Consider the following 72089-nt stretch of genomic DNA (forward strand, 5'->3'; position numbering starts at 1 on the left):
TGAATTAGCTGAGACTACACTGTTGCGCGTCAAAAATGTTTTCTCATCCTATCACAACAACAAAGGTCCTATCATAATCGGCACAATTTGACTTAATTAAGACTACTCGAAAAAAAATTCAATTGAAATAAGGCGACATCTGTATCTAAGATCGTCTATACCGATGACCCCCCATACATCAACCTGTGACCCCTATATCTGATAATCGTTTATGGAGAAACGCCCTCTAAGCCTGAGGTATTTGTTTTTGTTAGCATCATTTCAATTTCGTAAGAATTTTTCTATGGAATCAATTCTCTGTCTAAGGAATTAATTGTATTGAAATAAGTTCCATCTAAAGGGGAAACTGTAACCTAGGCTTTGATATGTTGCTCTAGGCAAAAATTGTGACATCTATATTTGAATATTTTTTAAACAACTTCTGCTTGCTGATTGAGTTTTCAGAGAAAGCATCGACATCTAGGTATCAGTAATTTTGTGTATAGAATAAACTGCGACCTACAGGCGTCAGAGATTTTTTGCATGTCTAGAAATTCTGTTCCAAAGATATCCATCTTCAGAAAAAATTTAAAGTTAGAGGCCTATAATGCGTGGTAAATGGGTTTGTCTACGAACATCTTCATCTGAAAGCCTTCTTTGTCCGAAAGCCTGATGTATGTATCTATAATAAATTACAGCAAATAACTTCGACGTGTTTGGATATTTTTTCCTGCAAAAACTCAACTTCTGAACTTAAATTAAAAATATAACGGCATCTAGATCTGAAAAATGTTCTATAGCGACCTCTAGTTTTACACTTTTAATCTGAGAATTGTTTTTGTTATAGAAAATACTCCATACTTCGTCTTCTCTATAATAAACACTATGACTTTGGAGTCAACATATTTTTTCTAGAAGAAAATTCTTAGGAGAATCTTAGTGTGGGTGCTAGTATTCTATAAAATGAAATGGTGCGGCCTCTATACCTGAGTATAGATTCTAAAGCTAAAAAGCTGCGACCTCTGTTTTTCGTAGGTCAACAATGTCTGAAACCAGTGACCTCTTCTTTCCACCCTGATTTCTAATTTTTTGGTTGGTAAAAAATTCTATCTTTTTTATAATAAAAAACTAGGATTTTTGGAGTCTGAAAATTGTTTACAGAAGCAAATTTAATCTCAGTGTTGGTCTCAGTAATGTATTTCTCGATTGAAAATGGTACGACCTCTGTATCTGAAAATATAAAACTGCAACCTCTAGTTTTCGTTCTGGAAAACTCTCTTAGAAAGTTTTCTGCCTTCTACTTCTCAGGTTTCTGCTTTAAAACTGCGATCTCTTTGCCCTTTAGTTTGTTTCTCTATGTGGCTCGATCTCGTTCTCTAGTTTTGGCGTCTGCGGATTTTTGTGGTTATAGAAAAAAACCTAAATATATAAATATTCTATTGAAAAAAGTCCCTGTTCAACCTCTCAGTTTCTTTTACAAAAATTAGAACCTCTATACCTCATAAATTTATTTTCTTCACAAAAAACATTTTTCGAGAATAATTTTCTATAAAAATCCCCTATTTCCCTTGTTAAGGTCTTTTTTTAACTCTACCTTTTCCCGGCTAAGTATTTATCTTTTCTCTCGCTCACAATAAATCTCAAACTTAATCTTTTTTTCCACTTCTTCTTCTCTTTTTCCAGATGACCCACCCGGCATCGGCCCACAATTACGACATTGAGGATTTATTGGGTGTTCGTTGTACATTCGAAACACCCTGTGCCTGGAAATGGACCGACAATTTACCCGATGGTTTTCACATTATGAGCGGCACTGAGGTGTCAAAGAAAAATATGACTGGTTTATATCCAGGACCCCTGGCTGACAATTCTGATGATGCTAATGGTCATTTCTTGTATGCCCGATTGGCTCCGACTACTGTACAAATCAATTTGACATCACCACAATTTAGTTCGACAATGGAACGGTGTGTTCTTGAGCTATATATGCATCAAAGTGGTATGAGTCACGGGCTATCGAGGGTCGTGGTGATGCCATTACATTCGCAAGAGAACTCCTGGGTACCAGCGGAAATTGTGGGAGATAATTATAGGACTTGGGATAAGAAATCATTTCGTTTGGGTCGTATCTCAAGGGATTTTCGTTTGGTATTTGAAATTGTACCGAAGTTGCTGGAGGGACAGAAGGCCCATGTGGCCATTGATAACTTGCGTATGGTTAATTGTTTCCCCGAGGGTACGAAATCGGAAAAGTGCAGTACATCGCAGGTCAAGTGTATGAATAATAAGGTTTCGGTGTGTATACCTTTGCCGAGGATTTGCGATATTACCCGAGATTGTGATAATGCCGAGGATGAGTTACTCAATTGTGGTGAGTATTGCAGAGAGAAAGTCGATTTTCCTCTCTTCTGGTATTAATCAAAAATTCTCTCTCCCCCCCCCCCCTCTCTTTACAGAAAAAATCCCCTTTGGTGCCCGCTGCGATTTCGAAAATGATTGGTGTGGTTGGCGCGACTCGGGACGCACAATTTTGTCGTGGTCGAGGCATACAGGCTCCTCGCCCACATTGGATACCGGACCAGAGGGAGATCACACCTATCATCATCTCACCAATGGCAGTGGTGGCTATTACATGTTGGTCAACATGAATCAGCACAGCAACAACAGTGAAAAGTATCAGCAAATTGGCTTCGCCAGTAATGCCATTATGATAAGTCGGACATTTAATCCACCACCCTCGGTACATGGTGATCCTCATTCACCCTACCGTAACAGTTGTGTGGTGAGATTTTATATTCACCAGTTTGGTAAAAATCCTGGTAGCATTAATTTGTCTGTGGTGGAAATGAAAGAGAAGGAGAACATCACCACGACACTGTGGTGGAGTACGAAAAATCAGGGCAAGGATTGGATGCGAGCGGAATATATTTTACCAAATATTACGTCAAGGTAGGAGGGGATAACTAGAAGAGGGGAAAGTGGGAAGGATATTAAATTTTTGATTTTTGTCATTTAGATATTATCTACAATTTGAGGCACGCATGGGCATGCGAATTTATTCCGATGTGGCTGTGGATGATTTTTCACTATCTCCGGAATGTTTCGGCATAAATATACCACCAGAACATCTCAATGGGTATAATTACTGGAATGTGCGGCATTCCAAAAGTCCGACGCACAAAGATTTTGAAAATCATAGCTGTAAGTATGAGTTGTGAAAACAACCAAAATTTCGAAAAAATCGGACACTAGTTCGACAAAAAAAAAAATCGGATTTGGGGTCCGACGATTTTTTTCTATAGAAAAAAGTTCGAGGGTTTTTTTCTATGGACAAAACGTTCAGAACTTGAGGTCACGAACATTTTTTCAATGTTAAATAGTTTGGAACTTGAGGTCCCGAAGAATTTTTTTCTATAGAAAAAAAGTTCGGAACTAGGGCCCAAACAAAATTGGACCAGGGTTCTGACGATTTTTTCTATAAAAAAATATTTCGGGACTAGAGGTTTGACGATTTTTTTCTATAGAAAAAAATGTTCAGACCTAGGTTCTATAGAAAAAAACATGGACCTTGAGTCCCGACGAATTTTTTTCTATAGAAAAAACATGGAGCTTGCGTCCGGATGATTTTTTTCTATAGAAAAAAATGTTCGGAACTAGGGTCTCGACTATTTTTTCTATAAAAAAAAGTGCGGAATTAGAGTCCCGATGAATTTTTTTCTTCAAAACAAAATTCGGAACTCGGGTCCCGACGAATTTTCTATAGAAAAAAACATGGAATTAGGGTCCAGACGAATTTTGTCCATGGAAAAAAGTTCGGAGCTAGAGAACTAAAGTTCGGAACTACATTTTTCTAATTTTATATTTTTTTATTTCCTCTTCCAGATCTGGAACTCGGGACCTGTGACAATCGTGGTATGCATGGACCTACACAATCGCAATGTGAGACCTATTACACAAGTCACAATCGTACGAATGTCTTAGAGGAAGTCAAAGTAACCGATGAAATACCCTATAAGGGTATGCAGAAGTGGCGGGTGCCTCACGAAGGATTCTATACGTAAGTCGGAATTTGAGGTTCCCAAAAAAAATTTCCACAATTTCTTAAAAAAAATATTTCTCTTCCACAGATTCATTGTCAAGGGTGCCAGTGGTGGTTTGGGCTCAACGGGAGTGGGTTCGTCGCGTGGTGCCGTTGCAGTGGCCGTTTTGGAGTTACACAAAAACGAAGAACTCTATTTGCTGGTGGGCCAGCAAGGTGAAAATGCCTGCTCGAAGTCGATGGGTACCAAGGATGATAATTGCAATTTCAGTTCCTCGGCCGTTGTGAATGGTAACAATGGTGCTGGAGGAGGTGGTGGCGGATCTTATGTGTTTTTGGTAAGTTAGGATGAGCGGGAAGGAGGAGGAGATGAAAGAGATTTTAATTTTTGGTCTTGTGTTTTCAGCTTAACTCTGCCCGCAATGAAGCTGTACCTTTGGTTGTGGCAGGCGGTGGTGGTGGCCTGGGCGTGGGCCGCTACTTAGACGAGGCCTTCCAGCATGGCCAGAAGGAGAACCCGGGAAGAAGAGGTCTAACGGGCCAAATCCATGGTGAACAATTGTCAAAGGAAACTGCCGGTCCCGGTGGTGGCTGGAGAGCCAATGCTGATCAGGCCTTGGATGCGAGGTATGGAGCAGCCCTACTGCTAGGTGGTCGTGGTGGCTTCTCTTGCTATGTGGATATGGAAACAAATGGTTCGGTAACCAAACGTTATGGCCAAGGAGGTTTTGGAGGCGGTGGTGGTGGCTGCGATACTGGTGGAGGTGGTGGCGGTTTTGCCGGTGGTGATGTTTATCTCAATGAGTCGAATGGTGAGGGAGGCTCTTCGTACATTAGTGCCTCTCGCACCCTGAAGGAACTTAGCTCGATTTATGAGGGAGCGAATTTTGGGGCTGGATCGATTATCATCATACCTGCAATTGAGGGGTGTGGTTGTGATTATCGTTGCTTGGCTTTGGATGAATATAGGTCGTCGGTGAAATGTATCTGTCCTGAAGGTTGGAGGATACGCAAAGACAATACATCGGCATGTGATAGTAAGTTTCGGAAGAATTTCATAGAAAGGAGGAAGGAGATTAACAAAGTCATTTTATTTATTTTTTTATTTTCAGTGCCTGCAACCGATACCATCCCGCTGAAATATTTAATATCCTTCTTTACGGTCCTAATGCTGTTGCTGATTGCCTCTTTGGCTGCCCTGGTTGTTATGTTGTGTAAGTTCTGACCACGAAATATAATATGCGGAGGTTATAATTTAAAATTTTTCTCTTACAGACAATCGTTATCAACGCAAAAAATTGGCCAAGGAACGCCACAAGATGCTGCGGGAACAGGATATGCAGCTGACCCGCCTGCGCCACAACATCGATGAAAATAACCTCAATAATTTCAATCCGAACTATGGTTGCGATGATCTCATCAATGGCCAAATAAATGTCAATAGTCTACCTCAGGTGGCCCGTGAAAGCTTGAGATTGGTCAAGTAAGTTATACCTCACATCCACGAAGTTAAAAAAAAACTAATTTCCCGTTTCTCCTCTTTCCCCCTCTAGGGCCCTGGGTCAGGGAGCATTTGGTGAGGTCTATCAAGGCTTGTACCGCCATCGTGATGGCGATGCCGTTGAAATGCCCGTTGCCGTTAAAACACTTCCGGAAATGTCAACCCGCCAAGCAGAAGAGGACTTCCTTATGGAGGCAGCGATTATGGCCAAATTCAATCATCCCAATATGGTCCATCTGATAGGTGTTTGCTTTGATCGCCATCCACGGTTTATTGTTTTGGAACTCTTGGCTGGTGGTGATTTGAAAAACTTCTTGAGGGAAGGACGTCATAAACCGGAGCGCCCCTCTCCCCTGACAATGAAAGATTTGGTATTTTGCGCCCTCGATGTGGCAAAGGGTTGCCGCTACATGGAAAGTCAACGTTTTATACATCGCGATATAGCCGCCCGTAATTGTCTGCTGAGTAGTAAGGGTCCAGGGCGTGTGGTGAAAATTGCCGATTTTGGTATGGCCCGAGATATTTATCGCAGCGATTATTATCGTAAAGGTGGCAAGGCTATGCTGCCGATTAAATGGATGCCGCCAGAGGCATTTTTGGATGGTATTTTCACTTCGAAGACAGATGTTTGGTCATTTGGAGTTCTATTGTGGGAGGTAAGTTCAGGAGGAGTTTGGGAATTTCGATACATTTAAAAATGTGTTATCGATAACATTCGGTAAAAATAATATTCACAAAAAAATATTATCGATAAATTTATAGATATCTGCATTATCGAAATGTTCGATAACAAAATTTTTTTTATCGATTTTTAAGATTTTTTTCAAAACATCTTATTATCGCTTATCGATAAATTTGTCGATTTCTTCATTATCGAAATTTTCGATAACAACATTTATATTTTTTTAAAGATAAATTAAAAAATAATTAATTTGATTTCGTTTCGGTTATCGATAAGTTATCGAAATTTCCGATAGTTTAATTTTTTATCGATTTCAATATTTTGTATTTAATTTAAATTCTTAAAAAAACAATTAAATTTAATAAGTTACTTTTTTCAATACATTTTTTTATCGCTTATCGATAAATTTCGAAAATTTCGATAACAACATTTATATTTTTTTAAGTTAATTTAAAAAATTTAATAATTTTAATTTTTTTCGGTTATCGATAATTTATCGAAATTTCCGATAATTTAATTTTTTATCGAAATTTTTTATTTACTTATTTTTTTTCATCTAATTTTTTAATTAATTTTCTAGGTCTTCAGCTTGGGTCTAATGCCCTACACAGGTCTACCGAATCCCGAGGTCATGCAATTGGTTACCAATGGTGGCCGCTTGGGCACCCCACCGGGCTGTCCACCCGTCATTTATAAAATCATGGCCGATTGCTGGAATCCCACACCAGAAGATCGTCCAACATTTTCTAGTCTTTTGGAGCGCCTAAAGGCTGTAACAGAGGTAAGTTTCACAGAGAGAGAGAGAGAGAGAGAGAGATAGAGAAAAAAGAAGACAGGGAGATGAGAATAGAGAGCAGAGATGATCTTGAATTGTTTTTTAATTTTGTATTTTTTCTTCCCTTCTCCCCCAGGACCCCACTGTTATGAATGCTCCATTGCCCCACATTTTACGCCCGCCCTCTAATGAACGTGATCAAACAATTATACGACCGCAGGGTGTCGATGATGTTTGTCTACAGGTACCCACAACATCGGATTATTTAATCCCGCTGCCGGGTATTACAAATTTACACCAACAGCAGCAACAACAGCTGATGCAACAAGCAGCTCTCCAACAACAACTACAACAACATGACATGATCGATCCTAGCTGTCCCATGGCTATATCGACTGGAACCAATATCTGTACACCACCCGGTGTGGCCTCACCCTCGGCGCCACAACATTCCCAGCTCCTGAAGGACGATGAGCATACAAATGCCACCAATGAGGGCTGTTGGGAAACCTCCTTCATTTTGCCCAATTCCAAAAGTGATCAACCATTGCTCAACAACAACAACAATTCGAATGGCTCCCAGAAGAGCATTAACACCGCATCCATAGGGGCCCAGGGACCGGGCAACACAAGCGGTTACAGCAGCAGTAGTCAACGATCGCCCGTCTCGAATGGCCTAAGGACAATACAGTCATCGGCAACGCCGCCGCACGAAGATGAGGAGGAGACGAAGCTGATCAGCTTGGATACGCCACAGCCAACACCAACAACAATCCAACCGCCATTATCATTTTCATCACAGCTGGATGGTATAACTCTAGATCCGGCCGCTTTAACCAAGAGTCTGAATACAAACGTAACAGTTCCAAATGCCACAGCCGCGGCGGCCGTTGCAGCCGCTGCCGCAGCAGCAACAACAAATACTAATTTAAATAATAAACACTCCTCGTATGCCAATATCCAAATGATGTCCGCATCGGTAAATAATCTGAAGGGTGGTAACAATTGCTCAGATACTCCCTCCGAGAAGCTAAACGGTAGCCTACTGCACAATGGCAGTAATGGTCTGATGGCCAAAATGAACGGTAATTTAGCCACGAATGGTAATACAAATGCCCCACCCTTTACCATACAGGGTTATGCGGAACGCTATAAGGATAAACATTCTGAAATTAGTTGTTAAGCCGAAACAATTAGATTTCAAGGATGTTTTTTTTAGAGAGAAATCCTAAATAAGAGAGAGAGAGCACGATAAAAAATCACACACAACGAGAGAGATAGAGAATGAATGAAATGAATGGTTAAAAGGAGTGAGGTTTTTTTGTTACTCTCACAGGGGGAAGAAAGAGAGAGAGTGAGATATTCTCTCCCTATCAAACCCTGTGCGTTTGAGTGCTGGCTAAAAAATGGCTAAAAGCTCATTTGCATTGTTTTGGAGAACCGTGTAGAGAAAAGAGTTCAAATATTAAAAAACGGGGAGAGATATTAAAGCTTTAAAAGCATTACTCTCACACACACACAAACATACATTTATCATATATTGAGATTTTTTAAGAAAGGAAAAAAATACATAAAAACCAAGAAAAATATTTATTTATTTACCTAAAAAAATGAAAACACACATACATATTTTTATTTTGTTTTTAACCATTTTGTATTATTTTTTTAAGTTTTGGGTTTGGCATACAGGGTGTGTTGGTTGTATTGTTACTAAAATAATTTACATAAATAGAGAAAACCAAAAAAAAAAAAAAACAAATAAGGCAAATTATAAACAAAACCAAAAAAAAAGGAAAAACAAACGAAATAATTTATAATTTATAAAATAACTTATAAATTACATTATATATATATTTAATTGCATAATTATACGATAACACAAAAAAAAAACAAGTCCCAAAAAAGAAATAAGAAACAAAAAATAGATTTAAATTTAAAAGTAAAAAAATCTACGATTATATTAAATGTAGTAATTGTGTGTATTAGTGTAAAAAATTAAAAAAAAAAAAACAAATCCCTGAAAAAATAAATTAATAATAATAAAAAAATAATAATAATACAAATATATAATATTTAATTAATAACGAAAAAATTCCCGAAAAAAACACAGGGCAAAAGTATTGTAAAATATATATTTTAAAATAATTATTTCCTTAAATATTTGTATATATTATTAAAATAAATTATTAATTTGTAAATTATAATTTAAATATTTTTTTCATATATTTTTTTTAATAAGTTGAAATATTTATTTATTTGTAAATTAAGTTTTTAATTTGTATTTTTATTTTTTTTTGTGCAATTTTATTTTTTAAGGTATTTTTTTTTTTAATGTTTAATTATGTATGAATTGATCTTGATTAAGAATAAACACAACAAATATAATTAACCAAATAATATAAACTTCTTTCAACATACTTCAAATTAAGCAAGACCTTTTGTAAAGGGACTATGGGTTACTATGGACTTTTGCTAAACATTTGTGGGAAGAACAATTTTTTCGCCATGAATAACATACTGGTTCATCTGTGGGAAAATGCTGAAAATAGGTCGGGACGATATTGAAAAAAAAAATTGAGAAGAAAATTCAAATATTTTTTAAGCCCTCCACGAACCTGAAATTCGAAATATACAACCTCTTCGGCCAAAATATACAGCTAAAACCTTCAAAACACCGAAAATGGGTCACAAAAATTTGTTTCAAAAATTCCAGGACTCTGGTAAACCAGGTCATTATTTTTTTTAGTGTCAAGACTCTGACTGACAGACTGTAAAAATATTTTTTTAAGTGAACAATATGCATATATGGAGCCTATGTCAAAACATGAACCTATATCCATACGAAACTCCAAGAATACGAAATTCTAAAATACAGTCGGTGATAAAAACTTAGCTAAAATTTTCAAAACAATGAAAATGGAATGGGATGGGCACTATATCAAAAATGGGCCTATATCTTTTGCAAAGATGCTTTTCGCTCTCCAATAACCACTTCGGCGAAGAAAATACGGCTACAATCCTTAAAATACTACAAAGAGAACGGCATCCTTATATAGAAACTTTGTTCAAGCATAGACCTATATGAATTTAGAAAATATGTTTTCACCCTCCATTTCGGTGAGAAATCCCGGTTAAAGTCTAAAAACAGCCGTAAATGGGAGCGGGTCCTTAATATGGGTCTATATTAAAAAAATGAACCTATGTGGAAAATTTTTCCAAAGGTGTTTTTCATGTATGAAATGTATTTGGAAAATACATTTCATACCACTAAAACAGGCAGTCAGATAGACAAACGGACGAACATAACTGTATTTTCAGGCAGTCAGATAGACAAACGGACGAATATAAGCGGTTGCGATCTACATCTGGATACATTTCAGTGGATTCAGCAGGGTAGTTGATCAGATGTAGCGTTGGGTCCTAGTTCACATGCATGTGTACAGGGCATGTTCTGGTAGGCTAAGACCACTCGTATTTGCCAAGGCAGGAGTCGTTCTTTCGTTATTATGGTGGACCATCGCCTGGATGATTGCTTCGGTGTGAATGCCATTCATTTCTAATTACAAGGCGAGTTGATTTAGGGCTCCCTGTTGTACCGTAAGACCCCTACCTCTCTCTTTCTATAATATGAAGATCTCTTCTGACGTGCCTGAGAGGGGGAATCGTATATAAAAGATAATGGCACGCATGAGTCCAACGATTGCAGGTAACCGGTCTGCTGTGAATGGTTCTCAGACATGAGGGCGGTATTCTGACCGAATTGAATACTTATTCACCAAACTATTTATTACTCAATGTTGCTGGCAACAGGCCATTGGAGAATATTGTTATCGCAGAAGACCTAAATATGCAGTCGAACGTTGCAGCCAAAATTTTGGGGGTAGTTTGTGATCGGATTTCATATTCATACAGTAATAACACCCAAGCCGGTATTACGTCGGCGACATTTTGTTGGGTAATATGTCATAAGGATGCTCCGCATAGCATACCACCGTCCGATCTATTGTTTTGTAGGAGGTCGACAAATTCTCAGTAACCCAAGAGCTGTCGGCAAGCGATATGAGGACCTTGTCTGCGTTCTGAGGGAGGTTATAGGTAGTCTTTGATTTTTTTAATTCCAAGAATCTCATAATCCTGGAAGCAATATATACAAGATCCTACTTATAATAGTCCTTAAAATGGTTTTAACAAATTCAGGACAGTGATAACAAATATTTTGAAAAGATCCAGGACACTAAAAAATCTCAGATATATATTGTTAAAAATACAGGACTCTTTTATAGTGTTTAAAAAATATATTTTGAAAAACTCCAGAAATCCCGAAGAAAAAAATATGTTTAATAATAATAGTGCTTGAAAATTTAAGGACACTGATAGTCTTTGAACCAATATTTGTACAAATTTCAGGGCGGGTCGACCCTTTGATACCCTACACAACTAGCACTGAGGGCTCAGTTTTTGCGGACCTATATTCCGAGCTTGTGTACAATTTTGTAATAGTTGGACCCGCTTCAACGATTAGATTTCAACAGCCCTCTGCGGCATCATTTGACATTAAAATTGACCTTGTGGCATCTTGAGCGACTAGGAAACAGACTAAAATAAAGTTCTAGGATTATAGGCATCATCCTTGACCATAACCTGAACCTTATGCAAAATGTCCTAGCTATCAGAGCTACTTTCCGCCCTCTTGTAAGGTAGTATTAACATTACCAAACTTGAGAACACTATAAAGATACATATGTAGATCGAGGTAAAGTTTAATATAACTATCGCATCCGAGTACGCACATTAATATAATGGGCATCAATTTAAAGGTCAGTTATACTATCAACTTCTTCGATCTATGTTCTTCAGGAGTAAATATATAAGCCATATAAAATATATTTTTGTCATTTTTCACACATAAGCTGGGTCCATTTGACCCGCTAAATATTGATTCGCTAAAATAGTCATTTTTTATACCCTTCCTTCTCCATTAAAAATTTCGTGATGTTTATAATAGCGACCAGAAAAAAAGACAAACATTAAGTTGTTGGTCCATTTCATTCCATCAATATAAAAGTGGGGTCTTCTTTGGTCTGAACCCGTCCTTCATGCAAAATGTTCGTCAAGATTGTCCGATAACTGTGGCTTGTATCGTGTTTACAAAATATAATGGACAGACAGACGGACGCACATGTCTACATCGACTCAGTTAGTCGAGATATGACAATCGGTATACTAAAAGGTGGGTCTAGGACCGATATTTCGCGGTGCTACAAACTCTTGGAAAAAAACACTTCAGGACTCTGAAAGACAATGTTTTTTTTTTAATTTCAGGACTTGGGACGTCCTGTAACAAAATATTTTTTTTTACATGCCAGGATTTTGATAGTCTTTGAAAACAAATTTAAAAACTATAAGTCCTTGATAACCATATAAAGTAATGTTCTGTGTGAAATGAGTCTGCATGATTCCTCTCTGTTGGTACACTTGCCTGGGTTCCGTGTTGCATGCCACATTATCTAATTTCTAGGCATACATATGTAATGGATGAGTTGGCCACATTTGGCCGAAAATTTACTGCCGTGGTATCGTTTCCACATTTGAAAGTATTAAAAATAATATTTGAGATGATATTTAATATTAAAATATGTATAGATGTCAAACCCCCTCTAAAAAAATTAAAAAAAAAATCAGAAATAATAAAAAATTCATGGGTTAAAAAGAACACCTAAAAATCTAAAAACATGCTACATGGTCTCAACAAAGAATCTTGAAAAAAAATGGATATTATTTTGAAATATTTAATTGTAAAATATGTATTTTATAATTTTACTTGATTTTTTTTTATAATATTATTTTTGTAATATTTATATGTTTTTTATATACTATATATTTTAATATTTTCTTAAATATTATATTTTAAGAATTATTTTATTTATTTTTAATACGAATGCCCTGTTTGTAATATACATATAATATTATTTTATAATAATAATAATAAAAACAAAAGGAATAATACAAAAACAGAAACGAATAAATCACATAACTTAACAATTATTGCTCAACATACATACAAACAAACAAAATTGTTAAAATTAAAATAATAAATAAAAACAAAGAAACAAAAATAAAATTAAATTGATATTTTTACATTAAAACGAGTGAGAAGGTGACACAAACAAAATAATTGGATGTTATAACAATTTTTTTACTATAACAAAAATTTATAATAAGCATAATAAGTTTATTTATTATGATTTATTATTATGGTTTTCTTTTTGTATACAAAACAAAAACAAAAAAAAGAAAAGAAGAAGCAAATAAGAAAAAGAAACACAAATATATAACGAAAATGTTTTATAGCCATAACATACATATATACATTAAAAATAAAATAAGTAAGCAACCCAAAAAAACAAAATTATATGTAACACAAAATTTTAAGCTTAAAGTTTAAGTTTTGTGCTTATTATTAGAAATGAAAATTGAAAATAAAAAAACAAAAACCAAGAATACCAAACAATAATTATTTTTTATGTACTGAGTATTATATTGTAAAAAGTCCTTTTTAGAACAAAACAAACCAAGCAAAACGAAAAATGAAAACAGAAACAAAGCTAATAATTAAATTTGATTTATTGTTTAATTTTGTATAAAAAAATACCAACTTGTAAATAGCTTCCATGTCCTCTTTTTGTGCATATATAATTTAACATATTTGTCTTCAATAATATATTATGTTTTTAAGTTTTAATTAACGAAACTGATATGTAAAAAGGTTGTAAAATTTTAATTCACTTTATGGTTTTGTTTGTTTTATTAAATTAAGATTAATTTAATTTTTTATAAATTAAAAAAAAAAATGATATTTAAATTGTAAATTATAAAATACCGTTGCGATATTGCAGGTTTTTGTTGTATAAAATATATATAAAGTTTGTTTTGTCCCACAATTTTTATTTATATTTTCAAATTTTACAAAACATATTTTTTTGCTAAAGCTAAGTTATTTGGGAAAATTTTAAACAAAATTTAATAAATCGAAATATTAAGACATTGAAACAATTCTCGAAATGAAGGGCCCTTTACCGATTTGTAATCCTTCCAAGGATATAAACTATTGTTTATAGATGTTGCTGGTATAAGCAAGGGTCATTGTTTTTTGAACAGGACTCAATGATCCGCTCTAATTTTATATATTTTGAAAGTTCTGATATGAACAAGTTCTTTATGTCATTGTGTGCATCTATTTTCCGGTTCCACCACGAGTAAAGTGGGTCCATTTTGGTTTTATTTATTTAATTAATAATATTTGGATTCAAAATAACAAGGGAACTAGGGATAAGTAAATCGACTTTCGACTAATCGATTAATCGACTTTTTGTATTGAAAAGTCGACTTTTGATCTTTGAGAAAATCGCAAATTCGACTTTTCAAGATCGACTTTCGATTTTCTTCATTAATTCTTGGTTTATTATCACAAAGCCGAAATTGTCCAAAAATTACACATTCCAGAACTTTGTTCATCTGTTGACAACAATTTTTATAAAAAATTACATTTTTAGTCAAAAAGTTGAAAATCGATTTTGAACAGGTTTGACAAAATCGAAAAATCGAAAAGTCGACTTTTTAGTCAAAGGCAAAAATCGAGGGTCATCTTACAGAAGATCACAAGGTCATCTTATAAAAGACAAGAATGTGTTTTTGAAGTTTTGCTACAGGAGGTTAGGCGGTCTTCATATAAAATATCATACATCTTCTAAGTAAAATCTGAAAACTGAAGAAAAAAAAAACAAATAAACTTCCTATAGTATTCTTAAGGAAGACTAGAAAAGATAAGAGAGTCTTCTTATAGTACCCCAAGAGGGTTCTTATGGTTGAACACAGAGTCTGTTATTGGTATACCAGTCAATATTTCTATGGAAGACCAGCAGCTTATAGGGTCTTCTTATGGACGTCACGAGGGTCTTCGTAGAAAGAGATAAGAGAGATTTCTCATGGTAGGCTAGAGGGTGTTTTTCTGAGGGTATTTTATGGTAGACCATAGGATCTTTTTATGAAAGACCAGATGATAAGATATATTATAGAAGACTTGATAGCCTTCATATGAATGATCAGAGGCTCTTCTTATGGAATACCTGATTATCTTTTTTAGACCCTGAGGTATTTCGTATGGAAGCCTTTGGAAGACCTATAATACTCTTTTATAGGAGACTCCAAAGTATTCTGTATAGATGATTCGTAGGAGTTCCTAAGAAGAAGACCTCGTAGAAGACATTGGGTTCGTTTTTATTAAAAACATTTAAGACTTCTATCAAGAAGTCTTATAGAAGATCAGAGGCTTTTTTTATAGAAGGACTGATAATATTTTTAAAAATATCCGAGAATTTCCTCCAAGGCCTTCTTTATGGAAAAAAGACAAAGAATACTCCTTTATTCTAAACCCATATATCATAGTTTTTAAATACTGACGTATTTTGTATGGAAGACTTTGAGAACCTATTGTTAGAAAAACTATAGGACTCTCTTATATAGAGGACTTCTATATAGAAGACCCGGAATATTTATTCATGGTAGATCCTAAGCAGATGACCTCACAGAAGACCGTGAATTCATTTTTATTAAAAACAATTTAAGACTTCCTTGTATCAAGAGATTTTATGATTCCTATAGGAAGCAGTGAACCCCTTTTCTCCGTATAAAATCTGGAACACATTCGATAGAGAAAATAGGGAAAACTACTTTAGATCCCCCTATGAATGCCTTATAATTAACAAAATGAATCGGAATCTAGATGAAAGTTCTATAAAGTGTTTATAATTTTGCTTCTTAATTTTAATGTCATGGATAAGTTATATTTGTTAGATTTGAAGGTGACTGATAGTCTTCATAGATAGAATTACCAACCAACCAGAATGACAGACGGACATTTTAAATCGACTCCAAATTATTAGAAATGAATATGGTACTCATATATTAGGTCCCTTATTTTTATATGAACTATAGGACTTTATTTAACATGTCCGATTTGTTGCCATTTTAAAGTTAACTTCATAATACCTCTCTCATGGAAGTCCTCCTCACTATTTGCAAAAAAACTCTGGTAGTCGATTTTCACAATCCTCCATAGATACCAATTTTTTATCATTAACAAAAAAAAAAAAATGTTGCAATACAAGAAAAATATGATAATCGCTTGGTGCCAAGTCCAGACTGTATGGCGGATGCATTAAAACTACCCAACAAAGCTCCCGAAGTTTCTGGCGAGTCACTGTAGATGTGTGTGGCCTAACGTTGTCCTGCTGGAATACGACACCTCTGCTGTTGGCCAATTTTGGTCATTTGTGGTCATTCTTCAAACGGTCCAGTTGTTGACAGTAGACATCAGAATTTAGATTTTGGCAATATCGAAGCAACTCATAACAAATAATTCCCTTCTAGTAACATCAAATGCATAGCAGAATCTTCCTGGCCGTTAATACTGGTTTGGCTACCGTATGAGGCTCTTCACCGCTCTTTGACCACGATCGTTTTCGCACAGGGTTATCGTATGTGATTCATTTCTCATCTCCAGTCACCATCCATTTAAGAAATCCGTTTGGCCTAGGCTTTCTGGCCAAACGTTAACTGGTGTGGCACCCAAACATCGAGCTTTTTTGAATCCAGCTTTGTGTAAATGGTTTAAACCCGTTTTATGGTCGATTTTTACCTCCGGTCAACTTCGATCATTTCGCCGATTTTACCGACATTTTCGACGAAAAAATTTCTTTCTTTTCCCCCAAACTAATATTTGTGGACTAAAGGAGCAATTCCAATTAAGCAAATTAAATCAAAATTAAATCGAGTCCAAATCGTCTGAAACGGATTTGATCCAAAGAAACATGGGGTCTAACACCAATATTTCGATGAGGCACATTTTTGTTATGGTCTTGGCAGAAAACTGTAGAGTAAAATTTTACAGTCGACTACAAATCGTCTAAAACGGATTTGATCCAAAGAAACATGGGGTCTAACACCAATATTTCGATGAGCCGCATTTTTGTTATGGCCTTGGCGGAAAACTGTAGAGTCGAAGTTCTTAACCACATTTAATGGGCTTAATATGATTGTAAACTGTAAACAATTTACCTTAAAAATTAATTTGAAGCAATCAGAATATCCTGAAAACATATATGTATATATAAATTCATACAATTTTCAACACACTGAGGAATTGGTTAATGAAAATTTAAATGATTATCAATTTAATTTTCTGACAAATTAAAACCATTGGCCTTTTTTTTGAAATACATCATTCTCCTGTTTTCCCACTGAATATTTTTTTATCCTATGAAATGATAAATTTTATGTTCAGTCGATTCAAAAATTTACTAAATTTCCCCCAATAGCCTCATTTTAGAAAAAAAGTATTACTTCTCCAACAAACAAAATTCCAACATTTAGTTAGTCTAAAAAATTACAATTTTCATTTAAATAAAATAATTTTTATGTTGTGTTATTTGGCAATTAGTGAACATCATCCATCCGTCTTAGTAGGTTAAATAAGAACAATTAAAACAACAAGCAAACAAAAAACAAATAAAATGTGAAAATTTAAATAAAAAAAATATTTTAAAAAAATTATAAAATTATTTAAAATAATTTTTGTTAATTTAAAAAACAAATTGTAGATAAAATATAATTTAATTTTTTTTGATAAAATACAAAAAAAATGTATTTATTTTTAAAATTTAGTTGTGTACAAAACAATAATTTTTTATATATAAAAATATTTATTTAAATTTAGTTATTTTATATTAAACAAATGAAGAGAACAAATAAAAATAATTACCAGAATAAACGAAAAAATGAACAAATTTTTTTTGTAAGTTTGAAAAACGAACTATAAAAAATAAACAAAAAGAAACAGTAACAAACAGAAAACACACAAACCAAGAAATATATAAAAAGCTTTAACATACAAAAACAAAAAAAAAAATATTTTTTTTATAAAAAACCAAAAACCAACATATGTAAGTTGCAATATATTTATAATAATAGTAAATATATATATACATACATATTTAATTATAAATAAAAAATACAACAACACGCATACAAATTGTTAAGATTTCTGATAAAACAAAATTCCCAAAAATAAAAATTAAAACCTATATGTATGTGTTGAAAAAAATAAAAAAAATCGAATATAAGAAAAATATATATTTAAAAAAAATCCCTAATTTTAAGAAATTATTCTTGAAAACGAAAAAAACAACAACATCAAAACCAAACCACAAATAAGGCAAATTATAACAATAACAAAAAAAGTCTAGTTCAAAATAAAAGGCCAAGCAACCAAAGAAAAAAAAAAACAAACTAAATGCTATAACCAAATCCCGCCCCCCCCCCCCCCCCTTCTCAAAAATAAGGGCTTGAAAAATCCTGGAGCTTGGAAAATTAAAAAAAAATTAAAAATTTGAAATTGAAATTATTTTTATTTGGTTTCAGGAATTTAAGTCCATATTTTAGAGTTCCCCTACTTTTTCCCCTTAATCACAAAAACTGCACACCTCTTTCCCCGCCCTTTAATACAAATCGATATTTTAAATATTTAAAAAAATAAAGAGAAAAACATTTTAACGAAGATTAGTCCCTTCCCTTATTTCCCTGTGACATTTTATATATACACACACATACATACATAAATACATATATAGAAAGTATATTACATACATAGCTACATTAAAAAAACCACATAGATTTACAACCACAACAACAAACAAACAATGAAGGAAAAACCAAAATACATACATACATGTTAATTAAGATCAAGACAAAAACATTTTGTAAATATTTTCATATATTTATAAAATAATTAAAAAAAAACAAAATTACAGCAAACACAACATAACAAAAAAAAAAGAAACGAATATTTAAAATAATAAACAAAAAAGAACCCAACACAATTCTTAAGCTAATCTTAAACAAAAAATTAAAATAAAAATTAAAAAAAAATAATTTAAAAAAAATCTCACCACAAAAAAAAAAAAAACAAATTGGGTGAACAAAAGAAATGTATCTGTATCTAAATGAAATCTATCATTGTATATCATTAATTTTTAATTTTAGTAATCAATCGAAATATCTTCTAATAAAAAAACCAAAAAACAACAATTACACAAATACAAAAGAAAAGCAAAAAAATGAAATAAGAAAACTACAACACATACAACAACCACAAGAAAAACCACAAAATATGCAACGCAAACAAAAAACAACAAGAAATACAACAACAAGAACAAAATTTCAACATTGAACAAAAAAATCATGGAATTTCATTTCCAAGGACAAAAGGAAATGGAAAAATAAGAAGACGAAGACGAAAAGAAATCATACATAAATATAAATGTATTTAATTGTTAAAAAACAACAAAATGTGTTTTATTTTTAAAAACTTAGGAATATAAAAAAAATAATTTTAAGGTCTACTCAGAGGAGACTCAGAGTCGATTTTTAAAATAATATTTTTAAGGGCTACCCATAGGCGTGGATTTTTTAAATAACATTTTTCAAAACCTACTCATAGGCGTGGGTAAAACACCAAACTGAAGGATTTGGTGCAGGCACATCCTCCTGTAGAGATAAAGAAGGAAACCTGGTGACAGATACAGACAGCTTGCTGAGGATCTGGAAGGAACATTTTGAGAAACTTCTGGTATCAAATAGTAGCATTGAAGTTGATACCCCAGAACCAATAATAGATGACGGTATAGTGTGTATACCACCTAGCCAAGATAAAGGCAGAATAGCAATCAATTGGCTGAAGAATAATAAAGCAGCAGGTGCTGATGGGTTACAAGCCGAACTATTCAACACTGGTGGTCAGATGCTGGTAAGGAGCATGCACCAGCTGATTAGTACAATTTGGCTAGAAGAATGCATGTCCAATGATTGGAACCTCAGCGTCCTGTGTCCTGTGCACAAAAAAGGATACAAGACGATATGTGCCAACTATAGAGGAATAAGTCTCTTTCCCATCGCATATAAAGTGCTATCCAGCGTATTGTGTGAACGACTGAAGCCAATCAGAGATGGCCTGTCAGAAACAGTGACGTAAATGACATACATTTCCGACGTATAATACATACGTCAGAAACGTCGGAAACCTACCCAAATCCATTAGTTTTTTGACAAAATAGCTATTTTCATTAATCAATTTGCAAATTACGCATGCTTTACTCAAATTAATATAAAATTTAAAAATTTTCTTCCCAACAAATTTAGAAATTTGTATCAGTTCTAGTAGGGAATAGTCAGATATATGTAAAAATAATATATATTCTTGAAAATAACTGTATATGCTGATAATATTGAAATAAATGACGTTTACTACATTTATTACAATATTATCAGCATATACAGGTATATGACGTTTTCGACGTTTTGTCGGAAAATATCTCTCGGAGCCCTTTAATACCGAACGAGGATTCAGACAAGGTGATAGTTTGTCGTGTGACCTTTTTAACATCTTGCTGGAAAACGTCATACGAGAGGCAATATTGAACAGAAATGACACTCTGTACACCAAACAACACATGTTACTCGCCTACGCCGATGACATCGACAGAATGGGTCGAACATTGAGAGCGGTAACAGCCACCTTTGAACAAATTGAGAAGGAGTCTGCCAAAGTGGGTCTGGCAGTAAACGGCGAAAAGACCAAACTGATAGTATCAACGCGCAAGACGTCCAGTAGACTCGGACCAACTGTGGAACTTGAGAACTACAGCTTCGAGGTAGTCAAAGATTTTATATACCTTGGTACCGACATAAATAAAACGAATGACATCAGTTTTGAAATTCTGAGAAGGATAGTGATGGCCAACCGATGCTACTAAGGTCTGAGCAAACATCTCAAAAGCAAGGCCATCTCCCGCCAGACCAAACTTACACTCTACAAGACGCTGATACTACCCGTGCTGTTATACGGATCTGAAGCATGGGTACTTACGCAAGCAGATGTGGCAGCTCTTGGAGTGTTTGAGAGAAAAATTCTCCGAAAGATCTATGGGCCGATCTGAGTTGACGATGAATATCGTCGTCGAATGAAACATGAGTGGTACCAGCTATTCTCGGACATCAACATTGTTAGACGTATTGAGCCCCAGCCCAGAAGGCATATAAAAGCGAACCAGCTGATGGTTCACGCAGAAGGGGAAGGCCAAGAATACATTGGAAAGATCAAGTCGAAAACAATATCGCCGAAAATGGTCTTTCAAATTTGAAAAACTGCGCAAAAGGTCGACGCGCCTGGAAATCTTTTCTAAGCTCGGCTCATGGAACGAAAGTTCTGTCACAAGCCAATTAAAAAGAAAAAAAGAAGACTCATAGGGGTGGATTTTTAAAATAATATTTTTTAAAGCCCACTCATAGGCGTGGATTTTTTAAATAATATTTTTAGGGTCTACTCATAGGCGTGGATTTTTTAAATAATTTATTCAAGGGTCTACTCATAGGCGTGGATTTTATACCCTTCACCACACTGTAGTACAGGGTATTATGTCTTTGTGCATATGTTTGTAACAGGCAAAAGAAATCGAGATAGACACATGGTTCCTTTGGAGAATATGCATGGAATAACTTTCTAAGTCGATTTATGGATGTCTGTCCGTCCGGCTGTCTGTCTATCCATGTTAAATTGTAATCAAAGTACAGGTCGCATTTATAATTCAAATTGCATGAAATTTGCCACAGCTCATTAATTTGGCCCAAGGACGAACCTTATTGAAATTGAGAAAAGTCGATTCAGATTTACATATAGCTTCCATATATATTTTCGTCCGATTTAATGTAAATGGTGCACCAAGCAAACTACATACCTTTCGATTCGCATGAAATTTGGCATAGCGTACTGAATTAAGTGCAGAATGGTGTGTGTTAAGTTTTGTGAAAATCGGTTTAGATTTAGATATAGCTCCCATACATATTTTCATCCGATTTAATGTAAATGGTGCAAAAAGCCCATATATATCTTTAGATTTTCACCACATTTTGCACAATGTTTCAATGTTCATTCGAAAAGGCTACGTCTGTTAGGATGCATATGGAAAAATACCCAAAGTGTTGAATTGTATCATATAGTCGGTCCAGTCCGATTGTACTACTTTCCTTACTGGTTAAATAATATGTTTTTAGAATTACTCATAGGCGTGGATTTTAGGCTTAGATTTTAAGTTATATTTGTTAAGGTCTACTCATTGTGGTGTTTTTTTTTTTTTTTAAGAATATTTATGTGAATTATTTTGTGAAAGAATATTAAAACACTGGTTTTTTTAATTCCTTTTAAATATCACTGAAATTCCATTTGTGCTATAATAATAATTAATGTTACCACTGTTTATGGCAAAAGGGAAATTTCCGATAATATCCTTTGTTGCGACATCTACAGTTGACAGTTTTATATGTTCCTTATTACAGACAAAAAAATACAAGCTATTAATTGGAGTTCACACGCATAGGTGTCGCTAGTAGGATCTAATTATCTTACATGAAATGTAGATGTCAGTTATTGTTACTTCAAGTTTTTGAAATTTTGCTTTTATATCAGCAAGAAAGTTTTAAAATTCAAAATATGGATGATAAATCTGGTTAAAATATGGAAATCTAGATATTATATTATTTTAATATATAAAGTATATATAAAGTAAAGTATATATCTTTGGAAAACTCTTTTATAATCGGCTAACAGTTTTAGTAAACGTAATTGGCTTTTATCATGTAATATATATTTTACATTTTTTTATCTCGAAGATATTCAGAGATTCCCTGGTATGTATAATTAAATTTTGGTACTTTTTGGGAAGTCAGAGGGGGTTGTTAAAAATTGAAATGATGGATCAATAATATACGCCTTTGAAGTCAAACCTAAATAAAAATATTACGATGTGGACCAATATAACCAGAACGTGTGGTAAAGTATCGCTATATCATAGGTTTGGTTGGTTAGACCCTACCAACAAATAATCAAACACTCATGTTCTGTTGCGCGCTCTAAGAGACGAAAAAAGGTTTGAGAATGATTGAGATTAGTCTCCGCAGATTTCTATAAATTCTGTATTATTTACGAAGTCCTTCAGTCTTTTCCACTTATAACCTATCATGCCATTAATATCAGTAAAATTTCCCAAAAATATAGATTCCAAGGAAATTTTCCAACGATTCGTTGTCTTTCTCGCATTTTCGGCACATGCTGTCTCCAACGCATCGAATATTGTATACATGAGTCTGCAGACTGAGGTGCTTTTTATACCATCAGCCTTATGACTAATGTCGGTATTTACAATATGATACGGCAAAAATGTACCTCGTCGAAATATTGGACTAGATAAAATCTGAAGTTGGGATGCATTGGTCAGTATTTATAAGTCCAATATCAGGTGAATAAAATGTCCGCTTTGAACCGAACTTTGTACATGCTATCTTTACCAAGCCTAAATCAAGTCCGAAAATGGGACTAATTGGTCCACTCCTTCAGATGCCTTCAGGAACCACAACCACAAATTTCGGTGATTATCATATGATATTTAGGATCATATGATATATAGATAGAATATACTTAACCGATGAAGAATTTGAACAAGTCTGTTATGCCGATGACGTTATAATACTTCTGAGGGGAAAGAATCACAACTTACTATGCAGAAAAGCCGAAACGATGCTAAACACCGCCTACAATTGGGATAAACTGAGGGGCTTAAACGTAAATTCGGACAAAACGGAGATATTTTGTATGAAGAGTTCATCTTCCAAAACAAAGCGATAGCCATTGTTAAGTATCTGGGAGTAATTCTAGACAGGAAACTTAAATGGAAATACCAAAAAAGAGGCAAAGGGCTGTAGAAGAGCCGTAGGCTCTAAATGGGGTTTCAATCCAAATATGATACACTGGATCTATATGAACGTTATTAGACCAATTCTGACATACTCGTCTATTGTCTGGTGGACAGCAATGAATAAAAAATGTAACTTAAAACCGTTGCAGAAAGTTCAGAGAACGTGTTGCCTAGGCATATGTGGAGCAATGCGTACAACACCAACTAGGGATTTGGAGACAATACTATATATACATACAATCGACTACCAAATAAAATATGAAGCGGCGGTTACAGCCTTAAGGCTCAAAACAATGGACGAGTGGATAGACACCGGACACAACATACCGCACTATAACATATTACAGGCAACTAATGCGTCAACGATGAACAACTTTGATTCAGACCGCATACCTGAAACGAGAGTAGTCACACGGTGCGAAACTATAATACCACATAGAGAACAATGGGATAGCGGAACACTAGTTTAGATGCCGCCTGCTAACTGTTGTTACACAGACAATAGATGTTATGGGCTGACCCAAATAAAGACAAAACTAAGCTAATCATAACGCTAAACAGAAAAGAAACAAGCCGTTTGACGGGTATACTTACGGGACATCTCAGCCTGAAGGCACATCTACTTAAGATTGGATGCGAAGGTAGCAGCATGTGCAGAGCGTGTGGGGAACACAGTGAAAAGCTGGAACATTTCCTGTGTCATTTCCCAGCATTTACATGTTTTCGGAAACATTTCTTGGGAAATGACACTATTCACGGACTAACCGATCTAAGGGGTGTGAATGGAGATTGGAGAAGGAGGTCTCAAAAACACAGAATTCGTAGAATCATAGGGGGATCAAACCCAAAATGTTGTAATCTAAATTGTCCCTAATTCAAACTTTCTCTGTATTTCTAGAGCGCACAACAGGCCTCAACTGGCTTATGTGTATGTCCTTCCTTGTGGGACATATGGTGGTATTATCCACCCCTCTTTTCAACCTAACCTAACCTAGGAGATAGAATTAACCAAAAACTTTTTCTGTATGGTTTCCTAGTCGCTCCAGAGGTCACTATTGTAAGCCGAATATTAGAAACTTTACAAGAGGAAACAAATCTGGCCAACGATTCAAATTGTGTATTTTACACACAAAAGTCTTGGTCTATTTGAATCGTATGGCGTAATAAGAAAGAAAGAAGGAGAGTCAGCGGAGTAAGAAAGAGGAGCTTTAGATCTCTAATCGATTAAGAAGGTGCAAATACCGCGATGTATTGCCCAGGCACGGAATATAGATCTCGGTGGTACTTCTCGGCCAGCCCCGTCCGACTATACTACTGCGCTCACTGTTTAAACCCTTCACCACACTGTGGTACAGGGTATTATGTCTTTGTGCATAAGTTTTTAACAGGCAAAAACAAACGAGATAGACACATGGTTCCTTTTGAGAATATGCATAGAATCACTTTCTAAGTCGATTTATGCATGTCCATGTTAAATTGTAAACAAAGTACAGGTCGCATTTATGATCCGATTTGGATGAAATTTGGCACATGTCACTCATTTGGCCCAAGGACGAACCCTATTGAAATTGGGAAAAATCGGTTCAAATTTAGATATAGCTCCCATATATATTTTCGTCCGATTTGGGGTAAATGGGGCACTAAAATCCTTATATATCTTTCGATGTGCACGAAATTTGGCACAGAGTACTGAATTAGGTCTAAAATGATGTGTGCCAAGTGTCGAGAAAATCGGTTCAGATTTAGATATAGCTCCGATTTAAGGTAAATGATGCACGAAATTCCCTATATAACTTTCGATTTCCACGAAATTTGGCACAGAGTACTGATATAGCTCCAGAATGATGTGTACCAAGTTTCGAGAAAACCGGTTCAGATTTAGATATAGCTCCCATATATAGTTTCGTCCGATTTAAGGTAAATGATGCACCAAAGTCCCTATATATATTTCGATTTGCCCGAAATTTGGCACTGAGTATTGAAGTCCAGAATGATGTGTGCTAAGTTTCGTGAAAATCGGATCAAATTTAGAATTAGTTCCCATATATAGTTTTGTCCGATTTTATGTAAATGGTGCACCAAAGTCCTTATATATCTTTTGATTTACACGAAATTTTGCATAGTGTAGTGAATTGAGTCTAGAATGACGTGTGCCAAGTTTCGAGAAAATCGGTTCAGATTTAAATATAGCTCCCATATATAGTTTCGTCCGATTTAACGTAAGTGACGTAAGCGATTTGCACGAAATATGGCATAGGCTACAGAATTAGGTCCAGAATGATGCGTGCTAAGTTTCGTGAAAATCGGTTCAGATTTAGATATAGTTTCAATATATATTTTCGACCGATTTAAGACACAAAGATTGGCCGATCGGCGCACAATTTTGTACAATATACTGTTACTATAACCTTTCGTGTGTCAAGTTTTCTTGATATTGGTTCAGATTTACATATACCTTCTATATATTTTTTCGTACAGAAATTAATAAAAATTAATATCTAGCAAGTTTGCTTGAAATCGGTTCAGATTAGCTTCCATATATAATTTCGATCTATTCATGTTGACTGTACACCAAATAATCAATGGTTGCCTGATTGATACATTTTAAACAGTGCGTGTGCTTTAAATCTATTTACAAAATTTAGAATAGGTTGCAGAATGGCATGTGTTTGAATTTATGTTAGACGGTTTACTTATAGATAAAGATCGCATATTTAAGTTCGTTCAATTTCATGTCAATGTTCCTTAGAAAAGGCGACGTCTGTTAGGATACATATGTAGGATATCCCCAAAGTGGTGAAGGGTATCATATAGTCTGGCCAGTCCGACTTTACTACTTTCCTTGCTGGTTATTTTTATATTCTAGACTATTTAAAATGTTTGCTATAGTCGTTGCATTAGGGCTCATTCCAATCCACCCTAGTCCATCCCTATCCATTAAAATAATCAAACAAAATCTTTTTATTTTTTCAAATTTCTTTATTTAGTATTTGTTTTCACCTTTACTCGTACATTATTACATTGTTGTTGTTGTATCTTTGTAAAGAACTAATGTCTTCATGTTTATTACGCAATTTGTTTGTTTGTTTTTTTCAATTTTTTTTATTTAAATTTAAATAATATAATTAAATTAATTTTATTTATTTTTATAGGTTTACTAATTTGTTTTTATTTTTTTATACTGTAATAAATCTAATGGATGTTTGTTGTTGTTGTTGTAATTGTTGTTTGTTTGTTGCGGTTGACTTTGACTGAATTTGTTGTTGTTGTTTTATTAATGATTTTCAAAATGTTATTAAATTAAATTAGCGTATCTTTTTTGTTTTGTTTTTAATAATAACGTTTGTAAAAATTGTTTAAACTAAATTTTTTTGTTTTGTTTTTTTTTATTATAATTATTTTTTAATTATAAATTATTTGTTATTTATAATACCAATTTAAGTTAGTTATAATTTGTAATTTTACTATATATTTGTTTTTTTTTTTGTTTAAAGCAACAATAAGCATTATTATTATTTTTAATTTGTTTTTATATATAATTTATTATTTTTAGTTTTATTACTTTTTTAATAATAAAAACTGCACTAAATTTGTATGCCCTTTTTTGTAATTTTTTTTGAATTGTTTTTTTTTTTTAATTTTTTTACTTATTTTTATATAATGACTACAACTACAATTTGTTGTTGTTGTTGGTTTTTTGTGTTTAGATTGTAATTTTAGAAATAGTTTTAAGAAGAATTGCTTTGTTGATTTTTTTTTTGTTTTTTATTCCACAGTTTTTTTTTTATTAAATTTAATTGTATTTGTTTATAGATTTCAAATAAACAAATAAGCGAGAAAATAGTTTAGTTGTTGTTGTTGTTTCTTTTCTTATGGGTTGAAAGTGTGTGAATAAATAATAATTTTAAATTTAATTTAAGGGAAGTAAAAACATTTGTTGAAGAATATTGTGTAGATTTTTTCGAGATGTCCAAAAGGGAGGTATTAGAAAAAATTTGGAAAATTTTATTTTTTAGGGATCTATCAAAGGATGGCTGAGATGGATTCGGGAGTTCATAATGTTTTACTTCAGAGAGAAATGAAATGGCTTTCAAACCAATTTTTTTCTTCAAAAACTTGTGGGAATTGAAAAAAAAAATAAAAACGCCTAAAAGCATGCATCAGTTTTTGCAATTTTATAAAGTAATCAGCTGTGGGCATTTCTCATTTTTGGCTCTCTCTTGAAATTTCTCATCCCTCCCCTTCTCAGCTACCCAAAAATATTATCCAAAATGTTTCTTTAAAAAATTTACAATATTTTTGTTGTTGTTATTCTTATTTTTTCCTAGTTGAAATCACTCGATCCCACCACTTTTTTTACAAAAATAATATTCTTAAATGTATGTATTATTCTATAAAAAATAAAATATATTTATATACGAGAAAAATTAAAATATGTATATTTATATTTATATATATGAAAATACATATAAATAAAAACAAAAAGAAAAAATAAAATATATATAATAATTAAATTAAATTAAAAAATAATATTATTACAATGAATATATTATATAAATATGTATAATATATATATGCAAATATTTACTTTATATAAATACAATACAAAAGTGTTATTTTCTGTTATCCAAAAACTCGCACACACACACACACACATATATATATGTGTGTGTGTGTGTGTGATATATATATATATATATGTGTATACATAACAATTATAAATTAAGAAAGAGAAGAGAAAAAAATTAAATATATATATGTGACAAATTTGAAATTAAATTAAAAAAAATATTTTTTTATATATATAAACTAAAAACAAATAATAGTAATAATTATAATCATAATAATAAAATATTTCTTAATTATTACACTATTTGCTTAATCATGTATCTATGTATGCATGTATGTCTGTATGTTTGTTTGTGTAAATTTTTTCTTCTTCTTCTGTAAATATAAATTTTATTTACTCTATTTATTTGTATTTATTTTATCCCAAACGAAAACAAAAATATGAAAAATAATAATAATAATGTATATTAGTTTTATAATTGAGTAGTGGTTTCTGGTTGTTGTTCTTGTTGCAATTATTGTTGTTGTTGTTGGTTATGGTTGTCTAAATATAAATTATATTACAAAAATGGCAATAGACGCACAAATTTCAATATATTTTGTAAAAATGATGACCACACGGCATTCAAACGTTTTGAACGTGACATCAGGAAACGCCAAGTACAAATGACCATAAAAACTTTTGTTAATAGATCGATATAATATAATCTGGAAAAGGAAAGAAAGGAAGAAGGTAAGAGTTAAATATTATTATTTTAAAACTAATAAATAATTTGGCAAATAAATATATTTTTTAAGTACAACAAAGTGTTTCCTTAAGAATTATGTTGGACTTCTTAAATATAGTTTTCAAGGCCTATAATAAAAAGTGGAATAAAAAATCTGCATTATTTTAAATAATATTTTTTCAGGTCTACACATAGGCTCGGATTTTCAAATAATATATTTTAAAGCCTTCAGACAGGCGACGAATTTTTATACCCTAAACAACTATGTTGTCAGGGTATTATAGCTTTGTGCAGCCACAAGAGTTTGCAACGCTGCGAAATATTGGTCCTAGACCCACCTTTAAGTATACCGATCGTCATATCTCGACTAGCTGAGTCGATCTAGACATGTGTGTCTGTCCGCCCGTCTGTCCATTATAATTTGTAAACACGATAAAGGCCACAGTTATGGACCAATCTTCACGAAATTTTGCATGTAGGATGGGTTCTGGCCAATGAAGATATTTAGGGGATGAAATGGACCAAATACTTAATTTTTGTCGGTTTTTCTGATCGCTCCAAAGGCCGCAATTATGGCCCAAACATCTGGAATTTTTACATGGAGAAGGGGATTGGGCCAAATTGACACCAATTATATTGTCGTATGTACTAAGATGTGGGAGTTACACGTAAATATTTACAGGTGCTTACGTACCACACTAGAGGTCGGAAATGTAGCGCCGATCGCTTTGAAATGTTCCATGAGGTTCCAGTTATGGTCAACGACAACGTCTTTAATTTTCGGTGATGATCAGATAATAATTTTGGGATGAAGTGGACCGAAAACTTTTTAATGTTTTTTATCGATTCGATCTATAGGCTACAATTACAAGCCGAACATCACACTACAACCCAGGCTGAATGGATTATGGACAAGTAATTAGAAGGGCTGTACTGAATATTGGTAATTTTGACCTGTAATCGGGCAAGAGGGTGCAGCTATCACGAAATATTACCCCGGCTCGGAATAAAAACCCACATGGTCGTATTGTATCGTATGGTCGGCCCCGTCCGTTTATACTGTTCCGCTCACTGGGTTTGTTTTAGTTTTTCCAATAGCAAAACAGGCTAGTATTTTGTTGTAATATTTTTGCCATGGACCAATATTACCGCTGATTTTTATACCCTTCACCACACTGTGGTACAGGGTATTATGTCTTTGTGCATATGTTTGTAACAGGCAAAAGGAAACGAGATAGACACATGGTTCCTTTTGAGAATATGCATAGAATCACTTTTTAAGTCGATATATGCATGTCCGTCCGTCCATGTGTCCGTCTGTTGGTGTTAAATTGTAAACAAAGTACAGGTCGCATTCATAATCCGATTTGAATGAAATTTGGTACTGCTCATTTATTTGGCCCAAGGACGAAACCTATTGAAATTGAGAAAAAATGGTTCAGATTTAGATATAGCTCCCATATGCATCGTCGTCCGATTTTATGTAAATGATGCACCAAACCTTCAATATTTGACCGATTGGAACAAAATTTTGCACACAGTACTGAAATAAGTCCAGACTGATGTCTGCGAAGTTTTGTTAAAATCGGTTCAGATTTCCGATTTTATGTAAATAGAGCACCATTCTGCCAATACTGTTCCGATGGAGACAACATTTTACAAAGAGTACTGAATTAGGTCCATATTTATGTATGCGAAGTTTTGCACAGTGTACGGAATTTAGTTCAGTTTAAAATCTGTGAAGTTTTGTTGAAATCGGTTCAGATTTAGATATAGCTCTTATATATATTTTCGTCCGATTTTAGGTAAATGATGCACTTAACTCCCAATATTTGTCCGATTGAGACAACATTTTGCACAGCGTACTTAATTCAGTCCAGTTTGATATGTGTGAAGTTTTGTTGAAATTGGTTCAGATTTACATATATCTCCCATATACAATTTTGCCGGATTTTATACAAATGTTACACCAAATATTCAAGTCTGCTCGATTGACATGCATTTCTTTATAGATTTCAGAATTGCATGTGTATGGTTTTTATCTATGTAGATCACATTTTTTTTTTTTTTTTGACCGATTCCCTATCAATGGTCATCCAAAGATGCTATGTCTTTTCTATCAACAGGATATTGTACACATTATGTATGTACCCAAAGTGGTGAAGGGTATCATATAGTCGGTCCCGTCCGACTTTTGAACTTTTCTTACTGGTTTAAATATACTTTTCCATGTGGATTTTTCCGTGGATTTTTTAAAAATATTCTTTCAAGGACTATCGAAGGGGGAGGATTTTTTAAAAATTATTTAAAAATAATTTTTGAAGGACTGTCAGAGTCGAGAATGTTTTTTAATAAAGGATTTTTATAAAATATTTTTTGAATGATTAAGGACTATCGAAGTAGAGGATTTTTTATAAAAGGCGATGATTCTTAAAAAATTCTGTTTGAGAGATTATGAAATGCAAGGTTTTTTTTTTAATATTTTTACATGACCTACAATAATGTTTTGAAATAATTTTTTTGAGGGGCTATCGAAAGCAAAGATTTATTAATTTTTTTTTTTGAAGGCAAGGATTTTTATAAAATTTTATTTGAAGGACTTTCGAAAATGAAGTTTAAAAGAATATAAATTATATTATATTTATTTATAATATTTTTTTAGAGGAGGGTTTTTTATAAAAAAAAATATTTTTTGAAGGACTATAGAATGCGAGGACTTTTTAAACATCATTTTGAAGTACCAATTTTTTAGATTATTTTTCAAAAATATTTTATTGTAGTACCAAAATTGGTGTAATTTTTTAATATTCGTTTCAAGTACCATACCATAAAAAAAAATTATTTTTCATATTATTTAAGGTGTTCCTAAGTCTAATTTTTAAACATGCATTTCAGAACTTTCGCTTCGTGTGTTTTTTAAATAATTTTCTGATCTTTCCATGCCTAATTTTTTAAATTTGTTAATTTTTCCAAGACCTTCCAATGTCTAAATTAGACCTTTCTAATAATTTTGAGACCATTTTTCCCATTTTTAAATTATTTTAAAATATTTTTTTCTCCAATGCCTTACCTCATCATCTTTTTCCGACTACCAGGTAATGATTGTGGTTTCTGTTTGAACAGGAATTCTCTAAAGCCCAACACATATCGTTCCATATATTTCTCCCAATTAATTGTGGTAACATCGAACACAAAATTATCGCGATCCTTTGGACTGAGAGTCTGTAGCAAAGCGCACACATTGTCGTCCTTGAATTGCCATTCATGGGTGGCGAAATAATTCAAGCATTCAACGGCTTTGGCGATTTTGTTTTGGATTTTGACAAAGCTGCAAAAAGAAAAAAAAAAACACCAAGGAATCGATTAAGGATCAATATCATCACTGATAACTGTAGAGAATATACTTACATTGGTTTTTTACCAACTAATCGCGCCATTACATCTAATATATAGGCTGGTATATAATGTACAACAAAAGCATTGACAGCATTTATTGTGGGACTGTTGCGTAGCGAGCCACCAGGATACCAGGCACAACCCTCTGTAAAATCGAAAAAATTAAATGTTTTTTGTTGTTGTTTTTTTTTTTATTTGTATCCTTTTGTTCCAACTCACCCAATGGATGTTTGCGCACATGATCAACGGCATAGTTAACAAATTTACCCCACGTAATGGGATGTCTTTGGCCGGTACAACAATTATAAATTAATAAATTATCCGTTTTGTGTGATGCTGTGCGCCATGCAGCCGTTATCATCAAATTAATCACAATATCAACAGGTACCACATCGGCAATGCAATTCTCCTCACAGACAATTGTGCGGAAGATGCCCTTGGCCATGGCCGATAAGAGGCCGGTGGGACCATTTAAATTGTCAATCCAACCGGCAAAGGGTTCATTTAAGCTGGCAGTCACTGTGAATGAGAGAATTAAATTCATTTTAAAATTTTGTAATTTAATATTTTATTGTTTTTGTTGTTACCTATAGATGGCCTCACAATGGCAACTGGAAGATTACCGGCCTCTTTGAGTAGCATATGTTCAGCTAAGGCTTTTGTAAATGTATAAGTATTTGGACGATCACCAATCAATGAGGGGGTAAGCTGAAATACACAGAAAGAAATTCATATTAAAAAATTAGTAAATACTAAATAATTAATTAACATTTGACAAGAATTAATTAATATAATTAATGTTAATTAATAAAATTAATAATAATAAATATTAATTTATTATAAATAAAATAGTAATGTAATATTAATTAATTAAATATTAAACTAAATAATTAAATATTAATTAAATAATATTATTCACTTAAAATTAATAAACGTTATATTAATTAATTAAAAATAATTAAATATAACTTAGTAATAAATTAATCAAATAAAAAATATAAATTAAGTAAAAACAATTAAAACTATACATGAAATAAAACAAATAATTAATTAAATTCAATTACTTAATATAATTTAATTAAATACAATTAATTAATATAAATAAACTGTAATTGGTTAATAAAACATAATTAATTTGAATTAATTATAAATTAAATTAAAATAAATGAACTGAAAATAATTAATATTAATTAAAAATTATTAAAAGAAATGAATTAAAAATTAATTAATATAAATTAATTACAAGTTAATAGATATAAATTAATTAAAAATAATTTAATTTAAATAAATTAATATAAATTAATTAATATAAATTAAATACAAATTAATTACAAATGAATTAATATAAAGTAATTAGACATTAATTAATATAAATTAATTAAACATTAATAGATATTAATTTAAATAAGATATATATATATTAATTAAAAATTAATATAAATTAATTAACAAATTAATATAAATTAATTAAAAATTAATATAAATTAATTAAAAATTAATATAAATGAATTAAAAATTAATATAAATTAATTAAAAATTAATATAAATTAATTAAAAATTAATATAAATTAATTAAAAATTAATATAAATAATTAAAAATTAATATAAATTAATTAAAAATTAATAGAAATTAATTAAAAATTAATAGAAATTAATTAAAAATTAATAGAAATTAATTAAAAATTAATAGAAATTAATTAAAAATTAATAGAAATTAATTAAAAATTAATAGAAATTAATTAAAAATTAAAAGAAATTAATTAAAAATTAGTAGAAATTAATTAAAAATTGATAGACATTAATTAAAAATTAATAGAAATTAATTATAAATTAATTAATAATTAATTGAAAATTGTTTAAAAATTAATTGAAAATTAATTAAAAATTAATTGAAAATTAATTAAAAATTAATTGACAATTAATTAAAAATTAACTGACAATTAATTAAAAATTAATAGAAATGAATTAATTACACATTAATTAATATAAATTAATTAGAAATTAATATAAAAATTAATAATTAACATAAATTAATTAAAAATTAATATAAATTAATTAAAAATTAATATAAATAATTAAAAATTAATATAAATAATTAAAAATTAATATAAATAGAAATTAATTAAAAATTAATATAAATTAATTAAAAATTAATATAAATTAATTAAAAATTAATAGAAATTAACTAAAAATTACTAGAAAAATTAAAAATTGATAAAAAGCAATTAATAGAAATTAATTATAAATTAATTGAAAAAATTAAAAATTAATTGAAAATTAATTAAAAATTAATTGAAAAATTTAAAAATTAATTGAAAATTAATTGAAAAAATTAAAAATTAATTGACAATTAATTAAAAATTAATTGACAATTAATTAAAAATTAATAGAAATTAACTAAAAAAAAATTAATTAAAAATTGATAAAAAGCAATTAAAAAATAATAGAAATTAATTATAAATTAATTAATAATTAATTGAAAATTATTTAAAAATTAATTGAAAATTAATTAAAAATTAAAAATTATTTAAAAATTAATTGAAAATTATTTAAAAATTTATTGAAAAAATTATTATTAAAAAATTAATTGACAATTAATTAAAAATTAATTGAAAATTAATTACAAATGAATTGAAAATTAATTAATAAAATTTCATTAAAAATTAATTAATAGAATTTCATTAAAAATTAATTAATAGACAACAATTAAACATTAATTAATAGAAACTAATAAAAAATGTATTAATCAATAGAAATAACATAATTAAATATAAGTTTATTGATTTTTAACATTCAAAAGTTTACCGATAATAAACTAATTAATTACTTAATTAAGTAGTTAATAAAAATATTAATTAATGTAAAAATAATTAAATATAAAATAATAGCAAATTAATTATATATTGATTAAAATTAAATAATTAAAAATAAAATTAATTAATTTAAATACAAATAAATCAATTAATTAACAAAAAAATATTAATTTAATTATTTAAATAAAAATAAATTAATTAAAAATAATGCAATAAAAATTAAATTATTAAAAACAAATTAATTAAAAAATAATTTATAATAAAACCATAAATTAATTAGTAATTAATAAAATAATAATTAATGGCTAATAAAAAATAATTTATATTTAACTACATGTTGTTAATTAAAATTAAATTTTGATTAAAAAAACATTTATAATTAATTGTAACGAATTACTAATTAGAAATAATTAATTATAAATTACACTTTATTAACTGTATTAATTTTTAATAAATTAATTTATTTCTTGATAAATTTATTAAATTAAGATTATTAAACATTACTTATGTATTAATAAATTCTTAATTTTTCATTAATTAAATGTTATTATGCCTTACCTTATCGAGTGTATCCTCCGGAAGCCAATTAACTAAGGAAATAATATCATCTGGATTATAGGGTGGTGCATATATAACTTCAGATACTTCGGTTCTATCGCAATTGCAATAGGCAGTGGATACATGAATTAGTGCCTAACGGGAAGAATAATAACGAATTTCAAAATCAAGAACTAAATAAAATTTCAAATTTTCGATCTACTTACATCTAAGGACATCATACGATGGCATAATTCAACCAAACGTTTTGTCCCTAACATATTGATTGTAACTGATAATTTGAGCTTTTCATCGAATTTAACAGTGGCAGCTGAATGGAATACAATCGAAACATTGCGACACAATAGAGCCTGTAAATACAAAACCATGTTTCAATTATAATTATTTTCCAAATGAAATTTGGCATTATTTGAACATACCTGATCACTTTCGGATATACCCAATTCTTCGGATGTTATATCGCCTGATATAGGAATTACTTTACTCAAATCCTTTGGTTTTTCTCTTCTTAATTTTTCAAAAAGCTATAAGAAATAGAATATATTATTTGTAATGATTCTCAATTTCTAAAAATGACAATTTTTTAGCTTACCGGTGCCTCCAGCAGTTCATTGAGACGCTGTGATACCTCATGTCCTCGTTTGGGTCGTATCAGTAAATATATATTTTTTATGTCTGGACAAGAACGTAGAAGTTTTTCAACCAAGACCTGAAAAGGATATGAAGAGAAAACAAATATTTTAATAAAGTTGGTTACACAATTATAGATAAATGATAGCCCCTATTATAAACGTAGATCCTTATCCTGAAATCAGATTCCAAAATCCTCCAAATTTTTCTAATCAGCCGAAGTTATTACCCACTTCGGCTGATTAGAAAAATTTGTTTTCCTTTCTTCAGTCCCATGTTGTCAATTAATCGTCAATGTTAATGAAGGGCTTGAGTTATTATCAAGATTCCAGTTATGTTATTATTACCCACACCCAATCCCAACCCAGTCCTTATTTATTACTCGAAGCAAATACAGACCCTGTCCGGTACTTAGTTAGCTGCCTGGCAAGTTTACCCTTATTTATGTGTACTCTTGTCTCTCCAAAGTCTCTATTCTTATTAGTATTAAGCAAGTAACCATGTGAGTGTCTATATCACTATGTGTGTGTGTGTATTTACACTATAAGTATGTGTACATACGTACACACGACGACTACTTAAGAAAGGACCTCATTGTTGTTCCTGAGAGGGTATTTATGTTGTTGGTGCAAACAATTAGAATGTTGATACAACAAAAAAACTGTAAATGAATGAATGACTGAGAGTGGAGAAGGAGAATAAGGAGATTCGAAGTAGGCAGTTCTCTTTTGTTTTTGGACTCCTTTGTTTTTTTTCGTGACGCCTCTATGAAAAATTAATGTTGTAAATAGTGTGGAGGTGTGCGTTGGAAGCACGTAAGGACGGTAAATTTGTGAAGTAATTTTAGAGATGAAAATTGTAAAAAAATTAACACATGGGAATTAATGAAAGGGAATAAAAAAGTAAAGACGGCGATTAGTTAGGCAGTTCCGAACTTTTTGTAGACTCCAAAAATTATATTATGTCATTGTAAATAGCTTGTTAGGAGGTTTATTATTCTTTGTAAAATGAGAAACCGAAACCATAATATGGGGTACCGGTTCAAACATAGCCCTGTATTGTAGGCCAATGGGGATTCGGTTGAAAATGTTATGCAAAAAGGTTTTGTAAACAAAAAAAAAAAACAAAACTCCGAGATGTTAAATTGCAGGCACTTCTATTAATAAATACGCCAAGTATTATAAAAATACCGAAAATGGGACGGAACATTTTAATGGTGTCTATGGTAAAACGTGGACATATAAATATATCCGGTAAATGACAACCACTTCTGCTGGAACCTAGAACCATTAAAATGCTAACTTTCATAAATTTATATGATCTTCGAGTTGTGAAATTACTGTAAAATTCTATATGTGTATTTTAGAGAGCATCTAAAATCGGACGAAATCTTTATATGGGGGCTATGTCAAAACGTAGACCTAGATTTTCATGTTCCTGCAATGAACTCGCCTAGGACCATGAATATGTATAAAAGGGGCGGGACAGTTATATGAGGGCCAAAGATGTGTCGATGTTAATAATTTCTGGTAGGAAGATTTGCCAATCAATAAGAAAAGAAAATATCGAAAATTGAGACGTATCACTAAAGGTGGTCTATACCTAAAGGTAGATCTATATTGACATTTTTTGGAAACAAATGAGAAACCAAAATATCAAACTAGAGCCTCTTCGAATGAAGAATTGTGCTTGGAATCCTCTAATCATCGAATATTGGTAAGTATCATTACATGGGTCTACCTCCATGCATGGACCAATATTGATCATTTTTGGTAGGAAAATATTCTACTCCATGATAATCGAAAATGTAAAATTACAGCATTTTTGTATTGAGAATGTGTTCGAAATTCCTTAAATATTAAAAAATTGGAAGGTACCGCTAAATGGGACTATGCCAAAAGGTGGATCGATATTGATAGTTTTGGTAATATGAATTACTATTCTATGAGAACTGAAAATATCAAATTTGAGCTTCTTCTGATGAAGAAATAAGTCTGAAATTCTCTAAATATCGAAAATCAGGGGTATCATGGTGCTACCATGAATAGGCCAAAATAAATAAAAAAAGATATATAAAATTACAGCATTTTTTTGTGTGAAGAATGGGTTCGAAATTCGCAAAATACTGAAAATCGAGAAGAGTCGATACATGGTAAGACCCCGAAACTTTTGCCAATATTTTTGCTTGGAGATTTCCTATCCAATAAGATCTGAAAGTATAAAATTACAATTATGTCTTTGAAATTCTCAAAATACCTTAATATATTTAATGGTGGACCGATTAATCGCATTATCAATAGGCAGACAAATGGACATGGCTAAATCAAAATCGAGAAGTTGCAAACGGTATGACATATTTAATATGAAATTGAAGGTTATGAAAATTCAAGCTTATAGCTCCGACAACCCTTGAAAAAATCTTAAAAATCTAAGCCAGAAGCTCAGAAGCTCTCTGCCAGCCCTTAAAAAATATTACATAAATATATTACATAGTCCTTAAAAAATATTACATACATATTCTACAGTCTTGGAACGTTTTTCTTTATAACCCCACACTTATAGCTCTGTAGGTGCTTTAAAAACTAGTCTCTAAAACCTAGTCTCTAAAACCTAGTCTCTAAAAAAAACTTGTCTCTAAAAACTAGTCTCGAAATATCCACGCTTAGCCTTTCTAGTCCTTGAAAAAATATCATTAACAAATCCGGCTTATAGCCGTTTTAGTCCCTGCTCTAGTAGTCCATCAAAGAATAATATTTAAATATGTCCCGCGTATAGCTGTGATTGACCTTTTTTTAAAATCCAACCTTGAGATCTTGATAGCCTTTGAAATATTATTTTTTTACCAAATTTCTAGGTTATGGCTCCGTTTATAGTCTTTAAAGATATTCTTTAAGAAATCAAAGCTATGGTTGTCCTTGAATAAGCTATTTTTCAAACAAAAAAAAAAAAAAAACAATATAACACAAAATTAATTTCCATCTTGACAAATCCTTTAAATAATGCTCTTTAAAAAAAATCCAGTCTAAAGGCGCTTTAAAAAATATTTCTTAAAAATCCGAACTTTAATCTACGTTAGACCATTACAACCCACGAGTATATCTGTAAGATACCTTTAAAACATCCCAACCCTGCTAATCTTTCAATAAATACTATTTAGAAAGTACAAGCTTCTGGGTCTGATAGTCCTTGAATGAATTTTCTTGACAAACCCGTTCATAAAGATGCTTGATAATCTCAATAAGTCTGTTTTGTAGCCATGTAGTGCAGTTGATGTACTACAAAAACTTTTCTTTAAAAATCCACACCTATAGCTCCTCCAAAAATATTCATTACAAAACTTTAAAAAATCTAAGCTTATAGATTCTCTACCTTTTTAAAAATCGACGCTTATAGTTCTATCAGGTTTTTAAAACATATTTTGTAAAAATCCAAGCTTATAGAAGTCCTACTTAAAAATTCCAGCTCTACTAGCCCTTTCAGCAAATTTCTTTGAAAAATCCATGCTTAGAGCTCTGCTTATATTCAAAAAAATATATATTTCAAAACGCTTATAGCTCCGAAGAGGCTAAAAAATATATTCTTTATAACTTCAAGTTTTGGAGGAGTTTAAAAATATTTTTTAGAAATCTATGCCCTAAAATGCCCATGCTTATGCTCTAGTTCTTGAGAAAATACATAAAAATCGCGCTTATAGTTTTGCTAATTAATTCAATTTATAATTCAAAACTTATTGTTCTAATAGTCCTTGAACATTTTTTTCTTAAGAAGTCAGTATTATAGCTTTAAAGTTGATTCTAAAAAAAATTCCTCTCAGGTCTGCTAAACCATTTATTTTAAAATCGCACTTAATTAATAGTCCCTAAAATATTCTCTAAAAGTATTCATTAGTCCTTCACAATATAATCCCCCCTACTCTAATTGCCCCCCTTTGCCCAACTATTTCGAAATTCACAACAAAATACAATGACACAATTTGATTTATTTGAACTTCACTTCTGCACCCCAACCAACCTCCATAATTATTTATTTTGTTTCAATATTCACCACCCTCACCTATCAAAGCTGAAACCTCCCCAACAATTTTATTGTCCGAATACGCTTCTGCTGTGTTAAAACAATTTTAAAAATTTATAACTAAAACAATTTGCATTTTGAGCGACCGATGGGTGGTAGACTGCTCGCTGCCATCCGTCTACACCTAAGCTAATCGTTAGCACGGACATACACACAATGAAATCGTCAGTCAGTTACTCAGTTACTCGGTCACTCTGTTAGTCAATAATACACAGTCATTAGCTGTAATAATTACAGGTTGTATAACACATTGTTGTATTTGCCTGAACTCGTGCACATGATGATATCCTGGCCATAAAAAGGAAACCAAAGGGAAATATTTGTATATCTAATAGACTGCCAGTAAATATGTGGGTATTTCTTATGTATGTATATATATATGGTCAATAACATTTGTTGGGGGAGTTGTATGTGGGTTGGTGTGGTGAAGTTCTTGGGAATCGAAATGATTTTCTAAAAAATGGGGTATGCCTATGCAGTGACTAAAGGAACTAATTTGTGATTGATTTTCTTTATTAAAGGGAGAAAACATTTTGGGAAATGAAATGTCTTCGAAGATTTGAAATTGACTGTGTATTTAAGTAGTGTCTCAGTGGAAGATGTATGAAATTGTCAATGTTAGAATAGTATTTGAATATATAGTCGAAATTGGTTATAACGACACATAAGTTATAAAGAAGTTATTCAAAAGTTCCTAAACAAAGATTTGTCCTTTATTCATCTGGAGTTCGTTAGCAGTGGGTTCTGGTCTTGCTATCCCGTCTGCTCTTAATTTCCATTTCCATTGTGGTCGAGCTTTCATGCGATTTTTTTCTCCTTTGAGTATTTTTTAATATATCCAACGAATATTACTTTTAAATAATTAAACTTTAGTCCAGGTCAAACTTCACATCGAAAAAAATAAAAAATGGGTCAATCCCCTTTTCGTAACATATAAAGGGTCTTTGGTGCATTATTTACCTTAAATCGGACGAAAATATATATGGGAACTATATCTAAGTCTGAACCGATTTTCTGGAAACTTAACGCACATCATTCTAGACCTAATTCATTACGCTGTGCCAAATTTCGTGCAAATATAAAGATATATAGGGACTTTGGTGGACCATTTACTTTAAATCGGACGAAAATATATATGGGAGCTATATCTAAATCTGAACCGATATTCAGGAAACTTAACACACATTATTCTATACCTAAGTCATTACGCTATGCCAAATTTCGTGCAAATCGAAAGATATTTAGGGACTTTGGGGCACCATTTACCATAAATCGGACGAAAATATATATGGGAGCTATATCTAAATCTGAACCGATTTTTTCCAATTTCAATAGGGTTCGTCCTTGGGCCAAATAAGTGACCTATGCCAAATTTCATCCAAATCGGATCATAAATGCGACCTGTACTTTGTTTACAATTTAACATCGACAGACAGACGGACGGACGGACATGCATAAATCGACTCAGAAAGTGATTCTATGCATATTCTAAAAAGGGAACCATGGGTCTATCTTTTTTCCTTTCGCCTGTTACAAACATATGCACAAAGACATAATACTCTGTACCACAGTGTGGTGAAGGGTATAAAAAACTTACACCACTTTCACAATTACCGGTGCGAATAATAAACGATTTTAGGCAATTTACATTTAAAATACATTTAAATTATGATTGAAAGAGCTACCACCATAGAAAGAGTTATCTATATATGGTTGTATGTCGGTTATCAAAATTTTGCATCTTGTTATGATTTTATTTATCCGGAAATTTATATAATTTCTGTTTTGTTTTTTAATCTATTATGGTGTGTAGATCTTTAAATTTACATAAAGTAATAAATTATTTTTTAATTATAACGGGTTTAAAAGAGTAAAATTGTTGGCATGATAACAAAGAAATGATAAGAGTCTACTATTAGACAATTTTTGATCGTGGATTTGCTTGGCATTTTTTTTTATACCCTTCACCACACTGTGGTACAGGGTATTATGTCTTTGTGCATATCTTTGTAACAGGCAAAAGGAATCGTGGTTCATTTTGAGAATATGCATAGAATCACTTTCTAAGTCGATTTACGCATGTCCGTCTGTCCGTCCGTCTGTCCATGTTAAATTGTAAACAAAGTACAGGTTGCATTTATTATTCGAATTGGATGAAATTTGGCACAGCTCATTCATTTGGCCCAAGGACGAACCCTATTGAAAATGGGAAAAATCGGTTCAGATTTAGATATAGCTCCCATATATATTTTCGTCCGATTTGAGGTAAATGGTGCACCAAAGTCCCTAAATAGCTTTCGATTTTTACGAAATTTTGCACAGTGTACTGAATTAGGCCTAGAATGGTGTGTGCTAAGTTTCTTGAAAACGGTTCAGATTTAGGTATAGCTCCCATATATATTTTCGTCCGATTTAAGGTAAATGGTGCATCAAAGTCCCTAAATATCTTTCGATTTGCACGAAATTTGGCACAACGTACTGAATTGAGTCTATAATGATGTGTGTAAAATTTCTTGAAAATCGGTTCCGAGCTCCCATATATATGTTCGTCCGATTTCACGTAAATGGTGTACAAAAGTCCCTATATATCTTCCGATCTGCACGAAATTTATCATTGCATACTGACTTGAGTCTAGAATGATGTGTGTAAAATTTCTTGAAAATCGGTTCCGAGTTAGATATAGCTCCCATATATATGTTCGTCCGATTTCACGTAAATGGTGTACAAAAGTCCCTATATATCTTCCGATCTGCACGAAATTTATCATTGCATACTGACTTGAGTCTAGAATGATGTGCGTAAAATTTCTTGAAAATCGGTTCCGATTTAGATATAGCTCCCATATATTTTCGCCTGATTTAATTTTAATTTTTTAATTGTGAACGAAATTTCACATAGCTTACTGAATTGAGTCTAGAATGATGTATGTAATTTTTTTTTTTTGAAAATTGTCCGATTTTAAGACCCAAAGTTAAGACGATTGCACAATTTTGCACAACGTACTAAGTATGCGCAATATAATATGTGACAAGTTTTGCTAAAATCAGTTCGGATTTAGATATACCTCCCATATATATTTTCTTCCGATTTTAAATAAATGGTGCACCATAAACTCAAAGTAAGGCCGATTTACACAAAGTAGTATAGTTGTATAGACAAGTTTTGTTGAAATCAGTCCAGATTTAGATATAGCTCTCATATAGTTTCGTCCGATTTTAAGTGGGACCCAAGGACCCAAAATATGTCAATTGGGAACAAAACGTGCACCAAACTCTTCATGTTTTTCAGAATAGAATGACGTAATTGCGTGTTACTTGGGCTTTAAATATTCAATCAGAAAACAATTAATTGTCATTATTAGTGATTCTATTGTTTGTGCATTTTCTTGTCATTGTTGTTTTTGTTTTATTCCTCTTTGTTTAATTGTTATTTAAATAACACACATACAAAAAACCATTAATCGTTGATTACATTTTACACTTTAACAACTTAGAAAAGACAAATACAGTCACTCACTCACACACCACGCCAAATCAATATCTAATTCAAATACCCTTACACCCTATTAACAACCCCTCAAATTACTCTTTTTTGTTGTAGTTGTGGTCAAGAGGTTATTCATTGTAACCCGTCATAATAATGGATATCTGTCAATTACACCAATAAAAAAACAACGTAATTGAACGCTCTAACACAAAATAAGCTCTTGACGAATGGGTGTTGGAGGGTGTCGAATGAAAGTCTGAATAAAAGATGTTTGTGGCCGATATAAAAGTAGATAGTTTCTTTTCGATATGCACAGTAATGGATACTGGCAATAGCTACCAATCACCACCACCTGTATGGAGGGTAAATGACATTACACGAGGTGATTAGTAGGTGGTATATTGAACAAAAATTCGAATAATTTTGATTGTGTTAATTTGAAATATGGATATGTGAAGGATATCGATATACCATTCATGAGGTAATTGAGACAAAGGAGTCAGATGTGAAAAAAATCTGTTGATAAGCAACAGATTGTGGAAATATGTTTTTAAAAGTCCATGCTTACAGCTCAAATAGTCCACCCAAAATGCTGCGAAAAAGACAGTTTCTTAAAAAATATTCTTTACAAAATCTCCTTCTTAAATCCTTGAAAATAATCTTTTTTTTAAAAAACCAACCTCTGCTGTTGCTTGAAAAATATTCCAGCCCTTTAGAAAATATTCTATTTTTTAATCGACGCTTGTATCTATGCTAAACCTTGAAAAATATTCTGTAAAATTATTTTAAAAAAATCCATGCTTGTAGTTTTGCTAGTCCTTGAGAAATATTATTTAAAAAATCCATGCTTGTATCTATGTCCTAGTCCTTGAAAATATGATGTATTTGTTTTTTAAATTCACGCTTGTGGCTATGCTAGTCCTTGAAAGAATCCGGTAATTTTTTTCCTTGAAAAAATGCTTTAAAATCCACGAATGTAGTTATACTAGACCTTGAAAAATACTCTTTAAAAGCCTAGGCTTCTTAATGTGCTAATCTTTAAAAATCCATGCTTACGGCACTGCTAGTCCTTGAAATGAAATTATTAAAATATTTGCGCTTAGTCCTTGTAAAAAAATCTGCACGCCCTAGAGAAAATATTTTTAAATAACCCTGCAAAATTAATACGGCTATGCAGGATAACTTTAAGTGGCACAAGGTCAGCAGTTAATCAGTTTTGAAATTCAGAGAAGGATTGTGATGGCCAACAGATGCTCCTATGGTCTAAGTAAGCAGCTTATAAACAAGGCCACCTCCCTCCAGACCAAACTCACACTTTACAGCTCTTGGGGTGTTTGAAAGAACAATTATCCGAAAGATCTACGGGCTGAAATTTCTTAAGACCAATAGGCGTGGATTTTATAAAGAAATTTCTTAAGACCAATAGGCGTGGATTTTATAAAGAAATTTCTTAAGACCAATAGGCGTGGATTTTATAAAGAAATTTCTTAAGACCAATAGGCGTGGATTTTATAAAGAAATTTCTTAAGACCAATAGGCGTGGATTTTATAAAGAAATTTCTTAAGACCAATAGGCGTGGATTTTATAAAGAAATTTCTTAAGACCAATAGGCGTGGATTTTATAAAGAAATTTCTTAAGACCAATAGGCGTGGATTTTATAAAGAAATTTCTTAAGACCAATAGGCGTGGATTTTATAAAGAAATTTCTTAAGACCAATAGGCGTGGATTTTATAAAGAAATTTCTTAAGACCAATAGGCGTGGATTTTATAAAGAAATTTCTTAAGACCAATAGGCGTGGATTTTATAAAGAAATTTCTTAAGACCAATAGGCGTGGATTGCGTCAACGGTGTATATCGGCGTCGAATGAACCACGAGCTTTACAATTTATACGCGGACATCGACATAGTCAGTCGTATTGAACTGCAGCGACTACGGTGGCTAGGTCATGTTGTGCGAATGAATGGGGATGCCCCAATTCAAAAGGCATATAAAAGAAAGCATACTGAGGGGAAGGCCACGAATTAGATGGAAAGACCAATTAGAAATCAATATGTTGGAACGCGTTCTTTCAAATTGGAGGAGATGCGCACAAGACCAACGCGCTTGGACATCGTTTTTAATCCCGGCTTATGGAACAACCGTTCTGTAACAAGCCAGCTAAGTACGTAAGTACAATAATAAACCAATGAGTGGAGCAGTATAGTCGGACTGGGCCGACCATACGATACCCTACACAACTACCACGGAACTCTAAATTTCTGTGAATGTTTATTTCGAGCCTGGGTAATATTTCGTTATATTTACACCCTCTTGCCCGATTAGAGGTCAACAGCACCTCTTCCTTACACTGACATATATTCCGAATATTACTAATATTCACTACAGCCCATCTAGATTCCCTTAACCATGTTGTGCTGTGATGTTCGGCTTGTAATTGTGGCCTATAGATCGACTCGAAAAAAAAATATATAACTTTTCGGTCCACTTCATCTCAAAATTATTACCTGATCATCACCGAAAATTATATACGTTGTCCTTGGCCATAATTGGAATCTTATGAAAAAATTCAAAGGAATGAGCACTATATTTCCGCCCTCTAGTGTGGTAATGGGTTACTAAATAATATCTGAATAAGTAAGCACCTGTAAATATTTTAGTGTAACTCCCACATTCGAGCACATACGACAATATAATTGGTATCAATTTAAAAGCCAACCACTCCTCTTGGATAAACTATCAATTTCTCGGGTCTATGTCCTTCAGGAGTAAATATATACGCCGTAAAATACAAATTTTATAATTTTTCACACAAAAGTATAGATCCATTTGACCCGCAAAAAATCGAGATGTTTGGGCCATAATTGCGGCGTCTGTAGCGACCAGAAAAACTGACAAAAATAAAATTTTTGGTCCATTTCATCCCCTAAATTTTATCCGATCTTTTCCAAAAACAATATAGGTTTTCATTGGCCAGAGCCCATCCTACATGCAAAATTTCGTGAAGATTGGTCCATAACTGTGGCCTGTATCGTGTTTACAAATTATAATGGACAGACGGACGGACACACATGTCTAGATCGACTCAGATAGTCGAGATATGACGATCGGTATACTTATATTCTCTGCTAGTCCTTGAAAAAATTTAACCGCAATCGGAGAAGTACGTATATCTAATACCGAATCGCTCGATGGGGCCGAATCCCTCTGACTAAACACTAATAAAGTTGGTCCGATATTAGATAGAGTCCTCACATAATGGTACCCATAACCTTCGTTATTTTGAGGACTTTCGACATGTTCTCAATCGAGTCTGCTCTCAGTTGATATTTGAGTTCTCATTGGATCTTTGGGTAAAGCTCCCATAAAAAGGTCCAGGCATGCAATTTGCAATCGATGTGACAATATTTTTGCATTACAATGTGAGTAAAATTTACCCAATTTTCAAACTTCAGTGTCTGTAGTTTGGTATTTCGTTTTCTCCTAACAGCAATTTTCTATACCAAAGTCCCCAAATACAGTCCCAATCGGTTTTAGGTAATTTTTATGTTCGCCCAGTGGTAGAGAGTTTACTTTATCTATACAAACATAAATTGGTCTTCCCTGTTATTTGCTGCATAATTTAAATTCCTTTAAAAATGTCCTCTATATCCTTCCGACATTTTGACTAGGACATCTTAAGAATTGTAATATTTTCTTATTATTTTTTTTTTTGTTTCGTTATATTGTTTAGTTTCAAGGTTTTCAAGTTCATGTCACATGCCGAGACATGATAGGTAGCCTACAGAGCAAAAGTTTCTAACAAGACAAAGGATATCTTGTTTTCAATAACATGTCTCCGGCAACAATTTGTGTGTGTTTCCTTTTTAGCCTTATTTTTTGTATAACAGAAAAAAGTGATTTTCCAAGTGATTGCATTTTTTAAACCCTGCTATGCAAATAGAAAGAAGATGAAAAAAGAAAAAACAAAACAACAGGAAAACATGTTTTAGTAATACTATTCTCTGTTTATACATCAAAAATGATTCAAAAAAATATTAAAAATATAAAACAAAATGTGATACAGAACAAAAAACAGATTAGATAGCAAGGAAGGATTTGGTCCCCCCATACACAGATTTGACTAAAATAAGACATAACTACTAAAATCTACTCAGATACCAGCTTATATTTTATATTTACTATTTATGTTTATATATATTCATGCTAATCTCATTGAAGAGCATCCATTCTCTGTTGTCTGTAGTTCGTCTCCGGCCCCCAAAACTATTATAGGCTTTGTTGTTATTATCCGTATTCATATCGAAAAAAATGGCATTTCGAAACAACCAAACAGCCAGCCAGTTAGCCAGCATCAGACGACAACAACCATAGTTGCACTGTGTCACTATATAATAACAACCCTAGTAGTTAAGGAAAAATAATACCCAAATAACAACAACAAAGTCTATAAATAATACAACAACGTTTGTACTTAGCCAGAAGTACAAATATTTTGTTTGTTTTTGTAAATATTCATTTACAAAACAAAGTCCATCAACTAATAGGAAATTTACTTTTGGCAAGCCGGCGAATGATTTGGGGCTAGAAATGGAAAATCGTGAGTCATAAATGAACTACAAATGTTGGCATTATAGTTGTTGTTATTTAGTTTTGTTGTAATGGAATTTAAAAATATAATTTAGGGTGGAAATTTAAACATTTTATGAAGATCCTGTAAAGGACTCAAGGGGTGCTATTTATACCCTTCACCACACTGTGGTACCCTGTACCACAGTGTGGTGCATATGTTTGTAACAGGCAAAACGAAACGAGATAGACCCATGGTTCCTTTTGGGAATATGCATAGAATCACTTTCTGAGTCGATTTATGCATGTCCGTCCGTCTGGTGTTAAATTGTAAATAAACTACAGGTCGCATTTATTATCCGAATTGGATGAAATTTGGCATAGGTCACTTATTTGGCCCAGGGACGAACCCTATTGAAATTGGGAAAAATCGGTTCAGATTTAGATATAGCTCCCATACATATTATCATCCGATTTAAGGTAAATGGTGTACCAAAGTCCTTATATATATTTCGATTTGCACGAAATTTAGCTTAACGTACTGAATTGAGCCTAGAGTGGTGTCTGCCAAGTTTCGTGAAAATCGGTTCAGATTTAGATATAGCTCCCATATATAGTTTCGTCCGATTTAATGTAAATAATGTACCAAAGTCCTTTTATATCTTTCGGTTTCCACGAAATATGGCATAGTGTACTGAATTAAGTCTAGAATGACGTGTGCCAAGTTTTGAGAAAATCGGTTCAGATTTAGATATAGCCTATATATATTTTCGTCCGATCTAAGTTAAATGGTGTACCAATGTCTCTATATATCTTTCGATTTGCACGAAATTTGGTATAGCCTACTGAATTAGGTCTAGAATGATGTGTGCTAAGTTTCGTGAAAATCAGTTTAGATTTAGATATAGCTCCCATATATAGTTTCGCCCGATTTTATGAAAATAGTGCACCAAAGTCCCTAAAAATCATTTGATTTGCACGAATTTTGGCATAGCGTGTCGAATTAAGTCTAGAATGACGTGTTTTATGTTTCGTGAAAATCGGTTCAGATTTAGATATAGCTCCCATATATAGTTTCGCCCGATTTTAGGTAAATGGCCTGCCTAGGTCCCTATATATCTTTCGATTTGCACGAAATTTTGTATATTGAATTAGGTCTAGAATGATGTGTGCTATGTTTCGTTAAAATCGGTTCAGATTTAGATATTGCTTCCATACATAGTTTCGTCCGATTTTAGGTAAATGGTGCATCAAAGTCTCTGAAAATCATTCAAGTTGCATGAATTTTGGCATAGCGTATTGACTTAAGTCTAAAATGATGTGTACACCTCCTATATATATTTTCGTCCAATTTTAAGTAAATTGTGCACTAAAGATCCACAGTTATGCCGATTGTCACACTGAAATTACTGAAATTAATAAAAATTAATCTTTGGCAAGTTTGCTTCAAATCGGTTCAGATATAGATATTCCGTAGCTTCCATACATAATTTCGACTTATTTATGTTAATTCTACACAAAATAATCAATAGGTGTCTGATTGAGATTACATTTTAAACAGTGCAGCATACCGAATAGCGTGTGTCAAGTTTGCTTTAAATCGATTTACACAAATCTGTCCCACTGTGCGCAAACGATGCTAAACTTGCCCAAATGAAATGAAATTTAGTATAGGTTCCAGAAAGACATGAACATCACATATTTAAGTTCGTTCAATTTCATGTCAAAATTCCTTCAAAAAGGCGACGTCTTTTCGGATACATTTGTAGAATATACCCAAAGTGGTGAAGGGTATAATATAGTCGGCCCAGTCCGACTTTACTACTTTCCTTACTGGTTTTTATTGATTTAATCTATACTGGGTATTTCTATTTAAAAAAACCATACATCTAGGGTCCCCGACGAATATTTCTCTGCACCAAATGGTAGAAGGTATCAGAATATTGTATATCTAGATGTAGATAATTCGCTGGTTGCCTAAACATTTTTTGGAATTTTTAAATCCAAATGCGTAAATAAATCTGTAATATTTTTTCTTAAATTTTCCCATATTGTCAACCGTAGCCCATTTTCTTCTGCATACATTGTATGCTCAAATTTGTGGCTTCTTGGTATATTTAGTGTTAGTCATTTTGCTATGCCTTTTTTTCTTTAATTTTTTTTTTTTTGCTTATATCTTGTTGTTGTTGCTTCACAATTATCATTACCAGCCTATAATGTTGATGCTTGCTTGGCAGGCAGGCCGACTGGCTGATGTTGTTGTTTACCATGTTAACATTTCCCATTGATGTTAACTTAAGTGTCATAACAAGGAAATCTTGAATAAAAAGTGATATACAAACATGTGCACACACTCACATACAAACACACTTACAGATATGGCTTAAAAGTTAAACATTGAAAAGAAAAAGAAGAAAAAAAATCTGTCAACTACAAACATTTAAATTTCAATATTATCGATACTTTTCTGGGATGTCTGTACTTAAATACAGACAAATTGCGATGCATGAAGAGATAACAGTGTATGTGTTAGACTCTCACACACGTGGGTCTCAATTGCGGAATTCTTGTTAAGTCGGAATAGGAAGGAAGTGCTTTCTGTTTTGGATTGAAGTTTAAAGTCAATAGATTAATGGAAAATTAAAGAAGTAACAAAAATATTAAAATTATTTCAAGACAAGAGAGAAGAGCCTATAGTCGGATGGAGTCGAGAGTGCGAAACCCTATACCTATAAAGAAATATATATAGAAAAAATAAAAATGTTTTAAATTCGACTGAGATATAGTTCCTCGAACTATACGTGGCGGATATTTAAAAGAATATTTTTAAGGACTACAGGTGCAGATTTAAATAAAAAAATTGGATTGTACAATTATGTTGAAACTATCTTCAGTTCTGACAGAATATCCCACATAACGGGGAGACCATTTATATTGCAAAACTAAGGAAGCTATTGGAAAAGTAAGGAAAGTAGTAAAGTCGGATTGGGCTGACTATATGATACCCTTCACCACTTTGGTATATTCTACAAATGTATCCTAATAGACGTCATCTTTTCGAAGGAACATCGACATCTATATGTGAACCGACTAACAGCAATCCATACATATATTCGGCATGCAGTACAGTACTCCATATATTCGGCATGCAGTACTGTTCAAAATTTAATCTCAATCAGACACCCGTGCGAAATATATATGTCTATGTTTGCATATGCACCAATTTCAACAAAACGCAACAACGTTATTCTAGTCTCAATTTCGTATCAATCGGACATAAAATCGTACGAAAAAATATATAGGGAGTATTCCTAAATCCGAACCGATTTTCACGAAACTTAGCACACATCATTCTACACTTAATTCATTACGCTATGCCATATTTCGTTTAAATCGAAAGATATTGGATGTACAATTAACCTTTTTTTCTGCAAGGAGGTTTGTTTACATCTTATAAGGTTAAAAACTTTATATATTATAGGGTCAACAGTTTTTTGAGATCGAATGCATGTTTCATATAAGGCCATCTAGCCAGGATAAAATACTTTTGATGGATATGCATACATAAAATGCAAAGTGACTGATTTATGTTCTGTCTCACGAATTCTATCATTGAAATCTTGAATCGACTTTGTTGAGATGTCGACGTAGAACTTAAATCAAAAAACCTTCGGCCATAAAAAATAATTAATCCAGCCTCGATAAGGCAATTCTTTCAACTGTAACTGTTAAACTAATTCCACACCAAGCACTCACACGTTGAGAATGCAGAGGCATTTCAACAACAACTCTAGGGGTTTACTAGCCCCGTTTCGTGACAATTTTGTTCGTTGACCTATACATCGGTGTGGAAATGGGCTTTATCATCATTTTCAGGCATTAATCAATAAATTTATAGAGTGTGTACGTTGGGCGCCACCCAAAATTTTATTTCAAAATGTACTTCTCGATTAAATTTATTTAATTTCTATGCAATATAGAGGATAATGTCTATTAAAATTAAATCAGCAAAGTAAAGCCGCTGTTCTGATTTCACATTTAGTAATCATACAGGTGGGCACACAAAGTTTCATTAAAAAATAAAAGCATACCAATAAATACAAAAAAATGGTAATATTGAAAATAAAAATCTCGATTTAATTGTAATAATGTTCTTTTTTGTATAATAATAATTTTTAATTAGAATAAATTACCATTTCATATATAAACCACATAATGAATATTGAGAGTATTGTCAGCAATATTATTCCCATCATAATCACAAATATCATCATGTGGTAGTGCATTTTTATTTTGTTGTAATAAATATTTTTCTCTCTGCCTCTCTCTTTCACTATTTATATATTTTTCCACTAAATAATAGTTAAAAAAATCCAACTATTCACACATTCGTATATGAAGAGGACATACACAAATGTATGCCCGTGTGTGAGTTTGCAGATTCAATGGTTTTTTTCTTTATAGACTTTTATTATAGTTCTCAAATGTATTATAAAAAATGTGCATAGAAAAAAGTGAACTATTTTTAGAACAACTAAAAGTTGTATTGCATTGTATTCGCATTTTGTTGTACAACAACAATAATAGCAACAACAACTAAATATAACAAAGAAGGAGACAACAAAAAAGTACAAAACACACAAATGACGATGCCTTTTAGCAATGATGATGAACATGGGACACAATAAAAATTGTTGACTAACTGACTGAGTAGCACTACTACTAACAAGTTTTGTTGTTGTTATTATTATTTATGTTGTATACAAGAGGGAGCGTACATATTTCAAAATATATATAAAACAGCGACTGAGGTTGGGAATTGTATTCAGGAGGCACACTGCTTCTTTTTTTAATAAGGATGTAAATTCGGAATTTATAAGAGGGTTTGTATCATATCCCATAGTATATAAACGCCTATTCCGGGCGAGTTCTGTACACACTGCTCCTTTTTTTAATAAGGATGTATGTAACCGCATATTCCGGGAGAGTTCTGTACAGATGGGGTCCATTTTTACCCAAAATATATTTCAAACAAATTTGGCTAGGTTTTTGTAAGTTGAATTTTATAAGATGACTAGCATATACTCGCTACTTCGTTAGCGAATGTTGGATGTATTTAAAACCCTAAACCGACCATTATTAAAATTTTAGAACCAATTAGTACATATGTTCTCTTTAGTACGTTTTTCAAATCTACCTCTATATCTCAACCCTACACACCCATTCCGACCGCAACATAAATCTACCTCTATACTAAATTTGGTGTCATTTTTTCTCCTTGTACTCAAATCAAATATAGCTTCACCCAAATCCAAATTGAGTATCAGTTAGTGCACAATAATATAAATTTCCATAACTACCTACTTTAACAATCATAAGTACGAATTCCCACATACCCCTATCTTAATTTCAGAATTCTATCGGTTCACCTAAATCAAATTTGTATCAAATTTAGTAGTACCAAACTTCATGATTCGACCTCTAAAGGTTCACCTAAATTCGAAATTTACCAAATTTAGTTCCATTTAACACACATTAATATAAATGTCCATAAGTACCCACCTCAACCATCAAACAGAAATCTTATAACCGATTTCATTTCCATTGCTTTTCATTACCATATACTACATATAATCCAATGAAAAGCTTATTTGCCCAATTTCAGTATTCCAAATAGTATAAAATTTTGTACATCGAAGTTTCATGATTCCAAATTTATGGGTTGACCCACAATTCAAATTGTACCGAATTTAGTACACAGTAATACGAATTTCCAAAATTTCCTACATACCCCAATCATACACCCCCGCAGTGACCCTAAATCCATGTTTCAGGATTCAAACTCTATCGGTTCACCCACAATTCAAATTGTACCAAATTTAGTACACAGTAGTAACAAATTTCCAAAACTACGTACATATCCCAATCCTAAACTCCGACTGTAATGTTAATATCAATTTTCAGGATTCCAGCTCTATTTGTACCTCCAAAATAAATGTGTACCAAATATAGTACCATATAGTACTTTTCGTACACATGAGTACTCGGTTTCAAAACCATCTCCTTATATCGATCCTACTTCCCAACCCTAATTCGCATTCCAAATTTCATGCTACAGAATTGTACCAAATTTAGTACATTTCGGATAGTTGTAGTTCGAATTTCCAAAAACTTTGGTACATCTATCCTACACTCCATCAACGACCACCAAAAAAATTTCAGAGTTCTAGCTCCACTGGTTCGCCAAATACAAATGGTATCACATTTAGTATTTTTTTGTACTTTTCGTACCGTTCTAGTACGAATTTCCAAAAACCCAGCCTTATCTGTCACATTTGGATCAAGAGTGACCCTCACCCAAAATTTCAAGATTCTATCTTCAGCCGTTTCGTCTGGGCGTTGATGAATCGTTAAATCAGTCAGTCAATAACTTTACTCTTTTATTAGTATAGATGAATCAGAATTCACCTTGTTTGGCGTTTCATTATTTATATAAAATTTATGTTTTCCATTTTTTGTTTTGTTTTTGCAAAATAGTCAGGCGTAATCCCAGTTCGTTATTTTTATAAAAATATTTTCTTTATATAAATAAGCCCATTTTCACCAAAAATAAATTCAACTTATTTTTTTTTTGAAAAATATGCAATTAATACCAGTTTTAATCCAATTTTGGTCGACATTTGCCCCCATGTGCTAGGCCCAAGACACATACAAACATCAGTATCCCCCTCTCCCTCTGTTTGTGATTAGTATTTGTTTTCACATAAAATTCCAGCCTCTCATTCTTATGCATATGTTTTTTAAGACTAGGGCACCAAATACCTCTATACTCCCAATTAATGTAGAGTAACATTCCCCACTCCCACCCAAATGACTATCAAAACTAAGCCACTAAATATTTTCTACACTCCCATTATTACAGAGTATTAATGTCTCTCCCACTCTCCCCTCCATTTGATTATTAAGACTAGGCCACTAAATATTTTCTATATTCCCATTAAATGTAGAGTAACAATCTCTCTCACTCTCTCCCCTCGTAATGATAATCAAGACTAGGCCACTAAATATTTTCTATACTCCCATTAAATGTTAAAGAATAGCAACAACAACATCATCATCTATTTGTAACACACATCAGAGACTCTCGTGCTTGTTGTCATCTATTCTCGTGTTATAAATTAACTTTACTACTTGCCACTCGTGTTGCTGTGCTTCTTCTTCTACTCCCCATCGTGCCTTAGTTGGTTGACTCTGCCTTATTGTTATTATTGTCACAATCGTGTTTTCTTTTGCAAAGAATTTTTGTTTATTTTAAGGATTTATTAATGCGAGCGAGAGAGAGAGAGGGAGTGAACGGGAGATAGAGAGCGAGGCCACGGGAGAAATAGATTTAGTGAATAAAAAAGAGACGCCTAAGGAACATTCAGGTATAATTCATGTGTTTTTCTTGTTGTTGTTGTTTGCTTTCTTTCAAGAGGTTGGTTTCATTTATTATTATGATGATATGTTGTGGTCGTTGTTGTTGTTATTATTATTGTTGTTGTCGTATTATTGTATTGTATGACTGTCAAATTTGCTGCGAATCCATGGAGACACATATTTCTTTAGGTTATTTACAAAATCTTCTATAAGTAGTAGTAGTAGCTTGGCATATTTCCGAGAGTTCTTGTTGTTTTGGGTTTGCTTTCTTTATGTTGTTGTGGTTGAGGGGATGAGCGATGATGTAGTTATTGTTATGAATGTAGGGTGGATATCTGACAAATGCACAGTAGTTAAAAAGAGGCATTTTTTCGGAGGCGTATGAGGAATGGAAATAATAATATTACGCATACGTCCTCAATAGCACGAGAAGTAATTCAATCAGTTTGGATAGATTTTTAAAATATTTTAAAGGATTTTTTGTATTTTTTTATGTTTTATATTAAAATATTGTCATTCAAATTATTGAATAATAAAAAAAATGCAAGGAAAACAGACATTTCATATAGCTAAATAAGTAAAGAGAGAGATTAAAAGTACAGTCGAATCTTTTGTGACGACACCCTTGTTAACGACATATCAGTTGTACAGCTTTGCACGCCATTTCCACACACATAGCAGAAGGACTCAACCAGAACAGGCCGTGTAACAGGACAGTCATGGTGGCGCTAGACCTATCAAAGGCATTTGATACCGTCGGTCACGCCATGCCGTTCGAGGACGTCGAGAGAACAACTCTCCAGCCAAGTTTGAAACGTTGGATCGTGAACTATATGTGATGACGCCAGTCGTACGAATTCAGAGACAGGAAATCGAAGGCCCGAAGAGTTAAACAGGGAGTTCTCTAAGGAGGGGTAATATCTCCGGAACTGTTTAACCTCCACCTCTCTGGAATTCCACGCCCACCGTACAGCATAGAGATCGTAACATATGCGGATGATTGTACGATTATGGCGTCAGGACCTAAAATTTATGACATTTGCGAGAGGCTGAACCACTATCTCGTGGATATCGCAGACTTTTTCTGGTCGAGGATTATGAAAATATCCGCCACTAAGACAACGGCCACACTGTTTACCACATGGACAGCGGAGGTGCGGCTATCTTTGGATGTGCAAGTCGAGGGGTTCACAATTCCGACCACTAATTAACCCAAGGTTCTAAGGGTCACATTCGATAGTCTATACAAGTAGTCCGCGCATGTCGCAGCTATTTGCTATAAAGTCAGGAGCAGAGACAAGGTTCTCAAGTCCCTAGCCGGCAGCACTTGCTGACAAGGAAACCTTGTTAACGACTTATACATCAATAGGCCTGTGGTAACTATGCGGCACTATTGTGGTCCGCTAACGTCAGTGCAACGCAGTGGAAAAGTCTTCAATCCTGCCAGAATGCCGCCCTGAGGACTGCAACAGGGTGTCTCCTCATAACTCTAATATACCACTTACATGAGGAGACGAAGATCCTTCCTGTGCGTCAACACAACAAAATGTTGTCGATGCAATACCTACTTGGGTGTTATAGGAGCAGCCATCCAAACCGCTACCTAATGGATAGGCACCCACCACCCAGGCATGTCAGGAATTATCTCAATGATCTGGAGAGAGGTACAAAAGGGAGCATCTAGATCAACATGCCTATCAAGCAGGATTGAATCGTATTCACACGGACGCAGTTGAGGAAGCAGTTCAAGAATATCGTGTGAGTACCATCCTCGGAGACCATACGCCTTTGATAGCTGCAAAGGGCAGCAGCTACCTCGATAAACTAGAGTGGCCTTGGCACAACTAAGATCTGGATGGTGTAGCCGCCTCAATTCATATTGGACTCAACCAATACAGGTCGCAGCCTTCCTGAACTTGGAGTTAGAGGCAGAACCAGGTTAAGGAAAATAGAAAAATACACAGCAGTATAAGCTGCTACAACAACAACATATCAGGTATTTATATAGCTGCCCATATAGACTTCCCTACCAGTCTCGGTATTTTAAAGGTTTTAGTCCCATTTCCCAACGAAATGGCTGTAATTTGGCATTTACGGTTCTAAAAGGGCTAAAAACATCCTTGTGAAAAAATTTTGATAAAGGAAGCTTTTTTGACATATTTCTCCTATAGAAAAAAAATTACACATAATATTCAATTGCAGCCAATTTGGTTTGAAAATGTGCCCAAAATTAGAAAAATGCCGAATGATGGCCGTTACCGTTATATTGGGCGCCACCTTATAACTTTGGCCAATATTGATAATATTTGGTAGGAAGATTTCCTACCTAATGGGAAACCGAAACATTCCACTACAGCCAATTCGTTTGAAAAAAATGACAAAAATCCAGAAAATACCGAATACAAAATCCTACCTAAAATTTCCTACCTAATGAGAACCCAAAATTCGGTTTAAAAATACGACAAAAATCCACAAAATGTCGAATATGTGGGGCACCGTAATGTTGGGCGCCACTCTTTTGCCCATATAGATAATTTTTGGTATCCACATTTTTCACTCAATGAAAACTCAAAATGTCAAATTTGATTCAATTCAGTTGAAATCTTGACCAAAATACGCTAATACCGAATAATGTGGGGTGCCGTTATGTTGGGCGCCACCCTGTAACATTGGACTATATTGGTAGGAAGATTTTTCTACTTAATGAGAACACACAAAGCTAATTCAGTTAAAAAAATATTCAGTTTCAACAAATTATCGAATAATACGGAAGAGCGTTATATTGGGCGCCACTCTGTAACTTTGGCCAACATTCATAATTTTTATATAATATAAATAAAACCGAAAAAAACTCACCTTTCCCATAAAACCGGTACCACCGGTTATGAATACACTGCGGCCGGCATAGAATTGTGGTATCGACAAATATGTGTCCTTCGACGTGCTATAGTTTTCGAAATTGTTTTTCGACGTGAAATGGGTGCCGATGTGACCGTTCATCATGGTGGTGGGGCCACCAACAACATTACAGGTCGAACTCGAACTGGAATTCGATGTGGTTGAGGTGATGATGTTGGTATTTGAGGTGGTGACGTTATTCGAATTTGAATTGTTATCTGACATTTTGCTGTGTTGCAGTCGAAACTTGATGCTAGGTTATGGTTGCTAAAGATCGATGGTTGTTTTGATTGGATGGATGGCTCTAAAGATGGATGGTTATGTTGTTATTGTTGTTTACTTTTTTTGTTCGTTTTTATAGGATTCAAATAATTTGAGAATTATTTTTCTATGTAGATTTGAAAAATATATTTTTTAATTGAAATTTTATTTTTATATGCACAACGCCTTTAAACATTTACACAATATTTTTGTTATTTTGTTAATAATAATTATTATTTAATTTATAATTATTATTAAATATTTATATATTAGTTTTTTTTCTTTTTGTTCGTTTCTATTTTTTTAATTTAGGAAGAAGCGTTTTAAGTTGTAATTACAAAGAACAAAATGTTGATGTATGTGCGTGAGTTTTTTGTTGTAATAATATTTAAAAAAAATATTTTTGTTTTGTAAAAAGCTTTGGAAGTTATTGGAAGCGATTGATTTTGTTTTTCTTTTTTTATATCTTGCAAAATATTTTTTATTCTATAAAAAATAATTAATTTATATTTTAATGATTATTATATTTTTTAATTATAAATATCGTTTTTTCTATATTTTTTTTATTATTTTAATTTAAATTATTTTTTATTTTGAATGTTTAAATTACACTTTCAACTCTTATTTGCCATCAACTACTAAACAACGTTGCTACTAATCCTGTCGATTTTGAGCTTATATCCATTTTCGTTAACAAGTGTGTATATCGTTTTGTTTCAAAATGATCGAAGTTTTAGATCTGCAATAAGAAAAAAATAGAAAATGAAAAAAATATTAGATATTTGGTATTTAATTTTAAAAATTACAAAAAGTTACAAAATAGAAAAATGAATAAAAAAGGTTAAAAAAAACGGTAAGGGCGTCAGTTTTTATAACCTACACCATTAGGTGGACATTCAATGTACCCAAAAAAGGACAAAATATTTATATGGAGGTTATACTATGGTAAATTTCTACCAGGAGAACATGAAAACCTACACAACTGACACTCAGGTTTGAAAAGTTGGGTGGGACCTGGAACGTATCGAAGTAGACTCCTGACATTTGTATGGAGGCTATGTAGAATCGTGAACTTATATTGAAATAAAATTCTTTTAAATCTTTCTTATATACGCCAAGATCCGGATAATCAAATTATAGTCACATTGTAATGCTCTATATAGTCAGTTGGAAAATTTACCATGGACCATAAAAATGCCTATAAAAGGAGCTGGACCTATATACAGGAGGGCTAAATCAAACATTTGACCGATATTTATAAATTTTAATGTCAAAATATCGAATAAGAGTCAAATCGTTTAAATAGTGGGATCGAAATCGGCAAAATACCGAATATGGGGGGTTACTTTAAAATAGTGAACAAATATTGACAATTTTTGGTTTGAAGATTTGACATCCAATGAGAACTCAAAATAAAAAAAAAACATCGTAGTAGTTCTTCCTACCATTTTTTAGGTAACGCTAGAGGTAGCGTGGTAGGAAGATTTGACACTCAAGTAGAACCCTACATTTTTAAATTAAAGCCAAACAGGGTTTAAAAATGTGCTCTAGATCCGAAACATAACGAACAATGGGCTTATATTGAGCTCCAAAAAATTGTCTAGTGGTAGGAAGATTTGACACTCAAGTAGAACCCTACATTTTTAAATTAAAGCCGAACAGGGTTTAAAAATGTGCTCTAGGTCCGAAACATAACGAACAATGGGCTTATATTGAGCTCCACTCTGTAACTTTGGCCAAAATTGTCTAACTAATGAGAACCCAAAATACTCAATTCGGTTAAAAAATGCCCAGATTCCACAAAATACTGAATAAATGGGAGTGCCGTTATGTTGGGCGCCACTCTGTAACTTTGGACAACATTGATAATTTTTGGTGAGGTGACTTCGCAATGAAGATCAAAAAACAAAATTAGATCGAATCCGGTTAAAAAAATGTATCCAACATCTGCAAAAATCAGAAAAATTTCAGAGGTAAATATTGATAATTTTCGGTAAAGAGTTAAATTATCAAATTCAAATTATCGCCAATTCAACTGTAAAATTGGTCCAAAATCTGTTAAATACCGAATAATGTAGGGTACCGTTATGTTGGGCGCCACTATATAACTGTGACCAATGTCGATACTTTTTGGTAGGAACCAATTAAGATCCAAAATATAAAATTACAGTACATTTCGTTAAAAAATGTGCCAATTGATAATTTTCAGTGTGGAGTTTTTCTACACAATAGAAACCTTTGGTTGAAAAACATAGTCAAAATTCACACAATTCATTGGGCGCCAAATTTTAACTTTGCTCAACATAGATAATTTTTAGTGAGGTTTTTTTCTATTCATAGAAAATCAAAAAATACAAAATTATAGCCAATTTGGTTGATAAACATCCTCGGAATCCCCAAATACCTACATTTAAGAGGTACCGTTATATGGGAACTACCCCGAAACTTGGACCAATATATTCCATTTTCGGTAGTAAGATTTGTAACCCAATGATAACCAAAAAGACCGCCAATTTAGTTAAAAAAACGAGTGTAAAATCCGCAAAATACCGAATAAATGCTGTAACTTCATATTGGGCGCCACTTTGTAACTATTGCCAATATTGATAATTTTAGACGAAATATTTTCTACTTAATGAAGATTCAAGTTACAGTCAATTCGATGGAAAATAGTGCTTGAAATAACAAACATTTTCTATTAAGAACAAGGCTAAAACCGAATGCTAAATATATTTGCTAAATTTTTGTTCCATTTAACCCATGGATTTAAAAGTATTCACCCCTTACAACTATAAACCGACTCAATGAGTCTTTGCTTTTTTATAAATGAACAAATATTAAATCACTCGAAATTTAAATATTTCATCTACATCCTCCCACATTATAATGATAAATAAGGTTGTGGCTATAACCTTTTTTTCTTTCTTCTCCCAGACTCATTCTTACCTGGGAAAATTTCCTCTGGTTTTTATTTTTTCCCAACTCATCAACTATGCCCAATTTCATTTATTATGAAAAGAATGAACTATACATTTTTTTGCCTTGGTCTTTGTTGTTGTTATTTTTGTTGTCTGATTGACATGATTTTATTACTGTGACGTCACGCATATTCACAAGAAATAAGAACCTTGCATGTTCCGACCACATAAATACAGAATATCGGAATGATGTAAATTTTTTTTGGGGGTTACTTTGTGAAAATAAGCAGAACAGAACTTAAATCAGCAGAAGGACACATGCAGTATGGATATTTTTACCAGTTTTTATTAAATATTAACAATTTACGCATACCGACATATGTAAATGTAATGGAATGTGGTATAGGAAGAGGAAATCATTATTGACGCTTTTGCAAATTATAAAAAGATATGGCGTATTTATGTTGATATAAATTAAGGATGTGTGACGTCAATAAAATGAAAAACCTAAAAAGGGGCATTTTTTATTAATGTTGATGTCTTACGTTATTATGGCGAATTGAAATGTGGACCTCACTGTTAATTTAAATTGGTAAGATATCATTTAATTGGGGGTTTTATAGATTTTTAAAATTCCCCTTCCCAATTTCGATTTTATAACTTAAATTTGTTAGCTCCAACGTAATATAAATATGAGAATAGTTTAATCACTAATATACATAGATATTTTTAATGTATGCATTGCTATTGTTTAATCAGAATAAACATCGATTACAAAATAAATATTGAAATATTAAAGGCAACAAATTATTATTACGAATTGTTATTTCTTTATTTGTCCAGTCACTGTTGAAGTGTTTTTCGTACGAATTAAAATTGAATACTCAGCAATTTGAGAAAAATTAATTAATAAGAACAACAATGACAACTAAGTTCCCATGTAAATTAATTATGAAATATTAAACTAAACACTAAATCCATATAAAGTGGATGCAGCGTCGTTACATTTTATGTAATAATATAGAAAATAGTTTGTTAGACAATATCAAAGATTTGTACCCCAAAAGCTACATAGGGACACTTCCGCGGTCACCTACGTAATTTTCAGAGGCAAAATAAAATTTTAAATGTTAAATAAAAAAACCAGAATTAAATTTTTTAACAATTCACCCTTCATTATCTTTTGTAGTATTTATTATTAGTGGTAAAAAATGGGAGCCTCCGATATTTATGTTTTGAAATAAAAACCTCAATAGGTCGGTCATACACGCGACTTCAAATAGAAATGGCTTTAGGCATCATTGCTAATATTAGGAAGACCTTCCGAATTGTGTGAACATTTTGGTCTTTTTTTTAATTTGTCCTGTCCTATTTTATCCAAAGAGTTTTCTGGGTCAACCAACCGACATTTTCTTGTGTGTTTTTTTATGTGCGTAGAACAAATAGAAAACCAGTGAAAAAGCGTTAAGTTCGGCCGGGCCGAACTTTGGATACCCTCCACCATAGATATACTGACAGGTACTAGAATTGAAAATATAGATCCACCACTTCTTGGTGGATCTATACCGACATGTCTAAGAACGGATTATGTAAACAATAATACAAATTTCAGAAATTTTTAATTGATAATTCAAATTCGAGGATGGGGAATATCGGTCCACTCCTTCTGAAACCTCCACACAGGGACTAGGTCTAAATGCGGCTATAGTTCATTATCGAACCTTAAGTTCTAATTTTTTATCTCGCTATCCTCCGCAGGTGAAATGATTACAAAAGAGTATTAGAACCAAACTCAAAACGCGGAACAAATCAGATAACTATTTTAATATAAAAAGGGGGTTATATGGGGACTACCCCAAAAAGGGGGGGGGAATATTAATAATTTTTGGTAGAGAGAATTGTTACCAAAGAGATTTGCTCAAGAACCCCAAAATACCGAAAATTGGGGGGTGCCCTTATATGGGGGCTACCCAAAAAAATGGACCTATATACATAATTTTTTGTAGAGAGATTTGGTACCTATTAAGAACTCAAAATACTAAATTATAGCTAATTCGGCGGAAAAATACGATCAAAACCCCCAAAATACTGAAAATTAGGAGGTACCGTTATATGGGGGCTACCAGAAAAAGTGGACCAATATTTATATTTATATATTTTTTGTGGAGACATTTAGTATCCAATAAGAACCCAATGTACCAAATTTCAGCGAATTCGGCTGAAAAACGCGCTCAAGAACCCCAAAATACCGAAATTTGGCGGGTATCCTTATATCCTTAATTTCAGCACCCTATCTCAATTCCTTCAGAAGATAGCGTGATTACAACAGACGGACGGACGGACAGACGGACGGACGGACATGGCTATATCGTCTTAGAATTTTACCCTGATCAAGAATATATATACGGAAATGAATATTTCGATGAGTTACAAACGCAATGACAAAATTAATATACCCTCCATACTATGGTGGATGGTATAATAATAATAATTCATTGTACTTTTTGTCTTAAATTCACTTATCTACGTACAATATCCTATATCCTTAGACTTAGATTTCAGCGGAGTTAAATTCTAATACTGTGCAAAAATTCGTAAATGCTACACACTTTGTTTACAATATTAACATATATGTTGTTCACGTCTATAGATCATGTCTTTTTGGATTGATTATATACAAATTTTCGCACAAAAGTATTGGTCGAATTGACCGCTCACCACGAAGAAAGGCATGATTATTAGTGATGTACGGAAATATGCTCTATAGAATAACTAGAAATATAGTCAAGAATACATTTTTGATTAAACTATAGGTGTCATCGTTGTTCATCGGCGGTATTTCAGGCAAAATCTCCGCCCTCCTTTGTGATAAAGTAGTACTTAATGCTCGGGGTATCAGACTATTGACATACATTATCCGATTACATACACCTATGTATATGTGATATCAATTCGAAGGGCAACACCTTCTTTTGAATACACAGGCAATTTCTCTGAACTATGTTATTCTTAGAGATGGAAGTGGGTAAATTCCCATTTTAGGGGTATTTATTTGGTTATTTACTATATTGAATCGCCAATAGAAAATCGTATACCCTATCTCCGGGTTTCTGTTACCAAATCGATTAAAAATTGTGGTATAAATTTTTAATTGCCAAACCATTTGGCGCAGGCTGCCAACATTTGGCTCACATATTTTTAATATCAAAACATTATAGAATATGGGATACGTGTTTATATAGCCGTAAACTTAATACCAATTATATTGTTGTATGTGCTCGGATGTGGGAGTTACACCTAAATATTTACAGGTATCTCCGTATCCGTATATTATTTAGTAACCCATTATCACTCTAGAGCGCGGAACTATAGCGCTGATCGCTTTGAAATGTTCCATAAGGTTCCAGTTATGGTCACGGACAACACCTATAATTTTCGGTGATGATCAGATAATAATTTTGGAATAAAGTGGACCGAAAGCTTAATTTTTTGTGTTATTTTCGAGTCGATATATAGACCACAAACAAAAACCGAACATCACAACACAACCCACGGTGAAGGGAATCTGGACAATAGCTGTACTGAATACTCGTAATATTCGGAAAATATGTCAGTGTGAGGAAGAGGAGCTGTTTACCTCTAATCGGGCAAGAGGATGCCAATATCACGAAATATTGCCCAGTCTCCGAATAAATATCCGCAGAAAATTTGAGTTCCTTGGTAGTTGTGTAGGGTATCGTATTTGTCGGCCCCGTCCGACTATACTGCTCCGCTCACTGGTTTTTCAATCAAATTGGATATAATTTGGCACAGAGAGTTCTCAGTCCGTCGGCTTAGGTTCTCGTTGCCCCCATATAACGCTCCCGTTATATTTTAAACATTTTCTCTATAAGTTCCCATTCGGAGAGGATTTTTTTATAAAAATGTCAAAAATTTCAGTGGTTGTGATTGTTTTGTAAAAACGTTTTTATAAGTACTCTCAGTAGAAATTGACTTTCTCAAAAATTAATTTAGGCTGTCTCAGAAGGCGTGGATTTAAAAAAATTATCTTCTCTAAGTTATCAAAATATATATTTTTAAGTAATCTTTGAAGGCGTACCGTGTTTTACCCTTCAAAATATTATAGAGAGTAGCTATTATATCTTCTGGAGAGAATATCTCCAACGAAAAACTGAGAGAACTGATGAGGATCTGTGGCGATATTTGAAACTATAGCCTCCCCTGCTTTACCCCTTTGTGTACAATGTCATACCTTCCCCTCTAATAAATAGTTGCTTTTATAAAAACAATAAACTAAGGTTCAGCCTGAATATAACCCGCCAACAATACTGGAATTGAATATAATATTCATGTTGCCTCAGGAAGCGAGGATATTTTAATAAATATTTTAAGTTGTTTAGTAGGTGTGCATTTTTTAATTGTTCAGAAATATTTGTTATAAAAATTTACAAAAAAAAAAAAAATGAAACAAAATATTTTTCTGAAGCAGTTTTTATACTTTATAAACTAACCATTTTAGTTATTTGGTGAAAAATAAAATATAATTTATGGCGTAAAATTTTAATACATACTTCTGCAGTTTAAAAAATAAATTTTAACAATTTTTAACATAAATTAAAAATAAAAATAACAAAATATGTATTTATCAAAAATTAGAAAACTTTTTTTGTAAATTAAAATTTAAAATATTTTTCTTTATTGTAATTTTTTATCAAAATAATAAAAATTAATAATAAAATATAAAAAAAAATATTTTTAAGATAAAATTTCAATAAGATAAAAAACAATAAATATATCTAAAATTTGGAAAATATATATTTAAGTAAAATGTCTATATATATTATTTTAAATTCTTATTAAATTAAAACAGTAATTGTATTTTTTCCCAGAAATTTTTGGTATTTTTCTGTAAATTTATTGATAAAATGGATAACTCGATTTTAGCTGGGTGAAAACATATGCAACTCTGAATTCGTGGGTATTAAGAGGTAATGTTAATAGATATTTAATATAAAAATTTGTAATGTACGGTCACCAACAACCAAATAGAAATGACAAGCGAAAAATTCAGGATGGGGTTAAAAAATTGCATTTTGTGTAAATAGAAAAACGCATTGTTGGCGATTATAGGGCTGGAATATGACTAAAAGGGATGTCTGAAGAATAGGATGTCCCCAGAAGTTCAATATCACATATAGTGAATAAGTATAAAGCCCCTATCCCAGTTCCGGTGACTCATCTAGTTTAATTTTTACCAAAATATATTTCTCTACTTTTTATCATTTTGGGGAATTTTTGAATAAGTTTTCGGTATAAATGCAGAAGAAAATATTGGGGATTGGATTTTCAAAAAGTTTTTTTTTTTTTTGCAATAAAGGAATTTTTTGTATTCGTTTTATACAAACTAATTAAATTTTTATTCAAATTTTTCTTAATTTTTTTCAAATATATTTTGAGAATTTTAAAAATATATTTTTTATATATGTTTTCAAGGGAATCATTAAAAATTCATTTTCCTTATCCAAATTTTAGTGGACCGCAAACACATTTTTGTAGTCCATCCATGATGTTTATCACTGGTTGGACAGATTTTGAAAAATCATCAGTTTTCAGGAATATATTTTCCTTAGATAAAACAATTCTAATATTACATAGTTTCAGTTCCATTATGCGTCTCACTATGTTATTATTACACATAATTTTAAATCTCCACTTTCACTGCTTATCATTTTCAAAAAATCATTTCCTTTGCCCTTTTTAATTTTTTGCCATGTCAACACAATTCTCATTATAAAATGTTTAACACTTCCGTTTCCTTTTTTTCTCATTTTCTGTATCCCCTTTTATCCCCTATTCATAATCCGCTTTTTATGCTACAGTTTTGAATGAAATTCTTATTTCACACTCAGCCATTCACTCGCACACACGCTCGCACTCACACATACTACGAACAAGACAGTTAAACAATTAAATTTAATTTGAAATGGTTTCTTTTTTTATTATTATCGTAACACACAAGATGATGATGAAGAAAAAAATTAAATTCCTAAACTTAGGCAATTCAAGTTATTTTTAGAACATACTTTATTTATTTTTTCTTTTCGTCTTCTTCGTCGATTTTGTGGTGGGATTTCTTTTATTTAATACGTTCGTTTTTTTCTTTTATTTCTTCTTCTTTAAGTTTTCGTGAAATGGGCCACGGTTGCTTTAATTTTTTTTCTGGTTTTTGGAAAGAAACTTAAAAAAAGAAAAAGGTGTAGGTTAGGTTAGTCGAGCTTATTTTTCCGAAATTCCGTACAAAATTTCCGATAACAACAACTAAACGCGATAAATTATGAAAATCAACTGAAATTTTCTAATCACAATACAAAGCATATATATTTGAATGGAAGTAAGAATCTCTAACAGCAACAACAAAATACTAAAAAAAACGCTCTTCACAACTCAGCTGGATGCTGTAGCAGACGTTAGACTGGGAAAAGCGTTTAGAACACGTAGCAAATAAACGCTCGCATTCGTACACAATATTTGTCAACCATTATTTGCAGGTTGAATGGTAGTCGAGTCTTCGTTGTTGTTGTTGTTTTTTTTTGTCGTGTAAGAAGAAGAAAACAAACGGCCCATTCGCACACTTCTCATACAGACAAAAGGAAATTAACGAGTACTAAATGAGCAATGAACAAATGATTTGCTTAAACAGCCAGAACCGATTTGTTTTTTGTTGAAAATTAAATAAAAAAATACAATATTATTTATTTTGTCGATATTTGATTAGAGATATATGCACACATATGTATATAGATTTGCATACAAGTATGTACGTCACATACTTGTAAGTTTTTTCTTATGGCATTGACGTTAATTTTTGTACATTTTTCTGCTGAAGATAGTGTTTTGAAAAATTTGTTAGTTTATGCAGTGGGTTTCCCTTTTTTTGAACTGTGACGCAGATTATTTTTTAAAAACAAACAAACAAAAAATCTAACTAAACATATTTTTGAATATTGGATAAAGGTTATATGTAACTTTTTTTTTTATACCCTCCACCAAAAGTGTAGTACTCAATATTTAAAATAGAGCTTCGAAATTTGCAAATACATTGCTGCAACTCCTAAAAAGTTTGTGTATTGAAAATAGGGTATATCGGTTTACGTTTTAGTGGAACGGTACTTCAGTAGTGTTGGCGGGTTATTTTGGATATCATTTGTATTTTGTTTTTGCAAAATAGTGAGGCTGAATCCCAGTTTGTTGTTTTGATAAAAAACAACTATTTATTAGTGGGGAATGTATGGCATTGTCCGCCGAGGTACTTCCAAAATTTCTTTATTTTGTGGAGTATCTTTAGTTTCGTCAATATAACCGTATCTTTCAAGTTTTACGCATTTGGGTATCTTTTTTGTTCTAAATGACTGTAATTTTATATTTGTGTTCAAATTTAGTACAAAATTTGCCTGACACAAATTATTAATATTGGTCCCAAATATAGTCGATATATCTGGAAAGTTTTTAATATTATATTGGCTTTGATTTCTAATTTTAGGTCTCTCTCTCGCTCTAAAAATGATCAAAATTACTTCATTTAGTAGAGTTGGCCCATATAACAGTACCTTCCAAATTTTCAATATTTTGAGGATTTCAGACATGTTTTTCACCCAAATTGACTGTAAATATAAATTTTGAGTTGGTTCGAAAATATGCCCAAGTTTTGATACAGAACTCACATAAGGGCCCGCCCTTCCGTTCTACGGTATTTTCGAAAAGCTTTTTCAACCGAATTGACTCTTATCTGATATTTCGGTAAATATTTCTACAAAAAATTATCTGTTGATTTTTGGGTATAATCTTAGGTTCAGTGACTATATTTAAGCTTTATGAAGTAGATGTAATTTGGCATTCCTGGACCTTTCCAAATCCTTATCCGTATACTCAAGGTCGTAGGCAATTTTTCCAACCTGAGTATCTGTAGTTATTGATATTCCAGTTTCTAGCCATGGCATCACCCCTATATAAAAGTTCCGATCGATTTTAAGTATTTAAAATTCTAACTCATGATAGCGGGTATAAAAAGGTTTATCCATGGTACAACAACAAGAGGTAGATTAATGGTACCGTTTGATTGGTGTGTCCCTGTTCTGTCAAAACAATAACTCAATTTAACAAATTTAAAATATGTCTAAATCCAGTTGTAATTTAAAATCAACATTACATCATTAAGGAATAAATAATAAGTAAAGACCATGACCAGGGGAGCTCTCGCACTTCCATTTTGATCGGCCAAAATGTAGAATTGATGGGTCATCTGCCGACTTAGCATCCAATAATTTCTTTTTATCCCTGCACATCGAGAAAGGGTCATCTCATTCTTTTTTTTTTTTTTTTTGTGAAAGGGACTCCTAATTCTCGATTTCAAAAAACCGATTATTTTGCTTTTATTTAATTTGAACCTACAACTTCTCAAGAATATGTCTTTAAGGGACGTACCTAATTTATTGCGCTCCGTACAAAAATACTCACCTTCTCACCTTTATAGGGTTTATTAGACGTCCGTATTACCCAAATACGCAAGACTTTATTTTCATCTGTGCCAATTGAAAATGGCTAAAATTACTGATTTTTTGTTTTTTTTTTTTTGTTTTTATATTGATCGAAAAATGTTTACTTTTATAGAAACACAAATTTTTCAATGACTGGAATTCTATATTCAAGAAACAACAAATTCAAAATACGCATTGTCAATATTGAAAATTTTCAACTTTGTATTTGGGTAATAGAACGTTTACATTTAACCGGATTTCGTTTTTCTTCTTCTCGCAAATTATGTATTTACTTTTTTAAGTATTTGCATAACTGTATATACTTTCAGAAAATAATTCGGACAAATCCGACAGTTATATAAAATTAGGAATGCATACTGAATTTATTGAAATACATACATATAGGGTTTCAGTGACAAGAAAGGGGTAAAATTGAGAATAGGCCAATAAAACGTTAAAATATCGGGTTATCGTCTATGAGGATCCCACCTAAAATCTAATGAGCAACACCTTTTTGTAGAACTTGCGAGAATTAAAAAAATCACATCTTGTAATAATTGGAGTCCGGTTCAATAAATTAATTACGAAAAGTACATACAAGGAATCAGCAAAAATATGATAACGCCATATCTTTGACCTATGGCGAATTTTTCATTTTGAGATTTTCATGAATTTACCAAGATTTTTCATCCTCAAAATGAATTTTCAACCTCGCACAGGGTTATTAAAAAACACCAAAGGTAAAAAAACTGTAAAAACAACCATAAAAATACCTTAAATCCGATTTTGAGTTATTTGGGGGCTATATCAAAATCTAGACCTATATAAATTATATTCAACATGATTACACCTATAATAACATATCAACATATGTGTCAATTTTCAATTGTCTATATATATTCCTTTAAAAGTTATTAATTTTTCATTGCTAGATTTAAATTTCACCCATGGTGCAGCATATCGATTTGATATCGGTTCCGACGTACATTTTTAATGGTGCACCGAGTTTGCACATCGTACCAAATTGAGACAGATTCATTAATTCAATCTACAAACATGCCGATATTCCTTCTATTCATGTTCTTCCGACTTACAGTTTTGTATACCCCGCATCACACTCTGGGTATACAATAATTTTGTTCTTATAATGTATTGAAAAATGTTAAATTAATTAATTTTTCCTTAATATTAATGTCCGTAAACTTCACAATGTCATTTTATTTGTACTCTTCTGAGGGAGTTTAACAAATTAAAATATTTACAAAAACTAAAAATTAATAATTGCAGTTAACCTTCCGTTTTATTATTTGAAAACAACAACAAAAAATACATTTCCTCAAGCGCTTATAATTTATGTAAAATAACATATAAGTATGATAACATTGCTATGTTGTA

General features: G+C 32.3%; 2 protein-coding genes across 2 annotated transcripts in view; one reads left to right on the forward strand and one right to left on the reverse strand.

Annotated features, from left to right (window-relative positions):
• LOC133331232 (tyrosine-protein kinase receptor) overlaps window positions 1-8159 on the forward strand; it is a 10362-nt gene extending 2203 nt beyond the window's left edge. Inside the window, exons 3-13 of the mRNA XM_061539633.1 lie at window positions 1663-2350; window positions 2436-2928; window positions 2996-3180; window positions 3862-4036; window positions 4107-4356; window positions 4425-5055; window positions 5131-5232; window positions 5294-5501; window positions 5572-6175; window positions 6782-6982; window positions 7113-8159. Of these exons, the coding sequence (XP_061395617.1) occupies window positions 1663-2350; window positions 2436-2928; window positions 2996-3180; window positions 3862-4036; window positions 4107-4356; window positions 4425-5055; window positions 5131-5232; window positions 5294-5501; window positions 5572-6175; window positions 6782-6982; window positions 7113-8159 (4584 nt within the window). The remainder of the gene's footprint in view (window positions 1-1662; window positions 2351-2435; window positions 2929-2995; window positions 3181-3861; window positions 4037-4106; window positions 4357-4424; window positions 5056-5130; window positions 5233-5293; window positions 5502-5571; window positions 6176-6781; window positions 6983-7112) is intronic.
• A 20757-nt stretch (window positions 8160-28916) lies between these two features.
• Window positions 28917-59107, reverse strand: LOC133331233 (putative fatty acyl-CoA reductase CG5065). The gene is made up of 10 exons (XM_061539634.1): window positions 58940-59107; window positions 36495-36611; window positions 36322-36426; window positions 36109-36252; window positions 35903-36037; window positions 33119-33239; window positions 32751-33050; window positions 32544-32676; window positions 32206-32463; window positions 28917-29115 (listed from the first exon to the last, which is right to left on the reverse strand). Exons 1-10 carry the CDS (start codon window positions 59084-59086, stop codon window positions 28968-28970), a joined length of 1608 nt encoding a protein of 535 aa, XP_061395618.1. The 5' UTR covers window positions 59087-59107; the 3' UTR covers window positions 28917-28967.
• Between the last annotated feature and the right edge of the window lie 12982 nt (window positions 59108-72089).

The sequence above is a fragment of the Musca vetustissima genome, unplaced genomic scaffold, assembly GCF_032173495.1.
Source record: "Musca vetustissima isolate MV318-11 ecotype Yass unplaced genomic scaffold, APGP_CSIRO_Mvet_v1 utg27413, whole genome shotgun sequence".
Classification (NCBI taxonomy): Eukaryota; Metazoa; Arthropoda; class Insecta; order Diptera; family Muscidae; genus Musca; species Musca vetustissima.

Coding starts and splice junctions, on each gene's coding strand:
- LOC133331233 (XM_061539634.1), bottom strand. CDS start 59,086: ATGATGAACGGTCACATCGGCACCCATTTCACGTCGAAAAACAATTTC. Junction 32,677..32,750: donor TGTGCGCAAACATCCATTGG/GTGAGTTGGAAC, acceptor TCGATTTTACAG/AGGGTTGTGCCTGGTATCCT. Junction 29,116..32,205: donor AGTCGGAAAAAGATGATGAG/GTAAGGCATTGG, acceptor TTCCTTTTCCAG/ATTATATTATATCGATCTAT.